Genomic DNA, 72,089 nt, shown 5'->3' on the forward strand with positions numbered 1-72,089 from the left:
ACTTATGAAGAAAGATACCCCTTTCACATGGGACCAAGCTTGTCAAAATGCTTTAGACAACATCAAGAAATACCTACTTAATGCCCCGGTGTTAGGAGCTCCCACGCCTGGAAAACCGCTTATACTATACATTACTGCTCAAGATGAATCGCTTGGGGCTCTCCTCGCACAAAATAATAAGGAGAATAAGGAAAAAGCTTCATACTATTTGAGTCAGAGGCTGACTGCAACAGAGCTCAAATATCCTTCAATTGAGAAGACTTGTCTCGTGCTAGTATTTGCTTCCCAGAAATTAAGACACTATTTTTTGGCTCACACCGTATATGTGATTGCAAAAGCTGACCCCCTCAAGTATGTCATGTCAAGACTTATTCTCTCTGGGCAACTAGCAAGGTGGTCGATTTTGTTCAATGAATTTGAAATCTTGTATGTCCCGTAAAAGGTAGTCAAAGGATAAGCCCGTGCTGATTTCTTGGCTGATCATCCAATACTAGCTGATTGGGAAATTTCTAAAGACTTTCCCGATGAGGAGGTTTTCTTTGTTGATGTCCTTTCGCTATGGATGAAGTTCTTTGATGGTGCGGCGCGGTCCGATAGAGTAGGGGCAGGCGTGGTGTTCGTTTCTCAACAAAGACAAATTTTACCATATGCTTTTTCGTTTCCTAAAAATTGCTCAAATAATATGGCCGAGTATCAAGCGTTGATAATTGGTCTCCAAATGGCAAATGAAATGAAGATTTCAAATATTGAAGTTTATGGTGACTCCAAGTTAGTAATCAACCAACTTCTTAGGGAATATGAAGTAAAAAAAGATGACTTGATTCCATGTTTCCAATATACTTCCAATCTACTTAGTAGATTTGACAACATTGTCTTAGAACATGTCCCAAGGGAAAAAAATCGCTTAGCAGATGCTTTGGCTAACTTGGCCACAACAATAGCATTAGGAGAAGCCGATGCAATTACAGTGCCAGTATGCCAACAGTGGGTATTGCCGCAGTTGCTCGAGGGCTAGTTGGACGAAACAAATGTAATCTCTGTTCGGATCGTAGAAACTGAAGACTGGAGACGACCCATCATAGACTACTTGGAACACGGGAAGCTTCCTGTAGATCCTCGACATAGAACCGAAGTACGCCGAAGAGCACCTCGACTTATCTTTTACAAAGATACATTGTTTCGACACTCATATGAAGGTCTTTTCCTTCGTTCTCTCCGAGAAGATGAAGCAACTCAAGCAATGGTGGAAATACCCTCGGGGGTCTGCGGGGCTCATCTGTTAGGTCCTAAGCTCCACTTTCGAGTAAAAAGAATAGGATACTACGGGCCAACTATGGTTAAAGATTGCATGGATTATACGAAAAGGTGTCAGGCTTGTCAATTCTATGCCAATTTCATCCACCAACCACTTGAACTCTTACATCCTACAGTTGCGTCTTGGCCATTTGATGCATGGGGACTAGATGAGGTAGGACCTTTCTTGAAATCTTCTAAGGGTCACGTGTATATCCTTGCTGCGATAGATTACTTCTTGAAATGGGCCGAGGCAATCCCGATCAAGCAACAAAATAAAGAAACTGTGGTGGACTTCATTAAAACCAATATCATCTTTCGATATGGTGTGCCCCATCATATCATCACTGATAATGGGTTACCTTTCAAAAACAAGTTGATGAGTGACTTATGTGAAATGTTTGGTTTTAAACAGCACAAGTCTTCTATGTACAACGCACCAGCAAATGGACTAGCGGAAGGTTTCAACAAGACTCTTTGCAATCTATTGAAGAAAGTAGTCTCTAAGTTTAAAAAGGACTGGCATGAAAGAATTAGGGAAGCTCTTTGGGCATACTGAACAACATATCGTACCCCCACTCAAGAAATGCCTTATTCGCTTGTATATGGTGTTGAAGCGGTTCTACCATTCGAGCAACAAATCCCTTCACTAAGGATTGCCATCCAAGAAGGACTGACAAACGAGGAGAATGCACAACTTCGTATTCAAGAGTTTGAGGTATTAGATGAAAGAAGACTTGAAGCTCAACAAAGATTAGAGTGTTATCAAGCTCGGCTCTCAAGCGCCTTCAACAAGAGAGTTCGTCCTCGATCTTTTCAAGTTAGTGACCTAGTACTCGCCGTATGAAGGCCCATAATCATGCCCCGTCGAATGGGTAAGAAATTTAACTCTAAATGGGATGGACCATACGTGGTACAAGAAGTCTACACTAATGGCGCTTACAAAATCAGCAACGAAGATGGCGTAAGGGTTGGTCCAATCAATGCCAAGTTCTTGAAGCGATATTATCCATGAGAAGGATGCTCGTTCCTGGCCCACATGAGCTAAAACTGTGTACAGCCCAAAAAAAAATCTTTGTATTACTCCTAGCCCGCAAGAGTTTAAACTTTGAACGGCAGAATAAATAAAACTCTTGATACTTTTATTAATCCAAATGAAAATCAGTAAGAGTTTACTCAAATACATAGAGAAACAAAAGAGAACAATAATAATAAAAAAATTGGTATCAAGACAACCAATGAAGGTTTTGGATCTCTTGTTGCTCGTTCTCCAATAACTTCTCCAAAGTACTTACACCCTAATATCAACATCAGTCATAATGTGGGCCCCTTCAAGTGCATTTCATTCACCTCTAAGGTTCACAATGGCATCTTTCCTTTGAAGTCTAGCATAGTAAACCGAATCAGATGTAGACAAGGCTCCGCGATTGACCAGTAGTGCATGACAAAATCAATGCACGGTAAACCAAATCAGGTGCAGGCACCCCCGCGGTAGACCAGTAGTACCAGACATAGTTGTTGTACAATGAATCAGGTTAAACATAGAAAGGCTTCGTTAGGTGAGCAGTAAATAGCACAAGACAAAGTCTGGCACAATAAACCAAATCAGATGCCGACGAGGCTCCACGATTGACCAGTAGTGCATGACAAAATAAATGCACAGTAAACCGAATCAGATGTAGGCGAGCCCCCGCGATTAACCAGTAGTACCAGACATAGTCACCACCTAGTGAATCAGGTTAGATACAGGAAGACCTCTATAGGTCAACAGTAAGTGGTACACGACAAAGTCTAGCACGGTAAACCGAATTAGATGTAGACGAGGCTCCGCGATTGACCAGTAGTGCATGACAGAGTCAATGCACAGTAAACTGAATCATATGTAGGCGAGCCCCCGTGATTGACCAGTAGTACCAGACATAGTCGCTATTTAGTGAATCAGGTTAGATACAGGAAGACCTCTATAGGTGAATAGTAAGTGGTACACGACAAAGTCTGGCACGGTAAACTGAATCAGATGTGGACAAGGCCCCCGATTGACCAGTAGTGCATGACAGAGTCAATGCATGGTAAACTGAATCAGGTGCAGGCGAGCCTCCACGGTTGACCAGTGGTACCAGACAAAGCCAATGCATGGTGAGTCGGATCGGATGCAGGCAAGACTCCACAAATGAGCAAATGCAATAGGCATGTTTGGTGCAAAGGAACAATTAAATACGGATTCCCAATTCATGCTTATCAAGTCTATAGGAACCTTTGCTGCTTGCGTTTGCTGCTGATGCTGACATAAGTATGGTTGGGAGTTCGATAGTGAATTCTAACCAATTTAGTTGATACAAAAGAATTTACAAATAAAACATGGTGATCCGGCATATGAGTCTAACTGGGATGTTCATGCACTTTACTGGAGATATGCTCATGACAGTTAATACCCATGTGTAGGCATATTGATGCGCAGTGCTTCATGGTTTTGGCAATATAGTCAATCTTTTCGAAAAAAAAAAAAAGAGGCAGCAGATTGAAGCCAGACGGAAGCAAATAACTAAATTTCACAGGAAGAATCAGAATCTTTGTTTTATGTCCAAGAATAGAGCAACATTCAGAAGAAAAAAAAAAAACACTTGATAAAAAAAAAAAAAATGCATGTGTATAGATGATCTTGGAGGCCAATTCATCAGAATATAAGCAAAAAAAAAAAAAATCCTGGGTCAAGATTGCCAATGGTGAATCATGGCCAAAAGTGTGCTTGATATGTGTGTTGTGGCAATAAAATAGTCTCGAAAAAAAGAAGCAGCAAGTGATGGATTGCTGGTGTCCGGAATTGTGCCACCAATAGTCACATATACACTACCAAAAAAAAAAAAAAGACTTGTTGGAGTGTGACTGACGAGGCCGATTGCGGTATTCATGTTCATACAAGGCACACAAGCAAAAAATAAAAATAAAAAAATAAATTATGCTTCACGCAATGGACGTACACCATGGAAGCACGGAAGATTTTGAAAAAAAATTGAGCATGGTGAGAAACTCACTATGACGATCCAATATCATAACTATGGTGAGAAATTGATCTGACGATTGCGCTGTTGGAACAATACGTGATGTAGAGAAGTCCATACTCTTCCTCTCTTTCACTTCGACGAAAGAGCATCTGTTTGATGGAAAAATAAAAAAAGAAAATAAATTGGAAAAGAGAAGCAACCGAATGATTAAGCTAACGCAAGTACGAAGCAGTGCTCACCTGGTCGATGTCGTGCCAAGATAACTTACTGCATACCAGAACCATGAATTAAGGAAGTTTTGTCTCCTGTCAAATAACAAGAGCATTCAGTCAGGGATGATTAAGAATATATATATATATATAATACTCTCACAAGCATGGAGACATAATTCAACAGATTACAACAAAGAAAAGGAAATTTTGGGTGAGGATAGTAAACTCTGAAGCATGGCGTTGGTGAAATCAATAGAAGAACATTTGGTTCATAATGGATTTTTCACAAATGAAGACTACCAGAGTATGAATGAGATATTTACAGTTTCTTACCTTGCGAGGCTAGTTTGCAAAACAAACCCAGATGCAGCTATCAAAGGATGTGGTGGTACGCAAGACTAGTTCTACCGGATAAATAAAGTTGTGAACACGTCCATCACACAGCTTCCGCTCCGACTCGTCGTGGGCGTTTCTCCCAAGTTCCCAACTTCCATGGAAATGAACCACCCTCCACCTTTGAGATACTGTCATCAGGACTATTGTGTACGTGTGAATGGACAAGACAAGGACATAGAAAGACGGCATTGTTCTTTGTTCGCGCGGTTTTTGTTCCCTACGCCTGTCGATGGACTCTTCGCGGGCGTGCCAGAGTATTTGTACAAAATACCCAAAATATGTAATTGAACACCAGCTTATCCCTTTTTTCGATGGCTGACTCTCAGGCGATTGTGTGGGAGAAAGACTAGTAAGAACTCCCAGCAAGGTTCTTTTATGCCTTGTTTGTAGCAAGGACTTTTTAGAGTGTCTAAAGAAATGTAACGGCTGATGAATGTTTGAATGGATGGAATGGCCGAGTGAAGACAAGCGGCAAGAACTTAATCGATCGCCGACCGAACGTGATGGCGAGAACTTAATCAATCGCCATCAGCCAAACACAATGGCAAGAATTTAATCGATCGCCACTGAAACGTGATAGCAAGAATTTAATCAATTGCCATCAGCCAAGTAATGACAAGAATTTAATCAATTGTCACTATGATTCAATGGCAAGAATTTAATCAATTGCCATTGAATTGAAAACCTAACTAAAATTGCGTAATTAAAATTGGCATAATTGAAATTGAAAGAAAGTAAATGGCTGAATCGAAATAGTTAACAATGATCTAATCAATTGCCATTAAATTGAAATAAAGAAATTGATAAGAAAATGACGTAGAGTCAATTGAAAACATTTTTAGTTGAAATGCATGTTTTGTGGTGGTGCTGGACGAATTGGAAATGGAATACAATACTTCTATTTATAGAAGTTCTATCTCAACATATTCTCCTAATTAATTGCTAGAAAATCTCTTTTGCTTCAATCATTTTTTTCTTTTGAAATTCAAACCGAGCTACGGCCTAACATTCCTCGCCTTCAATATCGATGCTCCAGTTTCAATGGGAAAGTCTTTACTGAAATCTCTCTTTTCCTTAATTTGCTTCACTTTGTTGCTGAAAATAAGTCGTATTCCAGTAGTCTTTCACATCTCTTCTCCTCTTGTTTCGTCTTACTTCAAATAAAATACCTTTGTTGAAGGAAATTTTAATTGCTAAGAAGTCGGTAGAAAGCTGCTGGAAGATTGCTAGCAAGTTGCTGATTTTTAGCAACTTCTTTCTTCAAACTTTGACTGAAATATTCCTTTAAATGGCTGGAAAACCATTTATAGCCTTGACCCATACGCTCACGTGGCTGCCCCTTTCTTTTTGAATTTCATTTCCATAAGGATTCAATTTCCTTTCTTATAACTAAATCCCTATTTTTTAGGAACTTAATTATATCACCTCAGCCAACCTCTCCCAATGTTCTATTTCTGACGAAATTTCCTTTTAAAATTAACACAAATCTCGGTTGTTTAGTAACAACCCTTTTTGGTGAGGTGGCTGAATATATATAGATATCCTCCTAAATCTTCTCCTACTATTTCTCCATTGGCCGACCATTCTTGGACATGCTCAACCCTTATCGGCTTCCCATTGGTCCACGTCGCTACTGAAGTGGCTGCCAAGTTTTGGTGCCAACAAATGCCCCCTGAATTTCAAAGGCTTTTATCACTTATGATACGAAGCGTTTGGAATTTGAATCGGCCTAAAATTGTAATTCAAATTTTAGTAATAAATCCTTTTCCCAACCACCTGCTTTAATGGTTATCTTTCCCAATTAAAGCGGCGACTACACTAATCCGCAATTACATCCAACAAGTATTTAGCTTGATACCCTCTAATCTCTAAATCATTCTTCTTTCCTTAAACTTTCTATCTTTGAAATTCTTTCTCGGCGAAATCATTCCTGACGTCCTTTATGGCTCCTACGAAAACTAAATCAACTGATTCCACCTCTATCCCTCAACCTACCGATCCTTCAACTCATGGCAACATCATAGAAAAATCCCTAAAAACTCTATCTCCTTACAAATACTGTCTCAATACCCTTATCGATCTTCGTACTGACTTCAAAGGCTTAGGTCCTGCTTTCCTTGATGAAGCTCCTTCATCAATCTCACCTTTCTATCCTTCGGACGACGTTCTTCCATTCCTTCAAACCTTCCCTCCTAATGAAAATGGCAGTTTGCCACACTTTCATTTTAGAACATGGCATAGCCCAAATGATGCTTGGATCAATTGGGTCGACTGAGTTGGAGCTGTGAAGGGAGAAATATGGAAGGATTGTGGCATATATGATGCCATTCAGCTAAGTAAAACTAACATCGCCCAAGACAGAGCCTTGACGATAGCAGCCATGTTTAATTGGTCGACCACCACCAACTCCTTACACTTGAAATGTGGCATGATGGCTCCAACCATTCAAGACGTGTGCTATCTAACCGGCCTCAAACCCTTTGGGATTGATGTAAGTACCTTATTGGTAGAAAAGGATTCTCCTTTCATCTTCCCTTCAAAGCAAACTGGAACCAAATCATCTGAATCCTCCTATGGGAAATACTTAACTTCCACCATGGATCCTCGCGTCCCTGTGAATGATGCTGAACATATTGCCTTCTTGTTGGCGTGGCTAAACAAGTTTCTTCTATGCGTACCGGCCTTTCAAGTCACAAAGGATTACATTCATGTGGCCGTTGCCCTTTCAAGAGGTAAACACCTTGCTCTTGCCCCCTTGGTGCTTTCTCATTTATATAGAGGGATTAATGACTTGCTTACCTCCAACTTCGGACGCTATGGTGGTCCCCTCTGGTTATTTCAAATTTGGCTTCAAGTGTACTTTCCTGAACTCAGACCTGTGGTAAGGCCTTCGGCCAATGACCCATTACTTTCTGTAAGTTACGCATCAGCCGTACCTAAATCCCATTCATTTGGAGATTGCTTCAATTTCTTTTACTCCAGTTGTGAACAGAGGACTATCAGGCAATTCCTTCCATTTTCTCATTGCTCACAAGCACCTCGATGGCTGACTCCTCCTCAAGGAGTGTCTACCAAAAAATCAGCTGATAAGCATTCGGCCATGTGGGCTAGTTTCTTACTTTCAAGAGACCTTCACTTCAACACTGGCCCTCTAGGCACAGTAAACTCAAAAGTTGGAGTTGAGTTCTACAATCCAAACCAACTTGCTAGGCAATTTGGTCTGACTCAAATGATCCACATGCCCCCTTATTTCTCTTTCAACAAAAACTTCCATAGGCGTGTGGTATTTGTAGATGACTCCTATGTAAAGAACGTGTCCTCCCGGTTCTCAAATCTGTAAGCCGGATTCGAATTCCAACCCTTCATCAAAAACCCAGCCTCAGATTCTAGTTTTGATCAATGGTGGTCTTCTTACATTACTTCTACAAGGATGGCTGATAGCCAGTCCCTTGTTGTTAAAATATTGGAATCTTTCAAGTTCATATCTGTGGCCTTTGAAGGGGCATTCGTAATTTCCCGGGCCGTTACCCCGAAGAAGATGCCTCAAAAAGATCCTCCCAAAGATAAAAAACAAACGGCCAAGAAACTCCCTTTCTCTCAGCCAACAGATGCTCCAACAAGGACCAATAAAGAGAGAAAAGCTAAGGCCAAAGCCACTGTCAGCCTCTTCAAGGGTACGATCTTCCTTTATATATATATATATATATATATATAAACTTTTAATTGAAATTCTCTTACCCCCCTTTTTTTTTTCTTTTTTTGTTTTTTTTTCGCAGATTCAGACAGTGAAACTTTATCAGCCTCGCTTAATCCAGAAGACGTTGAGCCCCAAGATGATGAGATTTCCTCCAGCCAACCTCCTCAGCCTTCAATAACTGAATCAGCCATCATCCCTGATGTTCCTCCAATTCCTCCAAAGGTAAAAGTTTTTTTTTTTTTTTTTTTTTATCTATTAACACACAAAGACAATCATATCGGCTCAATTGTTAAAATACTTAGCCAATATTGATTTCTAATTCTCGGCCACAACTATTATTGGCCGAGACAAACTTTAATAAAGCTTCCATCTCCAGGGAAAAAGAAAGAAATCCACTGCTCATGGCACTTTAAAAAGAACAAGATTGAGCACACGTAAGAAACAGGAAGTGGAAGAAAATCTAGAAAGCCTTCATCGTACAGAAGACGTGGCCGATGATCCCGTAATTAATGTGGCTGACACTCCTTCTGATCATTCCTCAAATGAAAAAGAGGTAAAGATAACTGTACTTGAAATTTTCAAACTTTTCAATTAATATGGTCCTTAATTTCTTCTCTTTTGCAGCAATCTCCTCTTCTTGACTTGGTCTATAGCCCAGTTAGAAATTTCAGCCCTCTGAAGGATTTTCATGATCCCATTGAGGTGCCCTTCAATGTTCAAGTCACTCCTGCTAAAACTTCATCCCAGGGAGATAGCACAGCGGTTCAGCCAGGATTTCCTCCTCCAGAAACCAGTCATCAGCCACTCTTAGTGACAGACATAGCCGAATCATCTAAGGTATTGACTATCTCATGTCCTAACAAAACAAAAAAAAAAAAAAAAAACTTAAGATCTAATCTTTCCTCATTTTGTCAGGTTGTGTATGAGAAAACTCAAATTAATCCTTTATTTCCTCCACAAAAAGTTCCTGCTTCATCTCTATTGGCTTTGAGCAATTTTTTTAAGGATGTGGTGGCTTCAGTGACCGAAGAGAAAGAAAGTGAATCTTCTGGAGCCACCCCAGTCACTTCAACCAATATCCCTATACAATCCTTAGAAGAGACCAAAAAATCTTTACTTGAGATCTTGAAAAGGGATGCTGCTGATCTTCCTAATTTTGAAAGTGAACTCACAGCAGTGCTTTCTACACTCAGCCAGTACCCAGACTTTCTGGTTGATCTTCAAGCCACTATTGCTACCTTTAAAGGCCAGCTACCAACTCTGACCGATGATATTTTCAAAGCCAATGAAGCAATCAACCAATTCAATAAGAGTAAAAATAGGAAGGATACCCTTGCTAACCAATTGTTAATTCAAGCTTCCTCCTTTGAAAGAGTGAATACAGAGTTCATCGGCCTTGAGGAAAGAGAACATGTCCTTCAGAAAGAGATCGACTAGATCCATGCTCGTAAGGCCATCTTGTCTGCTGAAGCTGCCACATTGCAGTTTGAAGCTCAAGACCTTGCTCACGAGCATGCAAAGCTTCGTGGAGAATTACCTCAATTGGAAGAGTCAAAGAGGCAGGCCATGGTGGCCTTCAATCGGTCCTTAGTTATTTGGGCTGATTTCAAGGAAAAATTTGCAAACATATGAATTTTTTTTTTTATATTAGCTTCCTTTTGTGGCCATCTTAGTGTATGATCTTTAAATGATGTAATCTTTTACACTTCAATGAATAAATGGCCTTTTTTGTTACTCCAAACAAGCATCAACATTCTAGCGAGAATGAATTTATTAAAATAACCAAATCAGCCTAGAAAAGTAGGCTGATTTTTATTACATAAAAGGTACACATGGTCAGCCATAAGTACTGGCTAACACTAATTTTCCCTTTCAAAGATTGCTGGTACGTACCTCTTGAGGTACTTGCCATTAATGGGATAGTCATGTAATCGGCCACTGAAATATTTCAACCTATATGCTCCTCCACTTAAGACTTGATGGACTAAGTATGGCCCTTCCCATTTTTGGGACCACTTCCCATATTTCCTATCGACTTTACCCACTGGCAAAACAACTTTCCAAACCAAATCTTCTTCAGCAAAAGACTTAGGTTTTACCCTCTTGTTGTAGATGCTCATCACTTTCTTCTTGTGAGCTATGATGTGATCCAAGGCATCCCTTCTAAATTCATCCAAATCTTCCAATTCTACCAACATTGCTTGAGTATAATCAGCTGGAGTTAGATTATTTTGAAAAGCAACTCTGGCTGATTTAACCTTCATCTCCATAGGCAGAACAGCATCATGACCATAAGTTAACATGTATGGTGTAACTCCTGTGCCTGTTCTTTTTGAGTTCCTATAGGCCTATAAGGCTTCAGACAAAGTCTCATGCCACCTTCTTGGCTTATCTTTGATCATTTTTTCAATGATCTCAATTAGAATCTTATTTGAAGATTCGGCCTGGCCATTTGCTTGAGCATAGTATGGCGTAGAGGCTGACATATGAATATTCATGTTGTGGCCGAATTGTAATACATCAGTTGCTCTAAATACTGTTGCATTGTCTGAAACAAGTGTTTCTGGAATCCTAAATCTGTGGATGATGTTTTGCTCCATGAAATTAATCATTGTTTGCTGATCAACCGCTTTGCAAGCCTTGGCCTCAACCCATTTAGTAAAATAATCTGTGGCAACAATCACCCAGTGATGGCCTTCGCTTGATGGTGGATTAATTTTACCAATAAGGTCAAGGCCCCAACCTCTAAATGGCCAAAGTTTGATTATTGGCTGTAATTCTTTTGCTGGTACATTTTGAATCGGCCCGTGTCTTTGACAAGCTCGACAACCTTTTGAGTAATCTATGCAATCTTTTCTCATTCTCGGCCAATAATATCCATACCTGCGAATCAGCCATCTCATTTTAATCCCAGCTTGGTGAAGCCCACAGCTGCCCTCATGTACCTCGGCTATAACCTGAAGTGATTCCTCCTTGCTTATGCATTGTAGTAAAAGCCCATCTTCTAACCCTTTTCTGTATAGATCCCCATCTAGAAGCACAAAGTTGATTGCTTTTCTTTTAATACTTCTATCAGCCTTGATGTTTGGATTTCGAAGGAACATTATAAATGGTATCCTCCAGTCATCGTCGGCCAAATCTTCTACATCAATTGTCCAAGTATCAAACATAGTATTTCTCAATTCGGCCGATGGCAAAGATCTTCGTGTTATCTTTATCAACTGCTCTTCTATTCCGACTGGTACTCTTATTCCTGAGGCTGCTTGGGCCATGCTGTTGGCCTCCTTATTCTGCCCTCTCGGCCAAAACTTAAGTTGAACATTATCAAATTGATTGATTAATGAAGTGGCCAGAGAATGAAACGGCCTTGATTGCCAACTTAGGCACTTAAAATCTTCAGAAATTTGGCTAAGGACTAAGTTTGAATCTCCCAAAATCTTTACATCTCTAACATCCATTTCAATTAAAATCTCCAGGCCGATTATAAGCGCTTCATATTCGGCCTGGTTATTTGAACATTTAAAATCTAAAAAGAAAGAGAATGAAGCCTTTCTGCCAGCTGACAAAATAATAACAATACCTGCTCCTGCTCCATCAGCCGTGCTTGATCCATCAAACATCAAGATCCAAGGAGTCAAGAATATAGCTGATGACTCCAATTCGTCATAAACCCATGGATCAATATCAGTTGAAGGATGATCGGCCAAAAAATCAGCCAGAACCCTTCCTTTTACTGATTTTTGTGAGACGTAGATAAAATTGAATTCTATCAAAGCCAAAGCCCACTTACCTATTCGGCCAGTGATCAATGGCCTTGATAGCATATACTTGATCACGTTAGTTTGACAAAGCATGTAAACATCAACAGGCTGCATGTATACTCTCAACTTCATGGCCGAATAGTACAAGGATAAACAAAGCTTCTCAATTGAGGAATATCTGCATTCTACATCAGTTAGTACTCTACTCAGGTAGTAGACAGCCTGCTCCTTTCCATGTTCATTGTCTTGTGCGAGCATACTACCAATTGATTCTTCTGCGGCCGATAAATAAAGCTTTAACGGCCACTTCTTTCTTGGAGGCATTACAACCGGGGGGTTTGCCAAATATTCTTTTATTTTGTCAAAGGCCTTCTGATGGGATTCGTCCCAATGAAATTTCTCATGTGACTTTAATTTTACTAAAGTCGAAAAGACATGCACTCGGCTAGCATGATTAGAAATAAATCTTCTAAGAAAACCTACCTGGCCGAGGAACCTTTGCACTTGTTTTTTGTTGGCTGGGGCCCTAGCATTTATAATAGCTTTGACCTTGTTCTGATCAACTTCAATACCTCGTTTGTGTACCAAGAACCCCAAGAAATTCCCGGCTGAAACTCCAAATGCACATTTCAATGGGTTTATTTTCAATTTGTGAACCTTCATCCTTTCAAAGGCCCTTTTCAAGTGTTCCAAATGCTGTCTTTTGGCCGATGATTTCACAACCACATCATCTATATAAATTTCCATGAATCGGCCAATCATATCATGAAAGATAGAATTCATTGCCCTTTGATAAGTAGCCCCAGCATTTTTTACGCCAAATGGCATCACAATCCACTCAAAAGTACCAATTGACCCAGGACATCTAAAAGCCGTTTTATGAACATCTTCCTCGGCTAAATAGATTTGATTATAACCTGAATGGCCGTCCATAAAAGACAATATTTCATGCTTAGCGGCCGAATCAATAAGTTGATCGGCCACAGGCATTGGATATTCATCTTTTGGAGTGGCATTATTTAAATTGCGAAAATCCACACAAACTCTAAGTTTGCCATTCTTCTTCATTACCGGAACAACATTAGACAACCATTCAACATACCTAACTGTTCGAATAAATCCTGCCTTAAGAAGTCTTTCAATTTCTTCTTTAATTTTGAGCATTACTTCCGAAGACATCCTTCTTGGTGGTTGTTTATTTGGCTGAAAATCTTTCTTGATCGGTAATCTATGTTCTACCAATTTTCTAGACAGTCCAGGCATCTCTTCATAACTCCAAGCAAAGCAATCCTTATATTCATTTAATAATTTAATCAAATCGGCCTGGAATTTAGGCTCAAGCAAAACACTACCAAATAATGGCCGATTATCTTTTTTAGTACCAACATTTATTTCCAATAAAGGATCTTGCACCTCTGCTTTATTATCTTCCATCCTAGAAGGGGCTGACCCCAAATCTTCAAGTTGGATTGCATCTAGCTTTTCGAAACCTTCTTCAATTATATCGGCCGTGCAGGCCGATACCTCTTCATAAAGTTGTTCTTCTCTGGCCAGTCTCTTCTCAGCCAGATATGCTTTCAGTCTGATGCAAGCGGCCTTGAAAGCTTGCCGCTTCTTTTCTTCATTGGTTTTGTGATCCATCAGTAACATCTTCAATGTCCTTGATGGTCGACCTGAAAATATTAATTTTCGGCCGAGCTGCTTCTGACAATAATTCTTTAATATCAGTATTAATTAAATTCTTCTTCATTGTTGCCGCTGCTGGTCGTCCCATCCTGTTAATGCCAACAAATTTGATAGGTACAACAGTTTCATCATAAAGTGCAGCCTCAGCCGAATACACCCTAGCTATAAAGGGTTTGTTATCGGCCTCAACAATTTTTACCTCATTTCCATCCCAAAAAATCAACATTTGATGCAAGGTTGATTGGATGCACATGTTAGGATGAATCCAATCTCGGCGTAAAAGGAGATTATAGGCTGCGGTTGAATCAATGATAAAGAAAGCCGTAAAGGATGTCTTACCGCCAATTGTAATTTCCAAAGGTAGAATACCTTTGGTGTTACAAGATCCTCCATTAAAACCACTGATGGCCACGTCGGTTGGAACTACATCATCCATGGTTTTACCCAATTTCTTCAAAGTAGTTGATGGAATGACATTCACCACCGAACCATTGTCAACCAAAACCCTATTGATTGGCTGACCCTCAACCCATACTTTAACATACAACGGCCTCAACCGCTGTGTCATGGACAAAGGTGGTTTTTCAAAAATGATTTTATCTGCCTTAAATGGCTGATCCTGAGAGATCAATCCTATCCCGGCCGATGAACTTGTCGAATCGTTCTTAATTTCTGAAGATTCAGCCTTTTCCTCCTGCTTGGCTGACTCAACATCCCTGTTAACCGTTGGTTATATCCTTGCTTCAAACACAGAAGGCAAAACAAATACCATGTTACAATTTACCTTATCCGGGAGAGAACCAAAACGAATTATGTACTTGGCCGCATGCTTTGGATCCTGGTCGGGCTGATCATCTTTTTCTTCATAAAAGCATGCCTTATTCTCAAATGATGTAGCGACCTCCATGTCTTCAGCCACCACTGGTTCATATTTTCTTTCTAGTTGATCATGGTCAATCTTGTCTTCTTTCCTTTTGAGTTCTGCATTTTTCCTTTGCATCCTCCTTTTTTGGGTACGTGTAGGAGGCTGCTTAGGAAACTTTGGGTGACTTACTCGAGTCCATCTGCCATGGTTAACCAAAGGAGGTCTAACCGTTCTTACACGACTAGATTCTTCTCCTTTTTGAACCCATATTTCTGACTGAATTGTTGGTTTCCTTTTGAAACTAGGGTAAAAATGTTGTTCTGGCAGGACTCTATCGGCCACCGATGACCGAATGATTCTCACTGCCCTCGGCCCATTTTCTCTAAATATTGATCGATTGATTTCTTCGTGATTATGTCTAGGCTGATGGCCTAACCTTTCATGGACACTGCGCTTTCTGGTTGATTGGAAATAGCCCCTCTTGTCTGAGTCATTCCTTCGGCCTTTGCAATTTGGACAACAACCATGGTTGATGAGGGCAATTTGAGCTTCTCTTAACTGAATTTCCAAGTCCTTAACTTGCTGCTCATCATTACTGGCCGATGAACTACCAAGAACTTTTGGCAATCTTTCCTGTCTACCATTATCAGTGGCTTTTTCAGTTGCCAGGCTGATTACATTGGTACTGACAATATTAAGAAATGGATCACCATCGACCCCCATTACATCTGGCTTCTTTTCAGGGAATTTCAATACACCTTCATCGATTGATTTCTGCAATACATTTCTAAATACATAACAATTGTTAGTAGTATGATTCCATGAATTATGAAATTTGCAGAACTCTCTTCCTTTTAAATCATTGCTCGATGGTATATTGTGTCCTTTTAGCAAAACGATTTGTTTGTCGGCCAATAAATGATCAAAAATTTGTTCTGTTTTGGCTAGATCAAACGTATAAACCTTACCAGTATCAGCCGTACCCTTCCTGGCCGATGAAGTCGATGGCTGAGTACCACTGGTGGATACATTTGGTTTAGTTAAAGCGTCACATACATAAGGCTTCTTTAGAATGACTTCGGCTAAATTAGCTTCAAAATCTTCCTCTTCAACCACATCAGTTGAATAAACTTCATAGTTGGGGTCCCTATAGTACGTACCTTTAGAGGAATTTTTTCGTTCTTTCTCCTCTTTGAGAACCAACTCATACCTGGTAGCTTTCTCGGCCAGGTCATACATGTCACGAAATGGAACTCCTTCAAACCTCTTCCGAAGTTCAAAATCAAGGCCGTTCAAAGCCAAACGAATGTACTCCTAATCTGGAAGAGGTACACGACATCTTAATCTTGCTCTCCTGAATCTTGCAATGAATGTCTCGACCGATTCACTAGGCAATTGACTTAGCCTGGATAAATCGGCCAGAGTAGGTTCTGTCTCCGTACGGTAGAACTGATTGTGGAATAATTCCTCCATCTGTGGCCAATTAAAAACAGAGTTAGGAGGTAGACGAATATACCATGAAAAAGCTGCCCCTGTCAAAGAGTGAGGAAAAAGTCTCAATTTCAACCACGGGCTAACACTGGCCTCTCCACATTGAACCGTGAATCGGCCAATATGTTCCACGGTCGATTGATTCCCCTCTCCACTAAAGGTTACAAAGTCAGAGACTTTATATCCTCTAGGGAACTCAACTTGGTCTACCACTTCTGGATAAGGAGTTCTATAAATTGGTCGGCCGGCACCTCTAAGTTCCAGGCCATATTCTTCTGTGAGTAAATCAGCTAATTGTCTTCTATCTAACATGACTTGAGGTGGCTGATTTAATATTGGTGGTACCTGATTAAAAACTGGCGGCTGATTAGCTGCTGGTTGATAGCAATTCGGCCAATCATGTGGCTGATTAGCCATATTCTGCCCCCCGAGCCCTACTTGTGGCGGCACATGAGTATACAGTGGGTTCGGTGGCCTCCACCTGATCTGATTGCCCCCCGAGTTCAAAGGCATCCGAGGAGGGTTTGGTAGAATTACCTGTGGCTGCGAACCTACTACTGGTGGCTGATTAGAACCTGCCAACGTAGGCTGAGGATAGCTTTCTGCCCAGGTGAGTAGCATTTGAACCGGCTGACTTGATGTTGCACCTGGTTGGAGTGTCACTACTGGCGGCCTTGGCTGTGATGTTTCAATGGCCCTCTCTGGCCGAGCAGCTTGTGATAGATTCGACTGAGAAGCCGATTCCTGATTGTTGGAGCTGCTAGCTTGAGTCGGCTTGTTCAAAATAAAGGCTCAGAGTTGGGACATATTTTCATGCAAGTCGTTGTAGCGTGCTCCCATCCTTCCCATTGCATCTACCAAGGAGCTAACCTGTGCTTGAAGTACGGCTAACTCATCAGTAGGACCTGCTGCAGAGTTCTCAGCCTATACTGGCTGATCGCCTTCCTCCAAATCTTCATCAGTAGCCACGACCTTAGAATTTTTTGTGAGCCGCGGCATATTTGCCTCTTTTATTACACTCTAGTAGTGGTCCCACCGGGCGTGCCAAAACGTGTTCGCGCGGTTTTTGTTCCCTACGCCGGTCGATGGACTCTTCGCGGGCGTGCCAGAGTATTTGTACAAAATACCCAAAATATGTAATTGAACACCAGCTTATCCCTTTTTCCGATGGCTGACTCTCAGGCGATTGTGTGGGAGAGAGACTAGTAAGAACTCCCAGCAAGGTTCTTTTATGCCTTGTTTGTAGCAAGGACTTTTTAGAGTGTCTAAAGAAAGGTAACGGCTGATGAATGTTTGAATGGATGGAATGGCCGAGTGAAGACAGGCGGCAAGAACTTAATCGATCGCCGGCCGAACGTGATGGCGAGAACTTAATCAATCGCCATCAGCCAAACACAATGGCAAGAATTTAATCAATCGCCACTGAAATGTGATAGCAAGAATTTAATCAATTGCCATCAGCCAAGTAATGACAAGAATTTAATCAATTGTCACTATGATTCAATGGCAAGAATTTAATCAATTGCCATTGAATTGAAAACCTAACTAAAATTGCGTAATTAAAATTAGCATAATTGAAATTGAAAGAAAGTAAATGGCTGAATCGAAATAGTTAACAATGATCTAATCAATTGCCATTAAATTGAAATAAAGAAATTGATAAGAAAATGACGTAGAGTCAATTGAAAACATTTTTAGTTGAAATGCATGTTTTGTGGTGGTGCTGGACGAATTGGAAATGGAATACAATACTTCTATTTATAGAAGTTCTATCTCAACCTATTCTCCTAATTAATTGCTAGAAAATCTCTTTTGCTTCAATCATTTTTTTCTTTTGAAATTCAAACCGAGCTACGGCCTAACATTCCTCGCCTTCAATATCGATGCTCCAGTTTCAATGGGAAAGTCTTTACTGAAATCTCTCTTTTCCTTGATTTGCTTCACTTTGTTGCTGAAAATAAGTCGTATTCCAGTAGTCTTTCACATCTCTTCTCCTCTTGTTTCGTCTTACTTCAAATAAAATACCTTTGTTGAAGAAAATATTAATTGCTAAGAAGTCGGTAGAAAGCTGCTGGAAGATTGCTAGCAAGTTGCTAATTTTTAGCAACTTCTTTCTTCAAACTTTGACTGAAATATTCCATTAAATGGCTGGAAAACCATTTATAGCCTTGACCCATACGCTCACGTGGCTGCCCCTTTCATTTTGAATTTCATTTCCATAAGGATTCAATTTCCTTTCTTATAACTAAATCCCTATTTTTTAGGAACTTAATTATATCACCTCAGCCAACCTCTCCCAATGTTCTATTTCTGACGAAATTTCCTTTTAAAATTAACACAAATCTCGGTTGTTTAGTAACAACCCTTTTTGGTGAGGTGGCTGAATATATATAGATATCCTCCTAAATCTTCTCCTACTATTTCTCCATTGGCCGACCATTCTTGGACATGCTCAACCCTTATCGGCTTCCCATTGGTCCACGTCGCTACTGAAGTGGCTGCCAAGTTTTGGTGCCAACAAATGCCCCCTGAATTTCAAAGGCTTTTATCACTTATGATACGAAGCGTTTGGAATTTGAATCGGCCTAAAATTGTAATTCAAATTTTAGTAATAAATCCTTTTCCCAACCACCTACTTTAATGGTTATCTTTCCCAATTAAAAAGGCGACTACACTAATCCGCTATTACATCCAACAAGTATTTAGCTTGATACCCTCTAATCTGTAAATCATTCTTCTTTCCTTAAACTTTCTATCTCTGAAATTATTTCTCAGCGAAATCATTCCTGACGTCCTTTATGGCTCCTAAGAAAACTAAATCAACTGATTCCACCTCTATCCCTCAACCTACCAATCCTTCAACTCATGGCAACATCATAGAAAAATCCCTAAAAACTCTATCTCCTTACAAATACTGTCTCAATACCCTTATCGATCTTCGTACTGACTTCAAAGGCTTAGGTCCTGCTTTCCTCGATGAAACTCCTTCATCAATCTCACCTTTCTATCCTTCGGCCGACGTTCTTCCATTCCTTCAAACCTTCCCTCCTAATGAAAATGGCAGTTTGCCACACGTTCATTTTAGAACATGGCATAGCCCAAATGATGCTTGGATTAATTGGGTCGACCGAGTTGGAGCTGTGAAGGGAGAAATATGGAAGGATTGTGGCATATATGATGCCATTCAGCTAAGTAAAACTAACATCGCCCAAGATAGAGCCTTGATGATAGCAGCCATGTTTAATTGGTCGACCACCACCAACTCCTTACACTTGAAATGTGGCATGATGGCTCCAACCATTCAAGACGTGTGCTATCTAACTGGCCTCAAACCCTTTGGGATTGATGTATGTACCTTATTGGTAGAAAAGGATTCTCCTTTCATCTTCCCTTCAAAGCAAACTGGAACCAAATCATCTGAATCCTCTTATGGGAAATACTTAACTTCCACCATGGATCCTTGCGTCCCTGTGAATGATGCTGAACATATTGCCTTCTTGTTGGCGTGGCTGAACAAGTTTCTTCTATGCGTACCGGCCTTTTAAGTCATAAAGGATTACATTCATGTGGCCGTTGCCCTTTCAAAAGGTAAACACCTTGCTCTTGCCCCCTTGGTGCTTTCTCATTTATATAGAGGGATTTATGACTTGCTTACCTCCAACTTCGGACGCTATGGTGGTCCCCTCTGGTTATTTCAAATTTGGCTTCAAGTGTACTTTCCTGAACTCGGACCTGTGGTAAGGCCTTCGGCCAATGACCCATTACTTTTTATAAGTTACGCATCAGCCGTACCTAAATCCTATTCGTTTGGAGATTGCTTCAATTTCTTTTACTCCGGTTATGAACAGAGGACTATCAGCCAATTCCTTCCATTTTCTCATTGCTCACAAGCACCTCGATGGCTGACTCCTCCTCAAGGAGTGTCTACCAAAAAATCAGCTGATAAGCATTCGGCCATGTGGGCTAGTTTCTTACTTTCAAGAGACCTTCACTTCAACACTAGCCCTCTAGGCACAGTAAACTCAAAAGTTGGAGTTGAGTTCTACAATCCAAACCAACTTGCTAGGCAATTTGGTCTGACTCAAATGATCCCCATGCCCCCTTATTTCTCTTTCAACAAAAACTTCCATAGGCGTGTGGTATTTCCAGATGACTCCTATGTAAAGAACGTGTCCTCCCGGTTCTCAAATCTGCAAGCCGGATTCCAATTCCAACCCTTTATCAAAAACCCAGCCTCAGATTCTAGTTTTGATCAATGGTGGTCTTCTTACATTACTTCTACAAGGACGGCTGATAGCCAGTCCCTTGTTGTTAAAATATTGGAATCTTTCAAGTTCATATCTGTGGCCTTTGAAGGGGCATTCGTAATTTCCCGGGCCGTTACCCCAAAGAAGATGCCTCAAAAAGATCCTCCCAAAGATAAAAAACAAACGGCCAAGAAACTCCCTTTCTCTCAGCCAACAGATGCTCCAACAAGGACCAATAAAGAGAGAAAAGCTAAGGCCAAAGCCACTGTCAGCCTCCTCAAGGGTACGATCTTCCTTTATTTATATATATATATATATAAACTTTTAATTGAAATTCTCTTACCCCCCCCTTTTTTTTTTCTTTTTTTTTTTTTTTCGTAGATTCAGACAGTGGAACTTTATCAGCCTCGCTTAATCCAGAAGACGTTGAGCCCCAAGATGATGAGATTTCCTCCAGCCAACCTCCTCAGCCTTCAATAACTGAATCAGCCATCATCCCTGATGTTCCTCCAATTCCTCCAAAGGTAAAAGTTTTTTTTTTTTTTTTTTTTTTTTTTTTTTTTTTTTTTTTTTTTATCTATTAACACACAAAGACAATCATATCGGCTCAATTGTTAAAATACTTAGCCAATATTGATTTCTAATTCTCGGCCACAACTATTATTGGCCGAGACAAACTTTAATAAAGCTTCCATTCCAGGGAAAAAGAAAGAAATCCACTGCTCATGGCACTTTAAAAAGAACAAGATTGAGCACACGTAAGAAACAGGAAGTGGAAGAAAATCTAGAAAGCCTTCATCCTACAGAAGACGTGGCCGATGATCCCGTAATTAATGTGGCTGACACTCCTTCTGATCATTCCTCAGATGAAAAAGAGGTAAAGATAACTGTACTTGAAATTTTCAAACTTTTCAATTAATATGGTCCTTAATTTATTCTCTTTTGCAGCAATCTCCTCTTCTTGACTTGGTCTATAGCCCAGTTAGAAATTTCAGCCCTCTGAAGGATTTTCATGATCCCATTGAGGTGCCCTTCAATGTTCAAGTCACTCCTGCTAAAACTTCATCCCAGGGAGATAGCACAACGGTTCAGCCAGGATTTCCTCCTCCAGAAACCAGTCATCAGCCACTCTTAGTGACAGACATAGCCGAATCATCTAAGGTATTGACTATCTCATGTCCCAACAAAACAAAAAAAAAAAAAAAACTTAAGATCTAATCTTTCCTCATTTTGTCAGGTTGTGTATGAGAAAACTCAAATTATTCCTTTATTTCCTCCACAAAAAGTTCCTGCTTCATCTCTATTGGCCTTGAGCAATTTTTTTAAGGATGTGGTGGCTTCAGTGACCGAAGAGAAAGAAAGTGAATCTTCTGGAGCCACCCCAGTCACTTCAACCAATATCCCTATACAATCCTTAGAAGAGACCAAAAAATCTTTACTTGAGATCTTGAAAAGGGATGCTGCTGATCTTCCTAATTTTGAAAGTGAACTCACAGCAGTGCTTTCTACACTCAGCCAGTACCCAAACTTTCCGGTTGATCTTCAAGCCACTATTGCTACCTTTAAAGGCCAGCTACCAACTCTGACCGATGATATTTTCCAAGCCAATGAAGCAATCAACCAATTCAACAAGAGTAAAAACAGGAAGGATACCCTTGCTAACCAATTGTTAATTCAAGCTTCCTCCTTTGAAAGAGTGAATACAGAGAAAGAGAACATGTCCTTCAGAAAGAGATCGACCAGATCCATGCTCGTAAGGCCATCTTGTCTGCTGAAGCTGCCACATTGCAGTTTGAAGCTCAAGACCTTGCTCACGAGCATGCAAAGCTTCGTGGAGAATTACCTCAATTGGAAGAGTCAAAGAGGCAGGCCATGGTGGCCTTCAATCGGTCCTTAGTTATTTGGGCTGATTTCAAGGAAAAATTTGCAAACATATGAATTTTTTTTTTTATATTAGCTTCCTTTTGTGGCCATCTTAGTGTATGATCTTTAAATGATGTAATCTTTTACACTTCAATGAATAAATAGCCTTTTTTGTTACTCCAAACAAGCATCAACATTCTAGCGAGAAAGAATTTATTAAAATAACCAAATCAGCCTAGAAAAATAGGCCGATTTTTATTACATAAAAGGTACACATGGTCAGCCATAAGTACTGGCTAACACTAATTTTCCCTTTCAAAGATTGCTGGTACGTACCTCTTGAGGTACTTGCCATTAATGGGATAGTCATGTAATCGGCCACTGAAATATTTCAACCTATATGCTCCTCCACTTAAGACTTGATGGACTAAGTATGGCCCTTCCCATTTTTGGGACCACTTCCCATATTTCCTATCGACTTTACCCACTGGCAAAACAACTTTCCAAACCAAATCTTCTTCAGCAAAAGACTTAGGTTTTACCCTCTTGTTGTAGATGCTCATCACTTTCTTCTTGTGAGCTATGATGTGATCCAAGGCATCCCTTCTAAATTCATCCAAATCTTCCAATTCTACCAACATTGCTTGAGTATAATCAGCTGGAGTTAGATTATTTTGAAAAGCAACTCTGGCTGATTTAACCTTCATCTCCATAGGCAGAACAGCATCATAACCATAAGTTAACATGTATGGTGTAACTCCTGTGCCTGTTCTTTTTGAGTTCCTATAGGCCTATAAGGCTTCAGACAAAGTCTCATGCCACCTTCTTGGCTTATCTTTGATCATTTTTTCAATGATCTCAATTAGAATCTTATTTGAAGATTCGGCCTGGCCATTTGCTTGAGCATAGTATGGCGTAGAGGCTGACATATGAATATTCATGTTGTGGCCGAATTGTAATACATCAGTTGCTCTAAATACTGTTGCATTGTCTGAAACAAGTGTTTCTGGAATCCTAAATCTGTGGATGATGTTTTGCTCCATGAAATTAATCATTGTTTGCTGATCAACCGCTTTGCAAGCCTTGGCCTCAACCCATTTAGTAAAATAATCTGTGGCAACAATCACCCAGTGATGGCCTTCGCTTGATGGTGGATTAATTTTACCAATAAGGTCAAGGCCCCAACCTCTGAATGGCCAAAGTTTGATTATTGGCTGTAATTCTTTTGCTGGTACATTTTGAATCGGCCCGTGTCTTTGACAAGCTCGACAACCTTTTGAGTAATCTATGCAATCTTTTCTCATTCTCGGCCAATAATATCCATACCTGCGAATCAGCCATCTCATTTTAATCCCAGCTTGGTGAGCCCCACAGTTGCCCTCATGTACCTCGGCCATAACCTGAAGTGATTCCTCCTTGCTTATGCATTGTAGTAAAAGCCCATCTTCTAACCCTTTTCTGTATAGATCCCCATCTAGAAGCACAAAGTTGATCGCTTTTCTTTTAATACTTCTATCAGCCTTGATGTTTGGATTTCGAAGGAACATTATAAATGGTATCCTCCAGTCATCGTCGGCCAAATCTTCTACATCAATTGTCCAAGTATCAAACATAGTATTTCTCAATTCGGCCGATGGCAAAGATCTTCGTGTTATCTTTATCAACTGCTCTTCTATTCCGGTACTCTTATTCCTGAGGCTGCTTGGGCCACGCTGTTGGCCTCCTTATTCTGCCCTCTCGGCCAAAACTTAAGTTGAACATTATCAAATTGATTGATTAATGAAGTGGCCAGAGAATGAAACGGCCTTAATTGCCAACTTAAGCACTTAAAATCTTCAGAAATTTGGCTAAGGACTAAGTTTGAATCTCCCAAAATCTTTACATCTCTAACAGCCATTTCAATTAAAATCTCCAGGCCGATTATAAGCGCTTCATATTCGGCCTGGTTATTTGAACATTTAAAATCTAAAAAGAAAGAGAATGAAGCCTTTCTGCCAGCTGGCGAAATAATAACAATACCTGCTCCTACTCCATCAGCCGTGCTTGATCCATAAAACATCAAGATCCAAGGAGTCAAGAATATAGCTGATGACTCCAATTCGTCATAAACCCATGGATCAATATTAGTTGAAGGATGATCGGCCAAAAAATTAGCCAGAACCTTTCCTTTTACTGATTTTTGTACACTACAAGAAATTCGGGTTTTAGGGACAGTCCAAACTGTCCCTAAAAGCTCGAAATCCGTCCCTAAAGGTCAAATTGGTCCGTCACTAAAAGTAGCGTGACAAAAGAGCTTTAGGGACGGTCAAATTTGACCGTGACAAATACTTTTGACCTTTAGGCACAGTACTGACTGTCCCAAATAATACCGTCCCTAAAACTTATTAGGGACGGTATTGACTGTCCCTAATAACATATGAATTAGGGACAGTTTCAGGGACTGTCCCCATTACATATAGTATTAGGGACAGACAAACCGTCCCTAATACATAATTTTTTAATTATAATTATTGTATTAGGGACGGATAGACTGTCCCTAATACTTAAATTTCTTCTCTTTTTTTTTTTCTTTTTTTTATTTTTTATTTTATGCTTGATTTGTGGGTTTAACCATTTTGAATACATGCAAAACATAAATAAAATAGATCCACAATAACATTCAAAAAGATATTACTGGCCATAAAACAAAATAAATCTACAATACATATATTCAAGATCCATAAAATCTCCAGTTTTCTAAACAAAAACTAAAACTGCTCCCCAGTTTTCTAAACTAAAAGGTAGCACAAAAAATTGTTCCATCCTCTTCAAGATCCATTATTCATTCTGTTGGTGGTTGTGGTGGTGCTTGCAGGTGCCACCTTGTTGGTGGTGGCTGCTGAAAAAGAGAGTCTGCTGGAGGTGGCGGCGGCTGTTGATGCCAGTTTGGTGCGGCTCGCTGCTGTTGGAAATCTGATGGAGACTGTTGTTGGTGGAACCATGGTGGCGGCTGCTGCTGCTGTTGCTGATATAGGGATGTACATGTTGCATGAAATAGCATATATGCATCATTTTGTCTTCTTCTACCTTCTACTCACCATGAAATTACCAAGCGCCTTGTGTGAATATGGTGTGTGTGAGTTTCTTAGTCGAATATTATATAATTCAAAATCAAAAGTAGAAAAAAGCTAAAATAAAAAGACAAAGTAGTTCAGAATTATCAGTATATATATATACACACACACATAAATATGAATATGACACATCAAATTTGATGCAAAAAGATGGTAATGAGTACCTGATATTGGGACAAACCAGTATGCCGAGACAACAAATGCTTGTCAGCTTCACTTGGATACCTGAGTCACCAAAAACACAGTATGACATAAGATCCTCTTCATTCAAAATTTATCAAGACAAACAGCATTAAACATTTCTTTTAGGACTCCTTACTATGTATTAATATTATTCTTTAATTGAATTGATCACTGCTATATACACACATATAAAGTATTAATAGTACGCTCTCATCATGAGTTTGTATACTCCACTCTGGATTCAATGATTGAGAGTACAAACTCATGTAAGAGTTCCTGCGATTGTGGGTCGTTACAAGAGGGGTAGATTAAGGACCCAGCAGTTGGGAAGCTAATTGTAAGCATTCTAAACATTGTTCACATCATATACATAAATATATATACACAAAACACAGATTTGTTTTGCAAACCCTATACATGTATATAGATTGTTAAGACTTTAAATAAGGTTTTATATTTGATTCTTTTTTGCATCAAATTAAATATAATAAATAGAGTAAAATTCATTAATCATGTACACCGATTTATATAGCACCAAACACTTATATATAGCAAGGCCACAGACCCGTACAAACCCAACAAGGGAGAACAATATATACAACCAAGAAGTAGGGAATGCTCCTGTAACCGAACCATGCACAATTCATTGAAGAATCACACCATTATAAAGATATCTAGGAATTATCTCAAAATCATCATTAATATATACAACCACTAATTTTTACCTCCAAAAACCTAATATAATAGCCCACTTGATGTTTACTTGGACTGGACAAAGCCTAATTGATATATGCAGCACTAAGTGTTAAATAAGTACCAAAAGAGAAGGGAAAAAAGGAAGAAAGGCCATCAAAATTAATGTATGAAAAAGCTGAAATCCCAAACTCGACAAATTCAAAAGCAATGAAGAGAATGAGTTCACTATAAACCAAATTTTGTCACAACCATAAACTACTAAACATGCATGAAAGAATCCAAATTGGAAATATAGAATCAGTGACTATTATCTTTTATTTTTGTTTATTCTTGGCAACTGACTGATCTCCATCAAATAATCAGTAGGTAGACTGAAACCTTATGCAAAAAAATCATATCAAATTGCCAATCAACTCATTCAAGCACGGAATGATAACTTCAACAAAATCGAAATCTAGAAGAAAAAATTTTTATACAACATATCATTAAACTCATATAATCATAACATGTATTTATCTATTTTCTTCTACAGGACTAAATCATGAGAGATTTTTCAAAAGCAAATCAAAAGCCCAAATTGCAAAACTCAATTATTTACCAAGTATCAGAATTGAGAAGAACAATCAACAAATTATGAAGTGATTAAGAAATATAATTCAAGATTTGAAACTTACAGAGATTTAAGGGCTTCAATCTATTGTTGATGGAGAAAATAACAGGTTCTGTGATGGCTGTGATCCTTTTAAACACTTCGCTTCTTCGTATCTTAGGGAGTCTGAACAAGGGTAATCTAGTTTGAGCCCCAATCCCATCCTTTCGCCTCACGAGATAGCATTTAAACACGGATCAGCAAGGTAAGCTAAGTGGATGGTGTTGATGCTTCAAGGTGGTGTTGATGGGTTTGGCTGACTACCCGGGCAGATTCAGATGAAAAGCCTCAGACCTAATGAGACCAATAGGTGCCTCTTGGGCTCAGGTTAACAAACCGGCCGATTTTGCACCAAACTTGTTAGATGAGGGCACATCTAACAAAGATAAATCTAGGGTTTTTGAGATAAAAAGAGGCGAAAACTGGGGAGAGATTAGGAGGAAGAAAGATAGTGATTTTTTTTGTTTTTTATTTGGAATCGGATAGTGAATTTGATCAAAAGATCAATTTGCGCTAGCGGGGAACCTGTGTTAGAGCTCAGACAAGGAAGAGACGAGAAGAACAGAGATGAGATCGGAGAAGAACAGAGATGAAACCCCCCCCCCCCCCCCCCACACACACACATATATATATACACACGTACCTGGGTTATGTTCTTGTGAAGGTGAAACTCGCGAAGATTTTGGTTGATGGATCGATGTGTGCGAAGTGGATTTTCGCGCAGCTAGAGCTTTGATGAAAAAAAAAGGCCCCTTTTTTCATTAAGCCGCCTTTTTCCAAACCCTAAAATGAACACAAATTGCAAATAGCATATATATGTGTCCAGATCTGAAACAATCAAAAGAAAAATAGACCAAAACTAGGGTGAGGATCATTAACTGGGTTATATGAATGTCAAATCGAAGATGGGGGTTCTCTAAAAATCGAAGAAAGAGGCATAATTCCTAAAATTTTGAAAAAATAAAAATATTGTTGTACCTGAAGAGTAAGAGTCGATGTTGAAACGATTGGGTCATTCAGCTTGTGCTGCTGGAAGAGGGTGGAAGAGTCTCAATATTCTGCGACGATGGAAGAGGGTGGAAGAGCTTCAGTCTTCTGCGATGGTGGAAGAGCTTCAGTATTCTGCAAGGGTGAAGAGGTGGAAGAGAGGGAGTGAGGGCTTGAGGCGGGTTGGAACTGAGACGATAGGGAGATGATAGGTATATGGATAAAAGAATGTAATGAAATTATACGAAGTAGTTTTCAGTAATTTATTAAATAAAATAATTTTATATATTATAATTTTTCTCTCACAAATGTGCCAAACAAGGAATTAAGCGGCAAAACAAAAGCGCCAAATAAGGAATTAAGCGCCAAGTTTTGCCGGACAAATTTTTATGGAATTGGGGACAGGCCATTTAAGTTTTAGGGGACAGTCTCAACAACTGTGCCAAAAAAGTAATTTTTAAGGACAGTCTAAAGGACTGTGCCAAAAAAATACGATTTTAGGGACAGTCTCTAAAGACTGTGCCTAAAAAAAAAGCGCTTTAGGGACAGTTTTATAGACTGTCCCTAAAGGACTGTCCCTAAAACCCGAATTTCTTGTAGTGGTAAGACGTAGATAAAATTGAATTCCATCAAAACCAAAGCCCACTTACCTATTCGGCCAGTGATCAATGGCCTTGATAGCATATACTTGATCACGTTAGTTTGACAAAGAATGTAAACATCAACAGGCCGCATGTATACTCTCAACTTCATGGCCGAATAGTACAAGGATAAACAAAGCTTCTCAATTGAGGAATATCTGCATTCTACATCAGTTAGTACTCTACTCAGGTAGTAGACAGCCTACTCCTTTCCATGTTCATTGTCTTGTGCGAGCATACTACCAATTGATTCTTCTGCGGCCGATAAATAAAGCTTTAACGGCCACTTCTTTCTTGGAGGCATTACAACCGGGGGGTTTGCCAAATATTCTTTTATTTTGTCAAAGGCCTTCTGATGGGATTCGTCCCAATGAAATTTCTCGTGTGACTTTAATTTTACTAAAGTCGAAAAGACATGCACTCGGCTAGCATGATTAGAAATAAATCTTCTAAGAAAACCTACCTGGCCGAGGAACCTTTGCACTTGTTTTTTGTTGGCTGGGGCCCTAGCATTTATAATAGCTTTGACCTTGTTCTGATCAACTTCAATACCTCATTTGTGTACCAAGAACCCCAAGAAATTCCCGGCTGAAACTCCAAATGCACATTTCAATGGGTTCATTTTCAATTTGTGAACCTTCATCCTTTCAAAGGCCCTTTTCAAGTGTTCCAAATGCTGTCTCTTGGCCGATGATTTCACAACCACATCATCTATATAAATTTCCATGAATCGGCCAATCATATCATGAAAGATAGAATTCATTGCCCTTTGATAAGTAGCCCCAGCATTTTTTACGCCAAATGGCATCACAATCCACTCAAAAGTACCAATTGACCCAGGACATCTAAAAGCCGTTTTATGAACATCTTCCTCGGCTAAATAGATTTGATTATAACCTGAATGGCCATCCATAAAAGACAATATTTCATGCTTAGCGGCCGAATCAATAAGTTGATCGGCCACAGGCATTGGATATTCATCTTTTGGAGTGGCATTATTTAAATTGCGAAAATCCACACAAACTCTAAGTTTGCCATTTTTCTTCATTACCGGAACAACATTAGACAGCCATTCAACATACCTAATTGTTCGAATAAATCCTGTCTTAAGAAGTCTTTCAATTTCTTCTTTAATTTTGAGCATTACTTCCGAAGACATCCTTCTTGGTGGTTGTTTATATGGCTGAAAATCTTTCTTGATCGGTAATCTATGTTCTACCAATTTTCTAGACAGGCCAGGCATCTCTTCATAACTCCAAGCAAAGCAATCCTTATATTCATTTAATAATTTAATCAAATCGGCCTGGAATTTAGGCTCAAGCAAAGCACTAACAAATAATGGCCGATTATCTTTTTTAGTACCAACATTTATTTCCAATAAAGGATCTTGCACCTTTGCTTTATTATCTTCCATCCTGGAAGGGGCTGACTCCAAATCTTCAAGTTGGATTGCATCCAGCTTTTCGAAACCTTCTTCAATTATATCGGTCGTGCAGGCCGATACCTCTTCATAAAGTTGTTCTTCTCTGGCCAGTCTCTTCTCAGCCAGATATGCTTTCAGTCTGATGCAAGCGGCCCTGAAAGCTTGCCGCTTCTTTTCTTCATTGGTTTTGTGATCCATCAGTAACATCTTCATTGTCCTTGATGGTCGACCTGAAAATATCAATTTTCGGCCGAGCTGCTTCTGACAATAATTCTTTAATATCAGCATTAATTAAATTCTTCTTCATTGTTGCCGCTGCTGGTCGTCCCATCCTGTTAATGCCAACAAATTTGATAGGTACAACAGTTTCATCATAAAGTGCAGCCTCAGCCGAATACACCCTAGCTATAAAGGGTTTATTATCGGCCTCAACAATTTTTACCTCATTTCCATCCCAAAAAATCAACATTTGATGCAAGGTTGATGGGATGCACATGTTAGGATGAATCCAATCTCGGCGTAAAAGGAGATTATAGGCCGCGGTTGAATCAATGATAAAGAAAGCCGTAAAGGATGTCTTACCGCCAATAGTAATTTCCAAAGGTAGAATACCTTTGGTGTTACTAGATCCTCCATTAAAACCACTGATGGCCACGTCGGTTGGAACTACATCATCCATGGTTTTACCCAATTTCTTCAAAGTAGTTGATGGAATGACATTCACCACCGAACCATTGTCAACTAAAACCCTATTGATTGGCTGACCCTCAACCCATACTTTAACATACAACGGCCTCAACTGTTGTGTTATGGACAAAGGTGGTTTTTCAAAAATGATTTTATCGGCCTTAGATGGCTGATCCTGAGAGATCAATCCTATCCCGGCCGATGAACTTGTCGAATCGTTCTTAATTTCTGAAGATTCAGCCTTTTCCTCCTGCTTGGCTGACTCAACATCCCTGTTCACCGTTGGTTCTATCCTTGCTTCAAACACAGAAGGCAAAACAAATACCATGTTACAATTTACCTTATCCGGGAGAGAACCAAAATGAATTCTGTACTTGGCCGCATGCTTTGGATCCTGGTCGGGCTGATCATCTTTTTCTTCATAAAAGCATGCCTTATTCTCAAATGATGTAGCGACCTCCATGTCTTCAGCCACCACTGGTTCATTTTTTCTTTCTAGTTGATCATGGTCGATCTTGTCTTCTTTCCTTTTGAGTTCTGCATTTTTCCTTTGCATCCTCCTTTTTTGGGTATGTGTAGGAGGCTGCTTAGGAAACTTTGGGTGACTTACTCGAGTCCATCTGCCATGGTTAACCAAAGGAGGTCTAACCGTTCTTACACGACTAGATTCTTCTCCTTTTTGAACCCATATTTCTGACTGAATTGTTGGTTTCCTTTTGAAACTAGGATAAAAGTGTTGTTCTGGCAGGACTCTATCGGCCACCGATGACCGAATGATTCTCACTACCCTCGGCCCATTTTCTCTAAATATTGATCGATTGATTTCTTCGTGATTATGTCTAGGCTGATGGCCTAACCTTTCATGGACACTGCGCTTTCTGGTTGATTGGAAATTGCCCCTCTTTTCTGAGTCATTCCTTCGGCCTTTGCAATTTGGACAACAACCATGGTTGATGAGGGCAATTTGAGCTTCTCTTAACTGAATTTCCAAGTCCTTAACTTTCTGCTCATCATTACTGGCTGATGAACTACCAAGAACTTTTGGTAATCTTTCCTGTCTACCATTATCAGCGGCTTTTTCAGTTTGCCAGGCTGATTACATTGGTACTGATAATATTAGGAAATGGATCACCATCGACCCCCATTACATCTGGCTTCTTTTCAGGGAATTTCAATACACCTTCATTGATAGATTTCTGCAATACATTTCTAAATACATAACAATTGTTAGTAGTATGATTCCATGAATTATGAAATTTGCAGAACTCTCTTCCTTTTAAATCATTGGTCGATGGTATATTGTGTCCTTTTGGCAAAATGATTTGTTTGTCGGCCAACAAATGATCAAAAATTTGTTCTGTTTTGGCCAGATCAAACGTATAAACCTTACCAGTATCAGCCGTACCCTTCCTGGCCGATGAAGTCGATGGCTGAGTACCACTGGTGGATACATTTGGTTTTGTTAAAGCGTCACATACATAAGGCTTCTTTAGAATGACTTCGGCTAAATTAGCTTCAAAATCTTCCTCTTCAACCACATCAGTTGAATAAACTTCATAGTTGGGGTCCCTATAGTACGTACCTTTAGAGGAATTTTTTCGTTCTTTCTCCTCTTTGAGAACCAACTCATACCTGGTAGCTTTCTCGGCCAGGTCATACATGTCACGAAATGGAACTCCTTCAAACCTCTTCCGAAGTTCAAAATCAAGGTCGTTCAAAGCCAAACGAATGTACTCCTGTTCTGGAAGAGGTACACGACATCTTAATCTTGCTCTCCTGAATCTTGCAATGAATGTCTCGACCGATTCACTAGGCAATTGACTTAGCCTGGATAAATCGGCCAGAGTAGGTTCTGTCTCCGTACGGTAGAACTAATTGTGGAATAATTTCTCTATCTGTGGCCAATTAAAAACAGAGTTAGGAGGTAGACGAATATACCATGAAAAAGCTGCCCCTGTCAAAGAGTTAGGAAAAAGTCTCAATTTCAACCACGGGCTAACACTGGCCTCTCCACATTGAACCGTGAATCGGGCAATGTGTTCCAGGGTCGATTGATTCCCCTCTCCACTAAAGGTTACAAAGTCAGGGACTTTATATCCTCTAGGGAACTCAACTTGGTCTACCACTTCTGGATAAGGAGTTCTATAAATTGGTCGGCCGGCACCTCTAAGTTCCAGGCCATATTCTTCTGTGAGTAAATCAGCTAATTGTCTTCTATCTAACATGACTTGAGGTGGCTGATTTAATATTGGTGGTACCTGATTAAAAACTGGCGGCTGATTAGCTGCTGGTTGATAGCAATTCGGCCAATCATGTGGCTGATTAGCCATATTCTGCCCCCCGAGCCCTACATGTGGCGGCACATGAGTATACAGTGGGTTCGGTGGCCTCCACCTGATCTGATTGCCCCCCGAGTTCAAAGGCATCCGAGGAGGGTTTGGTAGAATTACCTGTGGCTGCGAACCTACTACTGGTGGCTGATTATAACCTGCTAACGTAGGCTGAGGATAGCTTTCTGCCCAGGTGAGTAGCGTATGAACCGGCTGACTTGATGTTGCACCTGGTTGGAGTGTCACTACTGGCGGCCATGGCTGTGATGTTTCAATGGCCCTCTCTGGCCGAGCAGCTTGTGATAGATTCGGCTGAGAAGCCGATTCCTGATTGTTGGAGCTGCTAGCTTGAGTCGGCTTGTTCAAAATAAAGGCTGAGAGTTAGGACATATTTTCATGCAAGTCGTTGTAGCGTACTCCCATCCTTCCCATTGCATTTACCAAGGAGCTAACCTGTGCTTGAAGTACGGCTAACTCATCAGTAGGACCTGCTGTAGAGTTCTCAGCCTGTACTGGCTGATCGCCTTCCTCCAAATCTTCATCAGTAGCCACGGCCTTAGAATTTTTTGCGAGCCGCGACATATTTGCCTCTTTTATTACACTCTAGTAGTGGTCCCACCGGGCGTGCCAAAACGTGTTCGCGCGGTTTTTGTTCCCTACGCCGGTCGATGGACTCTTCGCGGGTATGCCAGAGTATTTGTACAAACTACCCAAAATATGTAATTGAACACCAGCCTATCCCTTTTTCCTATGGCTGACTCTCAGGCGATTGTGTGGGAGAGAGACTAGTAAGAACTCCCAGCAAGGTTCTTTTATGCCTTGTTTGTAGCAAGGACTTTTTAGAGTGTCTAAAGAAATGTAACGGCTGATGAATGTTTGAATGGATGGAATGGCCGAGTGAAGACAGGCGGCAAGAACTTAATCGATCGCCGGCCGAATGTGATGGCGAGAACTTAATCAATCGCCATCAGCCAAACACAATGGCAAGAATTTAATCGATCGCCACTGAAACGTGATAGCAAGAATTTAATCAATTGCCATCAGCCAAGTAATGACAAGAATTTAATCAATTGTCACTATGATTCAATGGCAAGAATTTAATCAATTGCCATTGAATTAAAAACCTAACTAAAATTGCGTAATTAAAATTGGCATAATTGAAATTGAAAGAAAGTAAATGGCTGAATCGAAATAGTTAACAATGATCTAATCAATTGCCATTAAATTGAAATAAAGAAATTGATAAGAAAATGACGTAGAGTCAATTGAAAACATTTTTAGTTGAAATGCATGTTTTGTGGTGGTGCTGGACGAATTGGAAATGGAATACAATACTTCTATTTATAGAAGTTCTATCTCAACCTATTCTCCTAATTAATTGCTAGAAAATCTCTTTTGCTTCAATCATTTTTTTCTTTTGAAATTCAAACCGAGCTACGGCCCAACATTCCTCGCCTTCAATATCGATGCTCCAGTTTCAATGGGAAAGTCTTTACTGAAATCTCTCTTTTCCTTGATTTGCTTCACTTTGTTGCTGAAAATAAGTCGTATTCCAGTAGTCTTTCACATCTCTTCTCCTCTTTGTTTCGTCTTACTTTAAATAAAATACCTTTGTTGAAGAAAATATTAATTGCTAAGAAGTCGGTAGAAAGCTGCTGGAAGATTGCTAGCAAGTTGCTGATTTTTAGCAACTTCTTTCTTCAAACTTTGACTGAAATATTCCTTTAAATGGCTGGAAAACCATTTATAGCCTTGACCCATACACTCACGTGGCTGCCCCTTTCTTTTTGAATTTCATTTCCATAAGGATTCAATTTCCTTTCTTATAACTAAATCCCTATTTTTTAGGAACTTAATTATATCACCTCAGCCAACCTCTCCCAATGTTCTATTTCTGACGAAATTTCCTTTTAAAATTAACACAAATCTCGGTTGTTTAGTAACAACCCTTTTTGGTGAGGTGGCTGAATATATATAGATATCCTCCTAAATCTTCTCCTACTATTTCTCCATTGGCCGACCATTCTTGGACATGCTCAACCCTTATCGGCTTCCCATTGGTCCACGTCGCTGCTGAAGTGGCTGCCAAGTTTTGGTGCCAACATTCTTATAACAGTCTCCTCTCTTGTTTAAGAAACTCCAATAATGGCTTTAGCTAGATTTCCATAAATGAAAATGCAGGCCATTATTTCCACTGTTTGGGTTCCAATAGCAAAGATTTCCTTTTCAATGGAAATTCTCACGAGTTTTTTTTAATGGTGCACAAAATCTGTACCGCCAATAGCTCTGCTCTTTTGGAAAGTTTTGCATGCAACATTATTTCATGATATGGAAGGATGGTCAGGATATGGCAAGATACAAAGAACATTGTCCAAGTTGTAAAAGACAAGACCCACATGATTACTCTCTAGTCAACTGCCTAGTCTTTTCTTCATTTAGCCTCCAGATCTCTCGAGGGTTTCTTTGTTTTAAAAAAAAAAAAAATTGCATTGCCACTTTTAGAAAATTTGGATCTTCTTTGTTTAGTATATATGTTCTTATTGAAAGAATATATATATGAGGGAGACTACTAGCTGCTTGTTAATTTGACTTTCCCTTTTTACAAAATTTCCACGAGAATAGAAGATTGTGGATTGGTCAAAATGACTTCGATGGAAAGTAAAATAAAATTTCCAGTACCCGTGGAGTAAGAAAGAAGTTTTCAATGCAAAAGAAAGGCAAGGTTCGGTCTTTTCTTTTCCTACACGTGAGAAAGCAAGAGATCTCAAGATTTCAGCATGATCAAAAGGTGCCATGATGGAAGCAAATTTCCATTTACTCTTTGCCAAAATTTTAGAGATTTGGTTGTGGTCTAAAAAGTCAATGACTTAAATTTAATGAGCTGGTTCTGTTGATCAAACCTTGGAAATTTGACATTGGCATTAAAAAAAAATGAAGACACTGGAAACTTTCCATTGGTGGAGAAGACCCACGCACCACCAGGCCTCTCTTGGTTCACATTGATCTGGTCATTATAAATGAAAGCCATTCCTCACATTAAAATTGGTGCAAAAGAAAGGAAATAAAACTATTGAGCATGGGATTGATCCAAATCAAGCACCTCAATCTCTTGTGCAATAAACATGGATGCAGTTCTGCCAGAGGGCTCTCACCCACACACACACACACATATATATATATATGTAAGCAAACGGAGAAGGAAAACAACAGTTTTGCTGGAACAAAATTCATACATATATATATATATATGTAAGCAAACGGAGAAGGAAAACAACAGTTTTGCTGGAACAAAATACATATATATATATATATATATATATATATATATATATATATATGTAAGCAAACGGAGAAGGAAAACAACAGTTTTGCTGGAACAAAATTCATAAGCCGTAAACAAGGACTTGCATCTCGACATGTGCCTTGCGCAATCATCAAATCTTCTTTTCAAGAGTTTCTGTTGGTGCCAAACGGTACGCCATATAAAAAAATTGCATTGTCAACTTTTAATTGGTAAATATATATATATATATGTAAGCAAACGGAGAAGGAAAACAACAGTTTTGCTGGAACAAAATTCATAAGCCGTAAACAAGGACTTGCATCTCGACATGTGCCTTGCGCATCATCAAATCTTCTTTTCAAGAGTTTCTGTTGGTGCCAAACGGTACGCCATATAAAAAAATTGCATTGTCAACTTTTAATTGGTAGGACGTCTCACACTTTCTAAAGTTTCACTCCATTTCTATAATGGGATAGCAAATGAACATGCATAGCATGGTTGGCCCGTGAACAAAGTCATGTTGCTTGGTTTTATTTGTCACCATGACTTGCTAGTCATCGCAATCAAAGGAAAGGAAGATCTTACCACTCCTTCAGTCATCCGACAAAAGTCAAAATCTAAAAAAAAATTCATACAAGTTCCAGCAGGGAACTAAAAAAGAAAATCTTCAAGCCTCGCCCCTCATACATGACAAGCATCCATGTCATCAAGTCTTGAAGTAGAGGCAATTTGTAGACACTTAAAAATTGTGATCCTCTGATCACCGTCGGTCAAAAAGTCAAATTTTTCGATCAATTAAATTCTACAAACATGAGTCCCATCAATGGACACGTGTCAAAATCCTAAAGGTGCAGACCTTTAAAGAAAATGACGGTTTAATTCAAATTCAATTCAAATTTGAATTTGAATTAATTTCGTAAAAGGAAATAAATCATTTATTTATGAAAAAATCACACAATATTGGGAAGTTTCCAAATTGAACAACCCACACCTTGGCCTATAAATACAAGGTCACCCCCTCACATTTTGGGCACACACAAAGAGAGAGACAAACAGAACATTGAAGCTCTTCTTTGAAGTTTCAGAAAACAAGCATACCACACCTACGCCGTTCTTCATCAAAGCCAATAACAAGCACACAAGTGTCATTCTCCTTTGAAGACTTTCAAATCTACTATTCAAGATCAAGCCTCACCGGCCCTCGTTCAGAAATCCATTCGAGTTTTCTTCAATTTTGAAGAACTCAAATGCAACCAACCACCGGCCCAAGATCAAGCTTTTAAAGCTCTTGCGCCAATATTCTAAGGAGATTTAATCAAAGGAAGATTCTATACTGTAATAGAATCGCCAACAGAGAACGTACTCATTTTTTTTTTACATTTATTTAATAAAGTTATTGTTATCGCATTTATTTTAGTTTCAAATTTTTCGAAATCAAAATTTGTGTGTACACTTTACGTGATATGTGGGTGTGTAATATATATAGATTGGCAGTTCATTTGTTTTCTTTGCGTGATGTCACACAGGCACACATCCCGCAAAGAAAACAAATGAATTGCCAATCAACATACAGTTGGCCACAACTCATCACCCATGATTCATTAAATTGAAGTTTTTCAAATTGTTGAGATATATATTACACATGCACACATCACGCAAAGAAAACAAATGAATTGCCAATCAACATACAGTTGGCCACAACTCATCACCATGATTCATTAAATTGAAGTTTTTCAAATTGTTATTAACGTTTAGCTTTCACAAATCCTTGGTTTTAAATTGAAAGTAAGAAGATAAACTACTAAAGAAAATCATAATTGTTTTATGTTTGAATAATGGCCGCTTAACCATATTGAAGAAAGGGTTAAACTCACAAAATTCGCTTTTATTTCTAATTTTTGTCAATTTACCCCCCTTTTATTATTAAAAGGATCAAATCACCCATTTTATATTAGTATTTTGTTAAGGTAAACGATAATATGATATCAGCTCGTCATAAGCTTTGCGTCAGGGTTTTAAATGACTAAAATATATTTGATCAAACTAATATATATTTTGATAATTTTATCAGTCTAAGTAGCTGTTTTTTTGACAATTTGTTCTTATACGAAACTTTTTAGTAATAGTATATAGGAGTGGTTTGACACTACAGGTGTATTAAGTGTCAAATATTGACTGGGCGTGGGGAGTTTTGTGAAAAAAAATTTGAATATAATTCTTGAAGAAAATCAAATATAATTCTTGAATTCTTTTACTATAGACTATTATACACTACACTAAGTATAAAGTTACTAACTATACTTTTAATCGACTAGTTAGTTTACAGAATTTTTAATGTTAACTATTTTTAATCGACTTTGGCTAAATAATTAATTTTTTAGATAATCAAAATTAACCAACGACCATTTTGGGCAAAAAAAAAAAAAAAAAAAAAAACCAATAACAAAAATAAAATCAACTAATGACCTTGTATTGCTGCATCTCACAAATCTTCTTTTACTTTTCTTTTCCCATCTCACCCTCAAAGAAACAAAAATAAAATGAGATAGACAATTGCACATACAAGTAAGTTCTCCTTGAAAGCTTAAGCCTCCAGCAACCAAAAAGTTTCCGCTCATTGCTAGCGTGTGCGCATGTCTCTAGATGACAAATTATTAGAAATAATTTGCCGCACATAACATTAAAGCAAAAATAAAAAAATTAAAAAATGAAGGAAGTAGAAGAAAATTGGGGGAACATAAATAAGACTTCTTTTCATGAGAAACAAACATAAAGATAGGGTGGGGTAGAGTCATTCTCAAAGCCTCAAACTGAACAAGAAATATGACCCATTTTTTGGATAACTGCAAATATTCTACACTTCATATAGGAGTTGAAATTAAGGCCAAAAAAGGGCTATTAAACACATGAAAAAGGACACACCTCTAAGAAAGAAGTGTCTATCAAACTATTTGCGCGGTTTTTTGGTCTTACGCCAGTCAATGAACTCTTGCGGGCGTGCCAGAGTATTTATATAAAACACTCAAAATTATGAAATGAACAACAGTCTATCCCTTTTTCCGATGGCTGACTTTCAGGTGAATGTGTGGGAGAGAGACTAGTAAGAACTCCCTGCAAGGTTCTTTACTGCCTTGATGCAAGGGCTTTTTATCTAAGTGTTAAAAGAAATAAAAATGCAATGACTAAAAAAAATTTAAATGAACTGGCTGAATGGAAATAGACTATAAAGAAAGACGGCTGAATTGAAATTGACTTAAAAGTAAACGGCTGAATTGAAACTGACTTTAAAGAACTGGCTGAATGGAAATTGCATGGAAAGTAATGAAGCGAAATAAACTGGCTGAATTAACATAACGCAAATCTGATCAAAGATTGGCCATTGAATCCGTTTGCATGAAAGAAATGACTGATAATGTAAATAACATAATTAAAGCATTGCAAAAGAAGAGTAAGTTACTAGAACTTAAATTCTTTGAATGAAATTTGCCATTTGGACAAAAGAAATAAAGATAAATGACGTAAAGTCAATTGAATGAATTTTGATTCATGTTTTGTGGGTGGTGCTGGACAAATTGGAATAGGATTACAACTTTCCTATTTATAGAAGTTCTAAATCAACTAATCTATCTTTATTTCTTGCTGAAATATCTCTCTGCCTTGATTCTTTCTCCTCAAAATTCAAACTGAGTCAAATCCAGTGTACTTTGTCTTCAATATTGATGCTTTCAGTTTCCTCAGCCGAATACCCTTCCCTGTCATCTACTAATTCCTTCGACTTGATCAGCTCTTGTTACTATAAAGTTTGCTAATTTTTAGCAATTTGTATATTCTGATAACCATAATATTTCCCTTTAAACCCATTATTGAATACTTGTAAATGTCACTTGCCTTTGTTAGCTTTGCCCATATCACAGTTGCCATCTTTTACGACCTTCCTTTTCCTTCTTCAACTAAATTCCTACTTTGTAGGGATTTAGTTATTTATTGTGACTAAATCTCTAAATCTTTCCTTTTTAATCGATGACCATAATTGAATTGATTCAAATCTCTGTAAATATATTTAGCAACAACCTTATTAATAAAGTGGCTGAAATATATCTCCCTAGATTTTCTCCTTTTGTCTTTCTATTGGCCAACTTTCCTTGGAACCGTGCTGAACACTTGTCGACTCCTCACTGGTCCATGTCACCGCTGAGGTGGCTGCCAAGTTTTGGTGCCAACAAATGCCTTGAATTTCAAATGCCTTGTCGCTTATGATAAGAGGCTTTTGGAATTTTAATTGGCTAAAACTTGAATTTTGAATTTTTTATTTTTTTTTTAGTAATAACTCTTTCCATCACCCAACCACCTGTCTTAATGGTTATCAGTTCCCAATTAAGGCGGTGATTGGATATATCTATTTCATTCCATTAGTATTTAGCTCCATGTTCTCTAAAGCCCTAAAATCATTCTTCTTCCCTTAAGTCGCTATCTCTGAAATTCCCTTCCTTACCAACCCAACTTCCTTCTCTTGACATTCTTCCATAGCCCCTAAGAAAACGAAATCAACCAATTCTACCTCAGCCCCACAACCTTCAGATCTTTTGACTCATGGCAATATTATCTAGAAATCCTTAAAAGCCCTTTCTTCTTACAAGTATTGTCTTAATACTCTAATAGATCTTCGTACCGACTTCAAGGGTTTGGGTCCTGCCTTCCTTGATGAAGCTCCTGGATTTATTTCGCCATTCTACCCCTCAGCCGACGTGCTTTCATTTCTTCAAACTTTTCCTCCTAATGAAAATGGCAGTTTGCCACATTTTCATTTTAGGACATGGCATGTTCCCAATGATGCTTGGATCAATTGGGTCGACCGAGTTGGGGCTGTAAAAGGAGAGATGTGGAAATATTGTGGTATTTATGACGCCATTCAATTGAGCAAAACAAATATTGCTCAAGATAGGGTTTAATGATAGCGGCTATGTTCAACTGGTCTACAACCACCAACTCCTTACACTTGAAGTGTGGCATGATGGCTCTAACTATTCAAGATGTATGCTATTTAACTGGCCTCAAACCTTTTGGGATTGACGTGAGCAACTTATTGGTAGAGGAGGACTTTCCCTTCATCTTTCCTTCTAAATAAATCGGAACCAAATCCTCCGAGTCTTCATATTACAAGTATTTAAATTCTATCATGGATCCTCATCTTTGTGTAAATGATGCTGAACACATTGCATTCTTATTGTCTTGCCTGAATAAGTTCCTTTTGTGTGTGCCGGCCTTTCAAGTTACCAAAGATTACATCCATGCGGCCGTTGCTCTTTCTAGAGGTAAACCCCTTGCTCTAGCCCCTTTAGTGCTTTCTCATTTACATCGGCCAATTTATGACTTGCTCACTTCCAATTTTGGACGTTATGGTGGCCCCCTTTGGCTATTTCAAATTTGGCTACAAATATACTTTCCTGAGTTAGGGCCTGTGGTGAGGCCATCGGCCAATGACCCACTCCTTTTTGTGAGTTATACATCGGTCGTGCTCAAATCTCACTCATGTGGAGATTGCTTCAACTTCTTCTACTCTGGTTGCGAGCACATGACCATACGCCAATTTCTTCCATTTTCTCATTGTTCTTAAGCCCCTTGATGGCTAACTCCTCCTTAAGGAGTATCTATAAAAAAGACTACCGATGAACTTTTGGCCATGTAGGCCAGTTTTCTTATTTTAAGGGATCTTCATTTCAATACTGGTCCTTTGGGGACATTGAATTTAAAGGTTGGGGTTGAGTTCTATAACCCTAGTCAACTTGCTAGGAAATTCGGCCTGACCCAAATGATTCCCATGCCTCTTTATCTTTCCTTTAACAAAAATTTTCATCAGCGTGTAGTATTTTCGGATGACTCTTATGTTAAGAATGTATCCTATCAGTTTTCTAGTTTGCAAGCAAGATTCAAATTCCAACCCTTCATCAAAAACCCAGCCTCAGATTCCAGTTTTGACCAATGGTGGTCTTTTTATATTGCTACTACCAGGACGGCTGAATGCTAGTCCCTTATCATCAAAATCCTAGAATCATTCCAGTTCATATATGTTGCCTTTGAAGGGGCTTTCATAATCACTCGGGTTGTTACCCAAAAGAAAGTTGTGCCTTAAAAAGATCCTCCCAAAGGTAAGAAACAAACAGCCAAGAAACTTTCTTTTTTTTAGCCAATAGATCCTCCAACAAGGATTAATAAAGAAAGAAAAGATAAGGCCAAGGCCACAGCTAGCCTTCTCAAAAGTATAATCTTCTTTTATTTATATATATGTATATATATATATATATATATATTTAAAAGTTTTGAGTTAAATTCTCTTACCCTTTTGTAGATTCAGATAATAAAACTTTGTTAGCCTCCCTTAATCCAGAGAATATTGAGCTTCAAGATGATGAAATTTCTTCAAGTCAACCTCCTCAGCCTGCAGAAAATGAATCAACCACCAACCCTGATGTTACTCCAGCTCCTCCACTTATGGGCAAGGTAAAAGATTATACTTCTCAGCCTAAGAAACTTTTATTCTTCAATACAAATGATCATATCAGCCGTATTAGCAAAATACATGGCCGATATTGATACCCGTTTCTCGGTTAGAGTTGTTTATCGGCCAAGATCATCTTTAATAAGATTTTCTTCTTCAGGGAAAGTGAAAAAAAATCTACTGCCCATGGAACTTTAAAGAGGATAAAGTTCAACAAAGGCAAAAAAACTTAAAGTTGAAACAAGTCCTCAGCCTACAGAAGATGTGGCTGATGATCCTGTGATTGAATTAGCCGATGACCCTGTGATTAATGTAGCTAATGATCCTTCTAATCATTCCTCAGATGAAAAAGAGGTAATAATGGTTTTTTAAATAAGCTTTTCAACCTTCAATACTTTTACTAACACCATTGGTCTTTCTTTTGCAGTAATCTCCTCTCATTGACTTGGTTTATAGCCCAATTAGGAATTTCAGCCCTTTGAAGGATTTTCATGAACCCATTGAGGTTCCTTTAAATGTCCAAGTTACTCCTGCCAAAGCTTCATCTCAAAGAGATAGCACAGCTCTTCAGCCAGAGTTTCTTCCACCAGTAATCAGCCATTAACCACCCTTGGATGCAACTATGGTTGAATCTTCCAAAGTATTGACTATCTCATACCTGTAATTTTACTCATATTTTAAAAATTAAACTTCTAACCTTTTTCCATATTGACAAGTTGTGCATGAAGAAACTCAAGTTATTCCTTCATTTCCTCCACCAAAAGTTCCTGCTTCTTCCCTTCTGGCCTTGAGTAATTTCTTCAAAGATATGCTAGCTTCAGTAACTGAAGAAAGAGAAAGTGAGTCGTTAGGAACAACTCCAATTACTTCAGCTAATGTTCCAATACAAACCATGGAAGAAACCAAAAAGGCTTTGGTTAAAATCTTGCAAAAAGATGCTGCTGATCTTCCTCAATTTGAGAGTGAACTCATGGTTGTTCTTACCACACTCAACCAATATCTAGATTTTCTAGTCAACCTCCAAGCCACCATTGCTACTTTCAAAGGTCAACTGCCAGCTTTGGCTGATGAGATTTTCCAGGCCAATGAATCGATCAACCAATTTGATAGAAGCAAAAGTAAGAAAGACACTCTTGGTGAATAGTTGTTAACCCAAGCTTCTACCTTTGGTAAGGTAAACAAAAAAGTTTGTCGGCCTTAAAGACAGAGAAAGAGTTCTCCAACAGGAGATCAACCAGATTCATGCTCGTAAGGCCATCTTGTCTGCCGAGGCTGCCATATTACAGTTTGATGCTCAAGACCTTGCTCACGAGCATGTAAGTCTTCGTAAAGAATTACCTAAATTAGAAGAATCAAAGATACAATCCATGGTTGCTTTCAATCGATCCTTAGTGATTTGGGCCGATTTTAAGAAGAAATTTGCAAACATGTAAACCTTTTTTCAATTGGACCCTTTCTGTTGCCATTTTAATGTATGAACTTAAATGATGTAATGCTTTTATATTTTAAATGAATGGCTTCTTTTGCTGCTTTAAACAAACATTAATATTTTAGCCAGAATTCCCTTTTTATTGAAACAATTAAATCAGCCTATAAATCAGCCGAATTTTATTACATATAGGTACACATGGTCAGCCAAAGGTATTGGCTGACTCTAATTTTCCCTTTTAAAGATTGTTGGCACATACTTTTTAAGGTAAGTGCCATTAATGGGGTAATCATGTAATCGGCCACTAAGATACTTCAACCTGTAAGCACCTCCACTTAGGACTTGATGAACTAAGTATGACCCTTCCCACTTATGAGACCACTTCCCATATTTTCTATTAACCTTACCTACTGGCAGAATAACTTTCCATACTAAATCTTCTTCAGCAAAAGACTTGGGTTTTACCCTTTTATTGTAGATCATCATCACCTTTTTCTTGTGAGCTATGATATGATCCAAAGCATCCAATCTAACTTCATCCAAGTCTTCCAATTCTATCAACATCGCTTGAGTATAATCAGCCGGAGTTAAATTATTCTGGAATGTAACTCTGGCTAATTTAACCTTCTTTTCCATAGGTAGAACGGCATCATAACCATAAGTTAACATGTATGGTGTGATTCCTGTGCCTGTTCTTTTTGAATATTTATAGGCCCAAAAAGCCTCAGATAAAGTCTCATGCCATCTTCTTGGCCTAGCTTTGATCATTTTTTCAATGATCTCTATTAAAATTTTGTTTAAAGACTCAGCCTGACCATTTGCTTGGGCATAGTATAATGTAGAGGCTGACATATGGATGTTCATATTGTGGCTGAATTGTAACAAATCAGCTGCCCTAAACACTGTTGCATTGTCTAAAACAAGTGTTTCTGGAATTCCAAATCTGTGGATAATATGTTGTTCCATGAAGTTAATCACTGTTTGTTGATCAACCGTTTTACAAGCTTTGGCCTCAACCCATTTAGTAAAATAATCCGTGGCAACAATCACCCAGTGATGGCCTTCACTTGATGGCAGATTAACTTTACCAATAAGGTCAAAACCCCAGCCTCTGAATGGCTATAATTTGATTATTGGCTGTAATTCGCTTGCTGGAACATTCTGAATCGGCCCATGTTTTTGACAGGCCTGACACACTTTTGCATAATCTATGCAATCTTTTCTTATCCTTGGCCAAAATATCTATACCTTCAAATCAGCCATCTCATTTTTATCCTAGCTTGGTGGGCTCCACAGCTACCTTCATATACCTCGGCCATAACCTGATGTGATTCTTCTTTACTTATGCATTGTAGTAGGAGTCCATGTTCAAGGCATTTTCTATATAGATCCCCATCAAGGAGTAGAAAGTTGACTGCTCTTCTCTTGATACATCTATCAGCTTTGATGTTTGGATTTCGAAGAAACATTATAAATGGTATCCTCCAATCATCATCGACCAGATTTTCTATATTAATTACCCAGGAATCGGCTAACATAGTATTTCTTAACTCAGCCAAAGGCAAGGTCCTTCTTATCAACTGATCTTCCATTCCAACTGGTACTCTAACTCCAGAGGCTGCTTGGGCCATGTTATTGGCCTCTTTATTTTGTCCTCTTGGCCAGAACTTAAGTTGAACATTATCAAATTGATTCATCAATGAAGTGGCCAAAGAATGGAATGGCCTTAATTGCCAACTTAAACATTTGAAATCTTCAGTGATTTGACTAAGTTCCAAGTTTCAATCTGCCAAAATCTTTACATCTCCAATAGCATTTTCAATCAAAATTTCTAGGCCGATTATAAATGCATCATACTCGGGTTGATTATTTGAGCATTTAAAATCTAAGAAAAATGAAAATAAAGTTTTTCTACCTTCTGGTGAGGTAATAACAATACCTGCTCTTGCTCCATCAGTCGTGCTTAATCCATCGAACATCAATATCCAAGGAGTTAGGAATATGGCTAATGACTCTAATTCATCATATACCTGTGGATCAATATCAGTTGAAGGATGATCGGCCAAGAAATCGGCCAGAACCCCTCCTTCAACTAATTTTTGTGGGACAAAAATAAAATTGAATTCCATTAAAGCCAATACCCACTTACTAATTCGGCCAGTGATCAATGGCCTTGATAGTATATATTTAATAACATTAGTTTGACATAGAATGTAAACATCAACCGGCCACATATATATTCTTAATTTCATGGCAGAATAATACAAAGATAAACAAAGTTTTTCAATTGAAGAATATCTGCATTCAACATCAGTTAGTACTCTGCTTAAATAGTAAACCGCCTGTTCCTTTCCAGGTTCATTATTCGGAGCAAGCATGCTACTAATTGATTCTTCTACAGCCAATAAATAAAGTTTCAACGACCATTTCTTCATTAGAGGCATCACTGTCAGAGGGTTTGCCAAATACTCTTGTATTTTGTCAAAAGCCTTCTGATGGGATTCATCCCAACGAAAATTTTCATGTCACTTCAATTTTAATAAAGGGGAAAAAACATGTACTCGACCAGCATGGTTTGTAATAAAATAAATCTTCTAAGAAAACCTACCTGGCCAAGAAACCTTTGCACCTGTTTTTTGTTGGTTGGAGCCGTAGCATTCATAATAGCTTTGGTCTTGTTCTGATCAATTTCTATGCCTTGTTGGTGTACCAAGAATCCCAAGAAATTTCTGGCTGAGACCCCAAACGCACACTTCAATGGATTCATTTTTAACTTATGAACTCTCATTCGTTCAAAGCCCTTTTTCAAGTGTTCCAAATGCTATTTTTTGGCTAATGATTTCACAACCACATCATCTATGTAGACTTCCATGAATCGGCCAATCATATTATGAAAGATTGAATTCATTGCTCTTTAATAAGTAGCCCCTGCATTCTTTAGGCCGAATGGCTTCACAACCCACTCAAAAGTACCAATTGACCTAGGACATCTAAAAGCCGTTTTGGGAATATCCTCCTCGGTTATGTAGATTTGATTATAACCTGAATGGCCGTCCATAAAAGACATTATTTCATATTTAGCGGCTGAATCAATAAGTTAATCAACCACCGACATTGGATATTCATCTTTTGGAGTGGCAGTATTTAAATTGCGAAAATCCACACAAATTCTAAGTTTGCCATTTTTCTTTATTACTGGAACAATATTAGATAACCATTCAACATACCTAACTATTCGAACAAATCCTGCCTTCAGAAGTCTTTCAATTTCTTCCTTAATTTTGGGCATTACTTCTAAGGACATCCTCCTTGGTAGTTATTTATATGGCTAAAAATCTTTCTTGATGGGCAATCTATGTTCTACTAGGCTAAGCATTTCTTTATAACTCTAAGCAAAGCAATCCTTATATTCCTTTAATAATTTGATCAAATCGGCCTAGAAATTAGGCTCAAGCAAAACACTAACAAATAATAGCTGATGCATTTCTTCAACTATATCGGCCGTACTGGTCTATACCTCTTCATTTAACTCCTCTTCTCTGGCCAATCTTTTTTCAGCCAGATATGCTTTCAGTCTTATGCAAGCAGCCCTGAAAGCTTGCCACTTTTTTTCCTCTTTAGTTATGTAATCCATCAGAAACGTCTTCAATTTCCTTGATGGTCGACTTGAAAATATCAATTTTTGACCGAACTACTTCTGTCAATAGCTCTTCAATATCAGTATTAACCAAGTTTTTCTTCATTGTTACTGCTGCTGGTCACCCTATCTTATTAGTGCCAACAAATTTGATAGGTACAACAGTTTCATTATAAAGTGCAACCTCGGCCGAATACACCCTAGCTATAAAGGGTTTATTATCGGCCTCAACAATTTTTACCTCATTCCCATCCCAAAAAATCAACATTTGATGCAATGTTGATGGGATACATATGTTAGGGTGAATCTAATCTCGGCCTAAAAGGAGATTATAAGCCACAGTTGAGTCAATGATAAAGAAGGCCGTGAAAGATGTTTTACCACTAATAGTAATTTCCAAAGGCAGAATACCTTTGGTGTTATTAGATCCCCTAATAAAACCATTGACGGCCACGTCGGTGGGAACCACATCATCCATGGTCTTACCCAATTCCTTTAAAGTAGTTGTTGGAATGACATTTACCACCAAACCATTGTCAACCAATACCCTATTAATTAGCTGACCTTTAACCCATACTTTAACATACAATGGCCTCAACTGCTGTGTCATAGCCAGAGGTGGTTTTTCAAAGATGATTTTATCAGCCTCAGTTGGTTGGCCTTGAGAGACCAATCCTACGCCAGTCGATGAACTCTTTGAATCATTCTTGATTTATGAAGATTCAGCCTCATCCTTAGGCTCGGTTGACTTAACATCCTAGTTCATCATTGGCTCTATCCTTACTTCAAACACAGAAGGTAAAACAAATACCATATTACAATTTACCTCATCCGAAAGGGAGCCAAAGCGAATTCTGTACTTGCCCGCATTCTTTGGATCTTGATCTGGCTGATCATCTTTCTCCTCGTAAGAGGATGCCTCATTCCCAAAAGATATAGCAACCTCCATGTCTTCAGCCTCCCCTGGTTTATCTTCCTTAGCTGGTTGAACCTGGTCGATTTTATCCTCTTTTCTTCTAAGTTCTGCATTTTTTCTTTGCATCCTCCTTTTTTGAGTACGTGTAGGAGGCTGCTTAGGAAACTTTGGATGATTCACTCGAGTTCATCTACTATGGTAAACCAAAGGAGGTCTGACCGTTCTTACACGGCTAGATTCTTTCCCCTTTTGTACCCATATTTCTGACTGAATTACTGGTTTCCTTTTGAAACTAGGATAAGAATGTTGCTCTGGTAGAACTCTATCGGCCACAAATCTTTCTGACCGAATGATTCTTACTACCCTTGGCCTGTTCTCTCTGAATATTAGTCAATTAACTTCTTCAGGACTCTGTCTAGGCTGATAACCCAACCCTTTATGGACACTGCGCTTCCTGGTTGATTGAAAATAGCTCCTTTTGTCTTGATTATTCCCATGGCCTTTGCAACTTGGGCAATAGCCATGGTTGATGAGGGCAATTTGAGCCCCTCTCAACTGATTTTCCAAGTCCTTTACCCTTTGCTCATCGTTGCCTGGCTGATGATGAACTATCAAGAATTTTTGGTGATCTTTCTTGCTTACCATTATCAGTGGCTTTTTCAAGTGCCAGGCTAATTACATTGGTATTTACAATATTAAGGAATGGATCACCATCGACCCCATCATGTCTGGCTTCTTTTCAGGAAATTTCAATACACTTTCATCAATTGCTTTCTGTAATATATTTCTAAATACATAACAATTGTTAGTAGTATGATTCCATGAATTATGAAATTTGCAAAACTCTTTTCCTTTGGATTCAGTGGCTGATGGTATATTATGTCCTTTTGGCAGAACAATTTGCTTGTCGGCCAATAAATGATCAAAAATTTGTTCTGTCTTGGCCAAGTCAAACGTATAAACCTTACCAGTGTCGTTCGTACCCTTCCTGGCCGATGATGTTGATGGCTGAGTACCACTAGTAGATGCCTTTGGTTTTGTCAAAGCCTCACATACATAAGGCTTCTTAATAATAATTTCAGCAAAATTAGCATCAAGATCTTCTTTTTCAACCACATTGGTTGAAAAAACTTTATCATTGGGATCCCTATAGTGCATACCTTTCAAGGAATTTTTTCATTCCTTTTCCTCCTTGAGGACCAACTCATACCTGGTAGCTTTCTCGGCTAAGTCATACAGGTCACGAAATGGGACTCCTTCAAACCTCTTCCGGGAGTTCAAAATCAAGGCCGTTCAAAGCTAAACGGATGTACTCTTGTTCTGGAAGAGGTACATGGCATCTCAATCTTGCTCTCTTAAACCTTGTAATGAATGTCTCGACCGATTCACCAGGCAATTGGCTCAGCTTGGATAAATCGGCTAGAGTTGGTTTTGTCTCTGTACGGTAGAACTAATTGTGAAATAACTCCTCCATCTGTGGCCAATTAAAAATAGAGTTAGGAGATAAATGAATATACCATGAAAAAGCTACCCCTGTCAAAGAGTTAGGAAAAAGTCTTAATTTTAACTAAGGGCTCACACTGGCCTCTCCACATTGAACTATGAAGTGGCCAATGTGTTCCACGGTCAATTGACTCCCTTTACCACTAAAGCTTATAAAGTCAAGGATTTTATATCCTCTAGGGAATTCAACTTGATCTACCACATCTGGATATGGAGTTCTATCGAGTGGTCGGCCGGCAACTCTAAGTTCCTGGCCGTACTCTTGTGTGAGTAAATCAGCTAATTGTCTTCTATCTAATATGACTTGAGCTGGTTGATTTACTACTGGTGGTACCTGATTAAAAACTATAATTCAACCAATCATGTGGTTGATTGGCCATATTCTGCCCCCCGAGCCCATCCTGTGGTGGCACATGAGTATATAGTGGGTTCGGTGGCCTCCACCTGATATGATTGCCCCTCGAGTTCAAAGGTACTCGAGGAGGGTCTGGTGGAATAACTTATAGCCGCGGAGCTGCTACTAGCGGCTGATTAAAACCTGACACAGTAGGCTGCGGGTGGTTCTCTGCCCAGGTTAGTGGCGTATGAGCCGGCTGACTTGATGTTGTACCTGGTTGGAGAATCATTACTGGCGACTATGGCTGTGATAATTCAACGGCCCTCTCTGGCTGAGTAGGTTATGACGGATTCGGCTGAAGAGTCGATTCCTAATTATTGGAGCTGCTAGCCTGAGTCAGTTTGTTAAAAATAGCTGTTGAAAGTTGGGACATAGTTTCCTGTATATCATTATAACGTGCACCTATCCTTCCCATTGCATCTACCAATGAGCTCACTTGTGCTGTCGTCACCGCTAACTCATCAGTAGAACTAGATGCAGAGTTCTTAGCCTGAGCTGGCTAATGTCCTTCCCCCAAATCTTCATCAGTAACCACGGCCTTGGAATTTTTCATAGGCCTTGGAATTTTTCATAAGCCGTGGTGGCATTTTTGCCTCTTCTTAAACACCCACTAGTGGTCCCACCAGGCGTGCCAAAATATGTTCGCGTGGTTTTTTGCTCTTACGCCGGTTGATGGACTCTTACGAGCGTGCCAGAGTATTTATATAAAACACTCAAAATTATGAAATGAACAACAGCCTATCCTTTTTTCCGATGGCTGACTTTCAGGCGAATGTGTGGAAGAGAGACCAGTAAGAACTCCCAGCAAGGTTCTTTTATGCCTTGATGTAAGGACTTTTTATCTAAGTGTTAAAAGAAATAAAAATGCAATGACTAAAGAAAATTTAAATGAACTGGCTGAATGGAAATTGACTTAAAAGTAAACGGCTGAATTGAAATTGACATTAAAAGAACTGGCTAAATGGAAATTGCATGGAAAGTAATGAAGCGAAATAAACTGGCCAAATTAACGTGACGCAAATCTGATCAAAGATTGGCCATTGAATCTGTTTGCATGAAAGAAATGACTGATAATGTAAATATTATAATTAAAGCATTGCAAAAGAAGATTAAGTTATTGGAACTTAAATTCTTTGAATGAAATTTGCCATTTAGACAAAAGAAATAAAGATAAATGACGTAGAGTCAATTGAATAAATTTTGATTCATGTTTTGTGGGTGGTACTGGACAAATTGGGATAGGATTACAACTTTTCTATTTCTAGAAGTTCTAAATCAACTAGTCTATCTCTATTTCTTGTTGAAATATCTCTCTACCTTGATTCTTTCTCCTCAAAATTAAAACTGAGTCAAATCTAGTGTACTTTGCCTTCAATATCGATGCTTTCAGTTTCCTCAGCCGAATACCCTTCTTTGTCATCTACTAATTCCTTTAACTTGATCAGGTCTTGTTGTTATAAAGTTTGCTAATTTTTAGCAACTTCTATATTCTGATAGCCGTAATATTTCCCTTTAAACCCATTATTGAATACTCATAAATGTCACTTACCTTGTTTAGCTTTGCCCATATCACGGCTACCATTTTTTACGACTTTCCTTTTCCTTCTTCAACTAAATTCCTACTTTGTAGGGATTTAGTTATTTATTGTGACTAAATCTCTAATTATTTCCTTTTTAATCGATGACCATATTTGAATTGATTCAAATCTCTCTAAATATATTTAGCAACAAACTTATCATTAAAGTGGCTGAAATATATCTCCCTAGATTTTCTCCTTTTGTCTCTCTATTGGCCGACTTTCCTTGCAACCGTGCTGAACACTTGTCGGCTCCTCACTGGTCCATGTCACCGCTGAGGTGGCTGCCAAGTTTTGGTGCCAACACAAACACACGAAAACAAAAATTAAACTATGAAGCTTTTGAAACCTCAAGAGGATAATGAAGTTGAAATTAAGGCAAAATCATTAACAAAGAATAAATGCACGTGCTTAAAACCCCTCCTCCAAAGTTCTTCACCTAATCACCCACTAGTCTATAATTCCCCTTATGAAAAATCACACATAGAACTTAGTGTAACACTTATTTTAATCAAACTACATTAAAACAACATAAGTTCATTAAAAAAAAATAGTAAAATATGTTTTGCTTTTTCTAGATAGGATTTAGATTACGTTATGTACATATATGTCATTTAGAGGAGGAAAAAAAATACATAGTAGATTACTAGAATTTTAATTTGCAAAATGCAAGTCCTAAAAGAGTAGCAAGATTGTAAGTTGTGCTGGACCTTTCTTCATAGAAGTGCCAAACATTTTTTTTGCTTGGTTATAAATTCACACAATCATGACCAGACAAGTATTTTGATAACCTAACCCCATGTTAACCAATATCAATTGTTTGACCCCCAATTAACTAGTAAGTAGTAACATATACTTAATTCATTGATTAACAATGACAAACTAGTACATTGTTTCACCAATTAGGCCAATGTCAAACTCACATGCATTACTAGTTGCATTCAGGAACCACAAAAGCTAATCAATAACAATACATAACTTGTTTATTAATTTCTAGGGAAAAAAAATAAAATTTCCTTATCAAAAGAACTTCTGAAAATAACACCTAGTATAACCCACACATATGCATACACATATAAAGAACCACCCAATAAGTTTTGAAATGTTGTTCACCCTTCAGCCCTTCCTTTTTCTATCTAGATTTCTGAAATTTAGAAGTAAAAAAAGTATACATTACTATAGAAGAACATTTAACCAATTGTTCTTGAGTACCAAAAATTTCTGGACAATAAATAAATCAATTATATATAAAAAGACTTAAAATCGTAAAACAAAGTATTATATTGGCAATGCACATGAAAGTAGTAAAGGGGGAAAAAAAGTTTGTGTTGTTGTGGGATGTTCAAGATGTGAGATATATTTTTGTAATTGGCAAATTTCGGTAAGAAAACAAGTCCTAGTCGAGTTGTAATTTCAGTTACCATATCAAAATCGACATCGACTTCAGAATTAGAAGGTTGTTCAGAAGAGGAAAGTACTGTTGATGATCGAAAAGGAAAGAACAACATGTTAGGACATCGTTTCCCACTTAGGACACAAATACCTACATGGTATATTTTTCAAAGTTCCAAAATAGAAAATCCAAGTTCAAATTAGATTCTATCAAGTGGGAACCGGTACCTAAATTTGGGAACCGGTTCCAGAGGCTGAGATTCGAGAACTCCATTCTGTCCTTTGGGAACCGGTTCTAGAAGTGCTGACAGCAACAGGTTTTCAATTTCCTTGTTCTGCTTAATTCCTTTTTGATCCAACTTTACTTCCAAGTCCTATGCATGAAATTTCCTTTATTTTCAAAAGGAATAGGACTTTACAAACCTCTATATAAACCATGTCATACACATAGGTTTATTCACGGCTTTTACACTATTAATTTATTATTCTTAAAAGCCTTAGGAAGATTTTTGTTTAAGAAATTCTTAGAGAATTTTCTGTTTGTCTTTCTAGAACATATACACATAATCACATAGTGATTTTAGAGTTGTGGGGTTCAAATCCTAATCCTGATCATACAATTGCATCTACATCGATCAGACAGAAGCAGATCTACTTCTACATCGAATTCAGACGATTGAAGAACAGAAGTAAAAGCGATCACACTTTAAAAGGATTGGAACATTTGAGGAGTGTTGTCTAATCTACCTGCTACCCTTATTTAAATATCAAACATAAGCCTGAGGTCAAGTTGCTGCTAGACAGGGAGTCGCAAAGCCAGAGGATTGTCAATAGTTGGGGTTTGGTAGAACGATAGGGTGTGAGCCAGAGTCAAAGTTCAGTGTACTTTGTTTCAAACATAGTGGATCGGTTTACTTTAGACTGCATAGTCCACGAGATTTTTCCCACACAAACAGTTGACGTATTTTATCAACTGGGGTCTCTTCGCTAAAAATCCTGATGTCATCTTTAACTTTATATTTTGCTTTATTTTATCTGCATGTGATTAATTGTTTAATTGCTAAAATAAGTAAAGTTGGTAAAGACACAAATCTATTTTAAAATTATCAAAACTTTCTAAATATTCCGCCGCGTACGACTCACAAATTAGTATCAGAGCCAATCTCTACACATTGAGTTGATCCTAGTGGAAAGTTTTGATTGATTTCAAAATTTTGTTTTAATCATGTCTTATGCGTTGAAAGAGGGTGATTCTAATCAACGTGGTCCTTTATTTAAAGGAGATAATTACAATTTTTGGAAATCAAATATAAGAGCCTATTTGCGAAATTCTGGTGGTAAAACTTGAGCTATAGTTAAATTTGGCTATTCACCACCTATAAAAGATAAAATTGTAAATGGTAAAAAAGTCAAAGTCTTAAAAGATACTTTTGCTCTTACTACTATTGAAACTGAGCGTAATGATGCTAATGGCAAAGCTTTATATGCAATTATTAATTCTGTTGTTCCATTTGAATATGCTAGAATTTCATATTGTAAAATTGCCAAAGAAGCTTGGAATATTTTGCAGGTTACTCATGAAGGGACTTCAAAAGTGAAGTTACTCATGAAGGGACTTCAAAAGTGAAGTTATCCAAAATTTAGATACTTTCCCATAACTTTGGGAACATCATGATGAAATAAGATGAATCTTTTTCCGATTTTTATTCTAGTTTTCTTGAAATAATTTCTGAACTGCGTCACTAAGGAAAAAGGGTTAGTGATAAGAAAATATGTGGGAAAATCTTAAGGTCATTACCTAAAATATTTCAGATTAGGTTTGAAACCATCACTGAACATTGGCATTTAACTTTCTGTAAAGTTGATGAGGTTGTAGGTTCATTGAAAACCTTTGAGATGCAAAACTTTGATTTAAATCAGAAAGAGAAAAATCTTGCTTTAAAATCAACACAGGTTGAGAATTCTGTGGATGATAACTCTGATGATGATTTTGTTTTTCTGTCAAGGTAATTCACTCAGATCTTATAAACACAACAAAGGAAAAGGAATGGCAACATGGCCAATCCTAAAAATTTTGATAAGTCGTCGAAATTTAGGTTTAATGAAAAGAAAGTAGAAGAGTCAAAAGAAACTGCATTCACTTACTGGAATTGTGGTGGCAAAGGTTATGCATCCAATGTTTGTCCTAGTCCTAAGAAAGAACAAAAGGATAGGAATAAAGGAAAAGCAATGAAAGTTTCTATAACTGAAAATTCTGCTTTAAGTGATAGTGATTCTCATCATGATGATACTAATGATTTCTCTTATGTCGCTTTTCCCGAAAGAGGTCCTCATGTCATTACTTTATCTAACTTTGATATTTTAGATAATGAAGACAATGAAGTTCATGATGAACAGGTGCAAGAGGCTGAAAACGACAATGAGAGATTGAAGAAGATGGTCAAAGAAACCATGGAAGTCAAACATGCAATTAATAAGCAAGTAAATGAGCTTATCCAGACAAAATGAGAGAATGAAGATCTAAAGAAATAGATTAATGAAGGTAAGAGGAAAGCTTTTGAAAACAATTTTGTCATCACAAAGCTTGAGAAGATCATCATTCTTGAGGATAAGGTAAGTATTGCTAACTCATTGAAGGAATGTCTTGCTTTGAAAAATGATTATCTTGAAATTGAATTGAAATCTGAACAAGATAAACTGGAAGGATTCAATTTGAGTCAAAACAGTTTAAATAAAATATCAACATGGGTAAGGATGTGAATGATAAAACTAGGTTAGGATTTGTTAAAGGTACATCTAGTAGTCAAGGTAAAATAATTTTTATTAAACCTACTAATTATCATATGCCTGATTCATATTTATCTGATGCATCAGATTCTGATATGTCTTATGTGCCTAAATTGTTGCATTGCACTTTTTGTGGAAAGAATGGACATAAGTATAACGCATGTAGTCACAGGAAAAAGAAAGGTTTTTCTAAAATATATTCTTAAAATTCTCATGCTAAAAAAAAGTTCGTTCTAGGAAGAAAAATATTGTTGTGACACCCAAGACTTCTAGAGCTGAAAATTTGCCTAAGAAAAAGATAAAGAAAGAAAGAGAATTTCAGAAAGTGAGAATTGTGTGGATCAAAAAGTCTAATTTAATCAATTATGTGCTTGTTGAGTCCATGTAACAAGTTTCCAAAAGGACTTCACCTTCAAACTGAGTCCTATGAAATTCAGTGATCATGGCTTGTGTTTAAAAGAAAATTTTGTTGCCATTGGATCACTTGTTAGGGTTTGGTTAGGGTTTTGAGTTTCTGATCATAGTCTTCATGATATATTTGTGAAAATTCTTCCATTGAATTAATGATCTATCTTTGAATGCAAATTGGGACACATGATTTTTAATTAAAAATAATCTATATAATGAAAGTGGATTTGCATTGATTAAGGGATTTTTAGATTTGAATATCTTAAGTTCATAACCTTTTGTGCACTAGTCCAAATCTGGAAAAATTTGATTAAAAATCTTTGAATTGTTGACTAGGGTATGTTGATCACAAAAGCTATAAAGCTTATTGTCTGAAAAAAATAAATAAATAAATAATATTCAGCATAAAAAGAAAAGAAAATTTTGAAAAATGCTGAATTATTTGTTTGGAAAAGGCTACCTATTGAGATCTGTTCGAAAGCTCTCATTAGACTTTAAAATGGAGCTAAATGAGTAAAAAGAAAGGTGGAAACAAGTTGTATTGGGGAATTACTGTCAGCTCTTTAGAGTGAAAGCCACCTTATTTAGAAAAATTTCTCAAAGACAATTTTATCTTGATGCTTTTCAATCAATATGGTTTGGACAATGATTTATTGATAATTGATTGAAAATTAATGATATGAATTGCATACACACACTTTAACTTGCTAAATTGATTTCTAAATGTTTTATTAAAATTTGCAAGTTAAAATTCGTGTTGTGATTATTTCCTAAGAATTGAATTTGATTGAATATTTTGTAGAGTCGAAATTTTCATTCATAGATATATCTGACAATTTTCTAAAAATTTGGATCATGTATGGACTTGAAAAACTCTGGTTGACTACTCAATGTTTTTGTTCTTAATTTTTAAATTTTTTTTTTTTAAATGATTAAACTATAAAAAAAATTCAAAAAGATTTTTGATTTTAGTTTGTTTTTTTGGTTTTGTTTGGTTTGATCATTGAGTATTTCAAAAAGTCCATTGGAAATTTTTTCTATTTTTTTTTTTTTTCTGCCATGTCCCTACCGGTTCTACAGGTCCTCTACCGGTTCAAGATGCTAAAAAGCAACTTATTGTCTCTTGGCTACCGGTACCACAAGTTTGGTACCGGTTCAATGGGTTTAACCGTTCTTCAAGGCAACACTGCCTTTTGGGAACCGGTTCCCAACAAGGCTACTGGTTCCTGGCAATAGGATTAGGCCTTAAGTAACCTATTTTGGCATATTGTTGGGTATTGTTACACACATCTATTCTTTCTTTATATTGTGCACACTCTTTCTCTATATAACTTCATACATATAAACATCATATATATCTCATATATAGTTTTAATCTTACATCCTTCTCATCAAATATGCAAGTTGAACATGGAATCATTCATTTGATCGTGAGATTTGAAGATTAAAGGTTGAAGTTGAAGACTGAAAAGGAGTTTGGGATTTTTAGAGAATTTGGTTGAAGTTGTTCTTGATCTTTATTTATTGAAGCTTGAAGACTTTCGGTTTGATCTTGGGATCATATATGCTTGTTGGATTGTTGATTGTTGGGGGTTTTGAAGATTCAAAATAAGCTTGTTCAAGAACAAGTGTTGAAGCGCACTCCAAGTGTTTGACAAAATTACCGAGTGAACTCCGGGGCTTCAAACCAAAATTTTTCAAACATAAAATGCCTCCAAGATTGTCCAAAAAGGCCAAAGGAAAGGGAATAGCTACTCCTCCACCTCCCAAGAGAGCCCGAACGACGATTTCCATCTGAAAACCACAAGAGGGTTCACATGCTTCAACGGACGAACCAACTTCTCCCATGCATTCTTCCTCACCTTTTACTAAAATACCATCTGGGTATCCTTCAGTTTCAGACATCGGAAAGGTTGAGTTTGCTAAAGAACACTTCTATAATGAGCATGCTTGGAAGGTATACACTAAAGTGTATAAAGATGGTTCGATAAAATCTGAACGGAATGTGAACTTGAAAAAGCTCAAAAAAGTCCGGGGAGAAAGCTTGTTGATTACATTGAGAAGTACAATTGGCTTTTCTTCACAAGGATGGAGAGTAACTACAGTCCAGACATGGTACATTACCTTTACTCAAATATCCGAAAAGTATATAATTCAGGATATTTTGAGGTTTCTTTGTTTGGCAAAGACTATGTGATCAATGAAGAGGCAATCAGCAAAATTCTTGGTACACCCAAGAGATTTACTAGCACAGGGTATTATCTTCCACTCGATCATTCAGGATTGAAGTAGGAAGATATTTCCAATGCTCTGTATGTTCTAGACTCACCTAGATACCCCGATTATATACTATCTCATTATCTCACGGATAAAGCGGCATTTCTGAATTTGCTTGCCATCTCCAATCTTGGTTACTTCGAGAAGAAGGATATTATCTCCTCAAATCATGTAGAAGTATTATATCTTTTATTTATTAATGCACAGATACATCTTGCTACTTCTATTTATGGTTTGATGGTAGCACACTACAAAAACAATGCCAAGAAGAAGTCATCTCCATTCCCTATGATCATCATGGGTATGTATCGGCAATTTAAGATTCCACTTCCACCCCGAGCTCATCATATTGAGATTATGTATGAGATGGATGTTAGGGCTTTTAACAAGTCTAAATCTACCAGAGCTATAGCTAGGAAAGTTAGCAGAGGTTCAGTTGCTTTGTCATCTCTTCCTGAGATTACTCAGATTTTTAATTCCAAACTGAATTTCACCACAAAGGATGTTAATCTGCTCTACTCATTGATTCTTAAGAATCAGAAGGCAATGATGGATGTTGTTCTTGATCTATAGGAAGAGGTTAGATTTCTTAAAGAACAGAGAACGGTTAGTACTTCTGAGGACGTTTATAGACCAGCTCCTCCAAATCCGTCACTTGTTCCTGAGGATGACATAGATAAGGAGGATTAGACAGATAAGGATGCAGAGGATGATGAGGATGGTAGTGGTAGTGACACTGATGGTGGTGATGCGGAGATTCTGACTACTACTGTTCCGTTTGCCGGAGATGATGTTGATGCTTGATTCTATGTTCATATCATACATGCATCACATTTTGTCTAGTTTTTACATTGTCATGACTTGATATTTTTGGATATTATCTTTTGACTGTTGACATGTAATAAATTGATTACTGTTTTCTCTATTTAGTATTGTTTCTACTCTCAATGACCTGTTTAAATTCCTTTGTCAATTTTGTTCCAAAAAGGGAGAGAACAAGGTTACATTAAGGGGGAGAAAGCTAAACTAATTTTTTTTTTTTTTTTTTTTTTGATAATTTATTCAGGGAGAGTTTTTAACTTGATTTTATTAAACTTTCACTGGTAGTTTTGCTTGATCCATGTGCAGGAATAATTCAGGTGAAATTTTGTCCAAGAGCAGAAGAGAACAGAGATAAAAAAAATTTCGTGTTTACTTGAACAATTGTAATTTACTTTTCTGCTTTGGATAGATTATTAAATTGTTTTTAGGGTTTTGTCACGAAATTGCCAAAGGGGGAGATTGTGAGATATATTTTTGTAATTGGTAAATTTCAGTAACAAAACAAGTTCTAGTCAAGTTGTAAATTCAGTTGCCATATCAGAATTGACATCGACTACGGAATTAGAAGGTTGTTCAGAAGAGGAAAGTATTGTTGATCATAAAAAATGAAAAAACAACATATTAGGACATAGTTTCCCACTTAGGACACAAATACCTACATGGTATATTTTCCAGAGTTCCAAACAAAAAATCCAAGTTCAAATTGAGTTATGTCAAGTAAGAACTGGTACACGAATTTGGGAACCGGTTCTAGAAGCTGAGATTCAAGAACTCCATTCTGTCCTTTAGGAACCGATACCAAGATTTGGGAACCGGTTCCAAAAGTCCTGATAGCAACAAGTTTTCAATTTCCTTATTTTGCTTAATTCCTTTTTGATCCAACTTTCCTTCCAAGTCCTATGCACGAAATTTCCTTTATTTTCAAAAGGAATAGGACTTTACAAACCTCTATATAAACCATGTCATACACATAGGTTTATTCACAGCTTTTGCACTATCAAGTTATTATTCTTAAAAGCCTTAGGAATATTTTTATTTCAGAAATTCTTAGAGAATTTTCTATTTGTCTTTCTAGAACACATGCACATAAACACATAGTGAGTTTAAAGTTGTGGTGTTCAAATCCTGATCGTGATCATACAGTTGCATCTACATCAATCAGACAAAAGTAAATCTACTTCGACATCGAATCCTGATCGTGATCATACAGTTGCATTTTCAAAAGGGATCACATTTTGAAAGGGTTGGAGCATTCAAGGAGTGTTGTCTAATCTACCTGCTACTCTTCTATAAATATCAAGCATAAGCCTGAGGTCAAGTTGCTGTTGGACATGGAGTCGCAAAGCCAGAGGATTGCTAGCAGTTGGTGTTTGGTAGAACGATAGGGTGTGAGCCAGAGTCAAAGTTCAGTATACTTTGTTTCAAGCATAGTGGATTGGTTTACTTTGGACTGCATAGTCCACGAGGTTTTTCCCACACAAACAGTTGATGTATTTTATGAACTGGAGTTTCCTCGCAAAAAATCCTAATGTCATCTTTAACTTTATACTTTACTTTATTTTATCTGCATGTGATTAATTGTTTAATTGCTAAAATAAGTAAAGTTGGTAAAGACACAGATCTGTTTTAAAATTATCAAAACTTTCTAAATATTCTGCTGCGTACGACTCACACACGAAAGATGGATACTCAAAACTCATCACTTGTTTCCTGCAGATGAGAGAATATTCAATGCATATCCCATTATTGTTCCCTTCTAGACTGGTTCTCAAATTCCACACAAGCTTAATACGAAGATAGAGGAAGAACTCTAGTTCTACATCACCTTTGATTAATTATGTTCTTACTCTTAATGTATTGACTTACCCCAATAAAGAACATAAGATCCTTATATTATCTAGCGACCATTAATTAAAGAGTAAGAGTTGGACACTCCATTGTATCGACTCTCCTTAATGGATATCCATTTATAATCTTACCAAATTGAATAGTATATTGGTGAATAACCAAGTCAACATGAAGTTGGCAGTGGCTTTACCTTCGATGAGCATGTATCTAGTCTTGCATTGAGGGCAAGCTTGATTTCCGTCTCTTCTTTCATACTAATAGGTCTCCAATCAAGGAATGCACATTCATTGCATGCAACAAAAGGCTCCTCATCCACTATAATGTCGATATCATCTCCAAAAACTGGCAAATCACCCACTCAATTCTTTTACAGACGTAAACTGTCATACGCAAAAAATTGGCAATATAAATTACCAACGGGTCAGTAGCCTAGCGGTATCAGCCTCTTACCCCCAATGGGAGGTCAGGGTTCAAGTCTTAAAAGAGACAAGTGTGTGTGAGTACCAATTAGGAAAAAAATATATATATAAATCAGCATCAAATCACAAAAAAAAAAATAATTAAAAAATAAATAAATAAAAGATTGAAAAAAATAAATAAATAAATAAACCTAACTACTCGTGATCTTTGACTGCATCTGAAATGTAGAAACTAAGAAAACAAAAGGCACCATTTTTGTGATCCATTTATTTGTACTGTTTTTTCATATTCAAAGGTCAATAGCCCCTTATCAGGGAGCCATTTAGCAGTTTAAATCACCAGCACTAAGCCTAGTAATTGACCCTCACAAAAGCTGAACAGCATGAAAAAACCAATTAAACCTCCCAATTCAATTCGTTTGTCCAAATCCAACAAAATATCAGGTTATAATAGAGAAAAAGGGAGAGGACAAGAATAAAATTTCAAACAAAAAATGAAAAAAAAAAAAAAACCCAGAGAAATAAATATAAACACACATAATATAGCCCAAAAATCAAACACAAGGCTAAAAGACCCAAATACTATCACACATCGACAACAAAAGTCACATACATTAACAACATACCAACAAAAGAAGGAAAAAAGATCAAACCTAAGCCTTCAACTTCAGGATTCACTGATTCAACTGCTCCATGTGAATAACCAAGAGGAAGACAGAGTACAACATCTTGTAGAAGAACTGTAACGACCCGAAAATTCTAATACAATAATCATCAAATTACATCAAAAATCTCTAAGGATCAAAAATAAAAACAACCTCAATAATACAAAAGATCCTTAAATATATAAGAATTCAAAGACCTAAAATACATGTCTAAATAATCTCCAAATAAACATAAAAATTCTGCAACACAGCTCTGCCCCTAAGCCTGCAACTAGGAATCCCCAATCCTTTTCAGTACTTGAAACTGGAGGGTGGTGAGACGAAAAGTCTGAGTAGGAAAAATCATAACAAGAATTTCAAGGAGGTTTCATGAAAATTAGCTTCATAAAATATACATATGCTTTTAAACAAAAATACATATATGCAATTTCAGCAAAATAATAGTCTAACGAAAAATTTGAAGCAAAATCACCCCAAGCCATTCAAGGTATAGAGAACACTACCCATAAAAGTAATTTTCCTTACTAGTTCTGTAAAATCTCAGACTCTCTGTGACGACCCTGAATTTTTCAACCCAGTGTGTCCTGTGATGACCCGAACTGGATCCAAGATGCGGAAGCTAGAAACAAGACAACAGTCTCCCAAGGCATAACAAACCTCTAAGATGCTAAGAAATCAAAGTGACCTTCCATGAGGTCGTGGAACTCAATGAAAACTGATGCGGAAGCAAAAGATCAAAAATATAACAAATAAGCCCCCAGGGGCAAAATAGTCATTTTTAAAAGTATGGATTATGGTGCCACTGAGCACACCGCTGGAAAGAAAACAAAAAAATAATCAGGATAGACTCAAGAATCACATTATTCGGAGTCCGGACGAAGGAGAAATGGCCTGACGAATAAAAACAAGCACTTAAGGCTAAAAGGGTAAACTGGTAATAATCTAGGAAGATCCGGGTGCAACTGAGCATACCGTTGGAAAGACAGTGAAAAATTAGTCAAGTTCAAAAAAAAGTTCACTCGATTTGGAGTCCGGACAAGGGAGAAACGAGGGTTTGAAGTTGAGACGTCGCGGCGGCCCGACGAAGGCCATGGCGCACATGGCGCCCATGCACGAGCCCACCGGCACCCACGCCGGCGCCCAATGGCATGCAAATGCTGACAGCAAGGGTCCAAAGCAGATTTTCCAGAACTGAGGCTTGAAACGGAGGTCGAAACGAGTTTTTCTGGAAAAACACGAAGAAGAAACCCCCCCTAAAATCGAGTTTTCTATGTGACTTGCTTGAGAATTCAAAAAAAACTCACTGTAAAATGCCCCTAGATCAGAGCTGGTCAAGAGAGGCAAAAAACTGCTAAAATGCAAACTGGAAGCTGAAACTTCACGAGGGATTTCCGATACCAAGACGACATTTTCTGGAAAAACACGAAGAAGAAACCCCCCCTAAAATCACGTTTTCTATTTAACCATATTGAAAGAAGAAATTAAAACTAATGTGAAAGGTCTAGAATGCCCCTAGATCAGATTATGCAACAAAATTTCAAAATGAGTCCATAGGAGGCTCATTTCACCAAAGAAGAAGGTTTGCCCGGAAATGACCATGCACGCAAATGTAACTTACCTATTTGGATGCGCTACAATGGTTCACGACTTAAAAATACCACCGCTACAAAATCCGACCCCTCAACTGGCAAAAAGGCAAAAATGAAACTTGGAATGAAAACTCAGAATCCAAAAATACAAAACAGGGTCAAATGACAGTTTGGCCCTTGGCCACACTTCAAACATGATTTATAAGACCTAGTGGAGGTGCCGGAACACACTTTGGACCACCCGATTTAAAAATGAACCCTTAAAGGCTCGGATTCTATTATTTTAGCCCAAAATGCAATATGTGAACTAAAATGCAAAAATGAAAACTAAATGGTGTTTGGCCCCCTGGCCACACCTCACATATGGAAAATGAATGCTAAAGGATGAATTACATACACAATGCACACACCGACGCGAAAATGACATATCAAAACCCAAATTTTCAAACTTTACTCATTAAAGGCAAAATTCAATATTCATGAATATTCATGGATTTCAAATAAAGTTTGGCCCTTGACCACAAATTATATACATAGAATGAATTCCAAAAAGTGTGCTTAAGTATGTAATAAAAGTCAAAGGCGAAAAATGACATTTTGGCCTAATTACACAATACAATTCAAAAACTGAACTCAAACATTCTAACACTTGCATGTGATCAAGAATGCATTTAAAAGGACTTCAAGTCTCCAAACCACCCAAGGAATGCTAAACATCATTAACCAAGTCTTCGTACCTGAAATATGCCCCAGTAACTTTGGGGTGACCAACATAAAGCTACTCGTAGGAAATGAGCATGCATCGACCTAGCATTTTACAAATTTATCACCTTAAGGTGAAACATGTTAAAGGGGCTCATGCCACCTAACGTCTATGTCAAAGTGAGACTCAGGGAGCATCCTAAGCTACCTTAGAGTCTAAGCAACAAGAATCATGATATACATACGTATATGAAACGAATCATGGTTGGGATAATCCAAAGAACAACACAAGAAAATAATGGAATATAAGGATCACATTATCAATGCAATTTACATGATTGGAATTAAACCAATTAACACGATGAGAATTATACACAGAATCAAGAACAAGGCATAATATCTATGCAAGTATACAAGGATGGAACATTCCATATAACATGACAATAAGTATGCTCAGACATATGTTAACAAGAATTACATTATCGATGCGATTAACATGACAAGGAGTATACTTGAAATCACGAATGAGGCATACTATCTATGCAATGAAACGAGATTGGAGCATTTCACATAACACGACAAGTTTAAATCTTCAAGGAATAGCAACTTGAAATTTAAAGAGTGAAATGAACCAATGTGGAAACTCGGACGTACTCTTAAGATCACTTTAGGGCTACTAACCCATGGGTACCTTTCCCCTAGTGCGCATTATAGTTGTAGGAGGACATTCCCCTGTACTAGAACCAAGTCCTAGCCATGTCAATTCTTGATTGATATCTCAGGTCCCAAAACCAATAAGTTGCGCAAGTCAAGATTGTATCAAATACAATAAGTACATTAACCACGTTTCAAACACAACCAAGATTTTGGAACATACAAGTCATACCCTAAGTTCATCAACTATAATGGCATGTGAAATATCAAGAAATCATAGTATGCATCTATATACATTATAACCAAGGTACATAGCATAAGGATTCCATTGAAGTAGATATACCACAAGTATAAGATACATGATTCAAGTAATTAATAAGCAACACATGAGTAATTAAAATCATTTTAAGACAAACGTACTAGTTCATTAAACATATTAATGAAGTCATAAAACTAAGGGTTATGATTAAACCGATGGGAGCATAAAAAGGGAACTTAGTCTACTCAAAGGATTAAGTTATCAAGATTACAAGGTAAGTCCAAGTGTTCTACAACAAGGCATGTCAAGGATTATGTCAAGGACAAGTATAAGATCAAGTTACTAGTTCATTTCATATAAGATTCAACTACGTGAATTTAGTTCCATAATATAAGTTTCAAAACTTATCCGGTTATTCTCGATTTGATACACGTGAAGGAATTTATCAAGGAGATCATGAATACCAAGTTAGAAACTTAATCAAGTTCAAAGAATCATTGAGTAGGTTTTAATTAATCCTTTTAATTAAAAACTCTAGATTTTGGAATTCATCCAATTGCTCTCAAGTTAATATATAATATACAACATGTCAAGACTTGATTTAAAAACACGATACAAGTGAATTACATGCAAGATACAGCCATGAGTATTAAACTTTAATACTAGAAAATTAATAAATGAAAGGTTTCAAAACCTAATCAAATATTCTAGATTAAATATATGTGAAACTATATGGAATGCACATCATGAATATCAAGTCGGAAATCAAATGGAGTGAATAGTACACTCAGAATAAATTAATTAATCAATTAATTAAATATTCTCTAGATTTTAAAACATCTCCGATTACTCTCGAATTTACCTATGTTGAAGAGCATGCTAGGGCCTAATATAATATGCTAACACACATCGATTTCAAGCTAGTTAAGGCCACATGAATTAATATTTTATTCTAGTAAAATATTAAATAAAATCTTCGTTACTTGTCCAATTTCTCTCAATTTAATATCTGTTAATCTACATACCAAGGGGTAATATTCTATCATGCCACATATTTAAACAAGGCCATGGGCAATTGGGAAAATCAAATCACATGCTAGAAAATAAATAATTAAAATCTCTAGATTTAATATCCAAGCATGTAAACAAGTATTATAAGCATCACAAGCATGCTATATAACAAGAAAACAACCTAGAACACCCCCTACCTCAATTTGAGATGAAAACCTCAAATCCCCACCAAAAAAAGTGTCCCGAATTCGCCGAAACCGAAGGGTTTTGTCGGGGACAACACGATTTACATGAATCCGAAGGAAACCCCATGAAAATCACAACTTGACCTCAAACCCAAACTCAAGAAATGGTCAAAAATGAATTCTAATAAGGGGGAATGATAGAACACGTCGAGGGGAACAAAAAATGTGAAAGCCAAAGACTTTTCACTTAGGAAAAGTAAATCAAAGGAGGAGAGAGAAGGTGGCAGCTCCATGGACATCCATGGCTGCTTTAGGTCATGCATGGAGAGTGGGGAAGATAAAAAATGAAATATCTCATCCCCCTTTTATAGAAATCTCAAAAAGTGCCCCGAACGGGCCCCGCCGGGTCCGGAAAAGTAGATTTTGAGCAAACGAGCTCAAATGGAAAAAATCCGTGAATGAAAAAGATTCAAAATGAGAAAATATGAAGGAACAACGTCAAAAATTGAGTCCCGAGCAGAAAGTTATGCCCCAAGCAAGTTCGGCAGTAACCGGGTCCAGAAACTCTGAAACTAGACAAAAACGACCAGAATGGAATTCTAAGAGACCATGACTAGAAGAAATGTGAAAATGAATCCCGTACGAGGATCCAGGCTCCAGACGAGACATTTTGCAATAACTTTCGTTAATTGCACAATGGCCCCTACAAAAAGGGTTAACTGCGAAACTACCCCAGAATGAAAATATCTTCCAAAAGATATTTTCTTAGATACCCCTGAAATAAAATATCTTAAAAAGATATTTACAAAAAACACCCCAAGAAATGAAAAAGATTCCAAAAAATTGTGCATCCATGCCCCTATGGACACCGGGAGCAACCAGAGTACTTTCTTGCAAAAGTAAAGATATGTATTTCGAGGAAACCACTCAAGTTGAAGACACGTCAAGTCAAAAATTAACTCCGAGTATGAAAAGTGAGGTTTTTCCAAACAAGTGACAAACGGGGAAAAGACATAATAGGGAAAAAGACGAAATAAGGAAAAGGACGAAAGGTGCATAGTGTCCGAAAAATGAAAATGCAGAAATGACTCGGTCCTCAAAGGAAGTTGTCAATCCACGAAAAAGAGTATCAAAAACCATTTTCGAGCACTCGAGATGACACTAAGCGATAAGAAACAGAGCTCAGAAAAGAAAATTAAACGAAAAAAATTTATCCGTAAAATTTCAAGAAAAAAGAAAGGGAGGTAAATGACCGGGTCGTTACACTCTCGGCCTTCTCTGCATCTCTCGGCCCTCTTTGAACTCTCTACTTTCCTCTAACTTTTGTCGGCTAACCCCATTTTTCTTCTTTTAATTTCTTTGTCTCCCTGGACACCATCTCACCCATCAAACAATACACACACACACACACACACACACACACACATATATATATAATATGTGACTAAAACAAAATTCACCTTCTATGTAAATGAATCCCACTAAAAAAACAAACACAGAAGGCAAAATGTAATAACCCATCACTCTCCCTCATTATCTAAACAATATAAAATAATAATAAAATCTCATAAATCAAGTCTTCTTAAACAACAAACCACATTAAATAAACAAAAGGATAAAGCTAACCTAATAAAATAATAAAACAAAATCTCCTCCACTTTAATCAATTATCCAACTCATAAAACTTAACAAAAATCAGCCCACTTATGACTCCAATAATCAATCTTTGAAAATTAAAAATGATGAAAGAATATAATTTAAAATCCTAAAAATCGGGTTGTCACATTCTCCACCACTTAAAAAGAATTTTGTCCTCAAAATTCAGATCCAACAGTTTTTACATATCCGAAAACATCAACAATTACAAAACAAAATCCATAAATCCTTACCCCAGGCGATGTAAGATACCGTGACATGTAAGACGTTGTGGTAGCTAGACAGTGCTAGTCACCCACCTACACACTCTGCAACCATTATAGTAGCTAATCAATGCCGTCACCAGCCCACTCAAAATAAAACCAGTAACAAACAAGGGCCACATGCCCAATCATAAGAACTAATCATCCCCAGTAGCTAGCCAGTGAACGACATTCGTCCACACAAACCCAGTACGAGTCGTAGATCACCAATACTAATGTTGTCGTTTTGTGGAGTCTGATTAGGTGGAAGATTTTTAAGAAGATTTAATTATATGGAAACCTCAAGAGTACTGAATTTTAGGGAAAATTTAGTTTCCTAATCTGTTAGGGAAAATTCATTTTCCTAATCTAATTTGACTTCCTTATTGGTTTAAGAAAAATTCAGTTTCTTGATCTGATTTAATTTCCTTATTGGTTTTGGATTCTACGAAAGGCAAGTTCTTGTAGGACAAGTTTGGGACTCTATAAATAGGGGTGAAATTAGAGATAAATTTGTGTGCCAATACAAGAAAGAGCAATTGAGAGAGATTGAGAGAGAATTTTCCTTGTAATTCTTCATCTTTTTCATAGTGAATTTGTTTGGTGTGCTCCATGGACGTAACCCTAAGATTTGGGTGAACCATGTATTTCTTGTGTTCTTGTATGTGATTTTTTTTCTTTTGTGATTGCTTAATTATTCCTTGAATAGCGTGCGTTGTTATTTTGCATTTTCGCCACAACAACTGGAATCAAATTTGGTTGATTATGTAGTGCAACTCTAACAACTGGTATCAGAGCCTTTTGTTGAGAACCTAGGGCACAGAATATGTTTGACGAAATTTTGAAAGTCTTTCGATCAGATCTGTCCGTTCGAGTGGGAGTAATGGCATCAGAATATAAAACGTCCACATCCATGATCGAGAAGTTCGATGGCACAAACTTCAATTTTTGGAAGATGTAAATTGAAGACCTCTTGTTTCAGAAGAATCTATATCAACCTTTGGGAGAGAAGCCAGAGGAAATAAATGATACATATTGGGAATTACTTGATAGGAAGGCTCTGGGCACCGTCAGATTGACGTTGTCAAAGTCGATCGCCTTCAACATCAAGAACGAGAAGATGATGATGTCTCTCATTACAGCCTTTTCTAGTATGTATAAACAGCCTTCTGTAGTGAATAAGGTGCACTTGATCAAGAAGTTGTTCAACATGAAGATGGTCGAAGGTGGTAAGTTCAATGAACATCTAAATGCGTTCAATGAGATAGTTGGGCAATTAGAGTCTGTTGATATCGACTTCAAAGATGAGGTCCGAGCATTGCTAATTCTAGGGTAGTTACCCGAGAGTTGGAGGGGCACAGTTACAGCGATCAGTAGCTCTGCAGGGAAGACCAAGTTAAAGTTTGATAAAGTTGTGAGCATGATTCTAACTGAAGAAATCAGAAGGCAAACAGTAGGGGTTTCCACCAGTGGTTCGGCGTTGAATGTTGAAAGCAAAGGCAAGGGTTCAAACAAGAAGAAGGGCAACAATAATAGAAACAGAGGCAGATCCAAGTGAAAGAATAGAAGGACACAGTCTCAAAATTTCAGGAATTCCACAGATCTCAATGACGTTGAGTGTTAGAATTGTGGAAAAAAGGGACATTATTGTGCTAATTGCAGAATTCCAAAGAAGGGAACTGAAAGAAAAACTAAAGCAAACTTTGTCTCAGAAGAATCAGATGATGCATTGATATGCTCTTTGGAGAGCAAGGCGGAGTCATAGGTTTTAGATTCTAGCGCATCATTTTATGGCACCTCAAACAAAGAGCTATTTAATAGCTATGAATTGAGTAACCTTGGCAAGGTGTACCTTGGTGATAACCAGCCTTGCAGTGTCATTGGGAAGGGTGAAGTGCAAATCAAGTTGAATGGGTTAGCTTGGAAGTTAAAGGATGTGAGACACATCCCTAACTTGAGGAAGAATCTGATTTCAGTAGGACAATTGTCAGATGAAGGTTTTGTTACAACTTTCAATAGAGACTCGTGGAAAGTTTCCAGATGCGCTATGACCATTGCACGTGGTAAGAAATCTGGCACTCTCTACATAACTACCAGTGCTTGTGGGTCTATAGTAGTTGCAGAAAACAGAGAGGATCACAACTTTTGGCACCAAAGACTAGGTCACATGAGTGAAAGGGGGCTCAAGATTATGCACTCAAAGGGGAAACTACCAGGCATATGGGATTGACTTCTGTGAGAGTTGTGTGATGGGTAAGCAAAAGAAGGTCAGTTTTAAGAAGAGTGGCAGAGATCTTAGAAAGGAGAAACTTGAGTTAGTTCACACAGATGTTTGGGGGCCAACCACTGTTTCATCCATTACCGAAAAATCCTACTTCGTGACTTTCATTGATGATCACACGAGGAAGGTATGGGTTTATTTTTTGAAGCACAAATCTATGGTATTTGATGTGTTCAAGAAGTGGAAGGCCATGGTAGAGAATGAGACAGGTTTGAAGATCAAGAGGTTGAGATCAGACAATGGTGGTGAGTATGAAGACATTGGGTTCAAGAAGTTCTGTTTTGATAATCGGATCAGACTAGAAAGGACTGTGCAAGGAACCCCACAGCAAAATGGGGTGGCAAAACGGATAAACCGAACATTGACAGAAAGAGCCACAAGCATGCGTATACATTCGGGTCTACCCAAACAATTTTGGGCAGAAGCAGTTAA

The 72,089-nt window shown here is 37.8% G+C and overlaps 2 protein-coding genes and 1 long non-coding RNA gene across 4 annotated transcripts; all 3 read right to left on the reverse strand.

The window, feature by feature from the left end:
• Positions 1-25,039: 25,039 nt before the first annotated feature.
• LOC132294978 (uncharacterized) lies at positions 25,040-28,357 on the reverse strand. Of its 2 annotated transcripts, none has more exons than XR_009478251.1 (5): positions 28,133-28,357; positions 27,798-27,982; positions 27,180-27,679; positions 25,791-25,851; positions 25,040-25,636 (listed from the first exon to the last, which is right to left on the reverse strand). It is a non-coding gene; the product is annotated as an uncharacterized LOC132294978 (long non-coding RNA). The 2 variants fall into 2 exon arrangements; XR_009478252.1 differs by having other exon boundaries at positions 25,041-25,608.
• Positions 28,358-44,655: 16,298 nt separating this feature from the next.
• Positions 44,656-46,061, reverse strand: LOC132296237 (uncharacterized). The gene is made up of 2 exons (XM_059794450.1): positions 45,741-46,061; positions 44,656-45,549 (listed from the first exon to the last, which is right to left on the reverse strand). The coding sequence occupies exons 1-2, from the start codon at positions 46,059-46,061 to the stop codon at positions 44,656-44,658; spliced, it is 1,215 nt and encodes a 404-aa protein (XP_059650433.1).
• Positions 46,062-46,211: 150 nt separating this feature from the next.
• On the reverse strand, positions 46,212-47,197 carry LOC132296238 (uncharacterized). The gene is made up of 2 exons (XM_059794451.1): positions 47,039-47,197; positions 46,212-46,922 (listed from the first exon to the last, which is right to left on the reverse strand). The coding sequence occupies exons 1-2, from the start codon at positions 47,195-47,197 to the stop codon at positions 46,212-46,214; spliced, it is 870 nt and encodes a 289-aa protein (XP_059650434.1).
• Between the last annotated feature and the right edge of the window lie 24,892 nt (positions 47,198-72,089).

Source organism: Cornus florida, unplaced genomic scaffold, assembly GCF_030987335.1.
Source record: "Cornus florida cultivar Cherokee Brave unplaced genomic scaffold, ASM3098733v1 CherokeeBrave_3.0.0_Hap2_Chr02, whole genome shotgun sequence".
Lineage (NCBI taxonomy): Eukaryota > Viridiplantae > Streptophyta > Magnoliopsida > Cornales > Cornaceae > Cornus > Cornus florida.

Bases quoted from the DNA above. Each gene is read 5' to 3' on its own strand.
- LOC132296237 (XM_059794450.1), bottom strand. From the start codon at position 46,061: ATGGCCCAAGCAGCCTCTGGAGTTAGAGTACCAGTTGGAATGGAAGAT. The intron at 45,550-45,740 runs GTATATGAAGGT...ATCAAATTATAG, and splicing joins CACATCAGGTTATGGCCGAG to CCATTCAGAGGCTGGGGTTT.
- LOC132296238 (XM_059794451.1), bottom strand. From the start codon at position 47,197: ATGAATCCATTGAAGTGTGCGTTTGGGGTCTCAGCCAGAAATTTCTTG. The intron at 46,923-47,038 runs GTAGGTTTTCTT...GAATCCCATCAG, and splicing joins TGCAAAGGTTTCTTGGCCAG to AAGGCTTTTGACAAAATACA.